The sequence below is a fragment of the Setaria viridis genome, chromosome 9 (genome assembly GCF_005286985.2).
Source record: "Setaria viridis chromosome 9, Setaria_viridis_v4.0, whole genome shotgun sequence".
Taxonomy (NCBI): domain Eukaryota; kingdom Viridiplantae; phylum Streptophyta; class Magnoliopsida; order Poales; family Poaceae; genus Setaria; species Setaria viridis.
This window is the reverse complement of record NC_048271.2, coordinates 18,565,153-18,634,719: the sequence shown is the minus strand read 5'-3', so window position 1 is coordinate 18,634,719 and position 69,567 is coordinate 18,565,153. Positions and strand designations below refer to the sequence as shown.

The window sequence follows — 69,567 nt, the reverse complement described above, 5'->3', positions numbered from 1 at the left end:
AAATATGAAACGGACAAAATAAATACTACATTTAAATAAGGTTGGTATTATTTAATACTTGCCATGAATATGCATGATCGTTGAAAAAGTGCATCCATAGTTAACGTATGTGCATAAGAATACACGGGTCGCAGTGGTACAGAGAATACATAAAAATGAACTATTAGTCGGCCAACCATTTGTTAAGACAACAAATGTTCTCCTAACTCCCAATCTGATGGACAACAAATATTCTCCTATTTTTTTTCTGTTATTACGAAACCAATCTAGCAAAAGAGGATCAAAGAGGATATAGGAATCGAAACAACGGACCTGCACAGCAGTGATGGGTCGTCATGGTCCCGTGGTTGCAGCAACGATAACAAGCAATGGAGGAGGAGCGCGGCGGCGGCGGTGCCGCGGAGGGCAAACATAGCTGGGAAGGAAACATGCGCAAATTACAAGATTCATATCCAAAACTGAGAGAAAAAAGAACCATGTGCGCTCATCTAGTGTTCGATTCAAACCTTGTCTTACTGCAAATTCCTTAACTGCTGAAATAACAACGTAATCAGAACTCATAACCTAACCTCGGCGAAGTGTTTAGTACCTGCGGCACCAAACCATGATACGGTGCAAAATCATCCGAGGCCGTCCTGCAGCCGCAGTGCCGCACAAGACGGACGGTGTAGGCATGGGATGGATCTTGGAAGTTGGAATGGCGCAGGAGATAGTGGACTTACGGAAGGGGGTGGAGAGGAGGAGAAGGGTGCAGGAAGATTATCAACTGAAATTCTCCGAGAGCAGGGGGTGGAGAGGAGTTAAATGGGGCAGGAAGTCACGGAGGGCTTCTGCACGGTTTGTGGGAGAAAACGTAACAAATCAGATGGATAATCACAGCGCCGTGACATTTAGTGGCTCTAAAATATGTTTCTTTTATTTTCTTTTCGCGGTGAAAACTGAAAACCAATCGATCTCCAGGAGACGTGGTTGATTAGTTGAGGCACTGCGGTTCGCGACCACAACGACGGGCTTGAATCTCGTTACTCGTTAGCATATTCTGATATTAGTATGTATATCCACTGGCAAGACTAGAGTAACATTTTTTTTTGCCTGTAGTGAACTAGGGATAATTCTCTGTTTCGGCATTGACATGTAGTACTGTGTTCAGCCAACGGTACAGTAACAGTAGTACGTAGACATCAAACCTGCACAACAATGGCCGACCGTACACACGCTTCGATCGAGCCAGTTTATGTTCGACGGTAGTACACTTGACTGGAGGACACAAAGCGTCTACAACATGATACATGCCAATGTGCTTGGCGATGTGCATCGCGCACGTATTCCATTCCAGGCCACCACCTCCCCGCGAGGTCTCCGTCGGACAGGGGGCAGGGTCGCCTCTGCTCGGGTCATCATCACTGGCCGCCGCCGCACCGGCGCTTCAACACGTCGACGAACTCGTCAAAGCTGCTCCTCGACGATCCCCCGGGCGCCACGGCGGCCTCGAGCGTGGCCCTGAGCTTCCTCACCTGCTCCCTGAGCTTCACCCCCTCCTCCCCGCCCATCACCCCCTCGACCCGCGCCCTCACCTCGGCGGCGTGCACTGCGCCGCGGTCCCCGATGGAGACGCCGGCGCGCCACTCCCGCGCGACGAGCCGGCGGTTGGTGATCTGGTCCGTGAGCAGCGGGAAGCACAGCATGGGCACGCCCGCCCACACGCTCTCCAGGATGGAGTTCCAGCCGCAGTGCGTCAGGAACCCGCCCACGGCGGCGTGGGACAGCACCTCCACCTGGCAGCACCACGGCACCACCACGCCGCGCCCCGCCGCCGCCGCCGCGAACCCCTCGGGAAGCGGGTCCGGGTCGTCGGAGCTCACCACGTCCGGGCGCAGCACCCACAGGAACCGGGCGCCGCTGGCCAGCACGCCCGCGGCGATCTCGTGGAGCTCCTGCCGCGTCACGTGCGCGTAGCTGCCGAAGGAGATGTAGAGCACGGACCCCGGCGGCTGCGCGTCCAGCCACCGGGAGCAGTCGGACTCGGCCCACATGGACGTGGCCACGGCGCTGCGCGCGAACCCCGCCGGGAGGACGGGGCCCACGGCGTAGAAGGGTTTCTCGGCGCGCAGAGCCGCGATGGTCGACGGCTCCAGCTCCTCCACGGTGTTGCAGAGGACGTAGTCGGCGCGGCGGGCCTCGTCGAACGCCTTGAAGATGATGCGGTGCACCACGGAGGTGGTGTCCGTCTCCTGCAGGTACGACATGAGCTCCGTCGGCTCGATCGACGGCACGCCAGGGATGTACGTGATCGTGTCCTTGCGAGGCTCTGCATTCATGAGTCGTTGAGCACAAACATTATTATTAGTATTCCAAGATGATCGATCTTGTAAGACGATTGGTTTCGGTTCCTGCAGAAATGGCATCGGATAATTAAGCAAACCGTTGCATCTAAAGTGGCCGTTGTGGGTGAGCAGGTCCATGTGGTAGTAGAGGTTGAAGATGAGCGCCGGCTCGGTCCAGAACGACACGTACGCGACGCCGAGCCGCGTGGCCAGCGTCGCGGGCCACACGAAGAAGGTGTCGGCGACGAGGAACGTGGAGGCCGGGTCCACGACGACGCGGCGGAGCAGCTCCTCGACGTGCGCGGGCAGAGCGTGGAGCAGCGCGCCCATGAAGTCGTCGTGGTGCAGCGACCGGTCGAACCCCACGGGGAGGCCGTCGCTCACCAGCTCGTACGCCACGTCCAGCTCCTCCTCCCCCTCGCCGCCCGACGCCACCGACGCGCGCGCGGCCGCGAAGACGTCGTAGCCGTCCGGGTCGTCGACGCCCATCGCGCGCGCCGTCTGGTCGTGCACGGCCTCCGTGCTGACGAAGGTGACGGCGAAGCCCCGCGCCGCGAGCCGCAGCGCGAGGTGCGCCACGGGGATGATGTGGCCCTGCAGCGGGTACGCCACCACCACCGCGTGCGGCTTATTGCCGCCGCCGCCCGGTGCTACGACGCCGGACTCTTGCGGTGCCATTTCCGACGAGCTATACCTAGTTTATCTCTGCCTCCTCGCTTGATATATCTCGTCACGTGTCAGCTGGTCAGTGACTCAGTGTAGTGTCCCTGAGCTGCGGAGCGGCAGCTCGCTATGGCTGGCCCCGTGTCTGACACGGGCAACGTCACCTAACGTGCCGTCCGTTATTTATACTCGATCTGTCACCTTCGCGTTAGCCGCCGCCCGGTCGTCGCCGGCCGGGAGCTTCTGCTTGTTGGTTTATTTGGTTTATATAATGTGCAGAAGAACAGGAATCAGGAGTAGGAGTACAAAGCTTTCCTGCTGCTCTCTGTGCAGCCGCACATACTTTTTGACTTGGTAGAGTATTATATAGATGGATGCACATGCAATAGATAAGGTGATATAGGATAATCCAAAACAGGTCTACAAGAAGCTAGAGGAGGATACCGTAGTATAGTGCCAGTAGCTAGACATTTAAGGTTCTTCTACTTGGATAAGGTAGAGCTAATAGTCAACTGAAATTAGCAGGATAGTGATTAGTTAAATAGTCGAGAGTTGTTAGCTGGAATAGTTGGGCATATTTGGATCAACTAGAGTTTTTTTTTTGAAAAATATCAACTAGAGTTAAATTGATCCAAGCAGACCTTGAGGGCACTATAATTGAGGGTACTATAAGAGATGACCAAGAGCAACAGCCTGATGACAAAAAATTCGATTCGCTCCATATCATTTGGAGGTGAAAAATAGGCGTCCAATGGACATACAATGAACAAAGCTAGTATAACACATGTTTAACCGATTCACTCCATTTTTCATTAACATGGAGCCGCCAATATAGTCTTTATAGTTCACTCCACTAAAAAAATTTCTGATTAGGACTTAAAAGCTTTCAGGATGAGTTTTGCTTTTTTAAAAAAAAAAACACTATAATACTGTATGGTCAATAAGCCTACGCCAAGCACGTGAACAAGCTTAGCTCGGCTAGCTTTATCCTTCACTCCTTCTTGTTTGTACATTAGTGAAGATAGGTGGAATCGGTTAAGCATGTCCACATTAGGGTGTACATTTACAAGAAAAATGCTTATGGGTTGGTTTTTTCAACAGAAGAACGAGATGCCTTAAATCTACGGGCACTTGATCCACTCGAGAAGTGGCGTTTATCCGTTCTCATTTGACTGGGTGACGTTGGGCCAAGTGGTAAAAAAATTGCCACTCCCGTAAGTCCATAAGGCTGGCCAAGTCATCGGTCCGGTTCAGCCTGCACGATATTACTACTCTTTTCCTCACCAAGCCAACCAGGGAGCGTCATGTGAGGTGATGATAATGAGAGTGAGTTTTTCTCTTGAGAGTGACAATGATAGAGAAAGAGACTTTGGAATGCTGTATGCGCGCAACGAGCCAAACCCGCCAGAAGCGTCAGTTGCATGGTCCAGATGGCGACCAGTGTCTCCTCAGAAATGGGATAAGAAAATTCTTACTGTATCTGCACCCCTCTCGGTCTTGAGCCTCCAATTACGTGGTTCCCTCGCAAGCCTAGATAGAATTGGCTAGAGATCCCTCAATCGGCTATGGACAGGTGCGCTGTGTACACGTACGGGTGAAAGCGACGTCCAAAAAACTACGAGGAAAAAACGACCTGATTGGGGTCTGCTCCCGTCACCTGTTTTGGCCATGTTCTAGGTTTCCACAAGAAAAATCATGCTATAGACGTACTTGCAAGGAGATGGAGATAGGTACCCATCCTGGAGGCCGTGTACTACGTGTGGTACTGAACCGCATTCTCTAAATATATTTTTGGTTAAAAAGGTGTGAGCTTGTTTTTAAGAAAAATGAATTTTATGAACAAACAGAGAAGAGCTAATTTATATTAATTCAAGGCGATTTTCGTTCATCATCACCTTTGCAGTTGAAGTGGCCATGCTTGGTGAGCAGGTCCATGTGGTAGTAGAGGCTGAAGATGAGCGCGGGCTCCGTCCAGAAGGACACGTAGGGGACCCCGAGCTTCCTGGCCAGCGTGGCCGGCCACACGAAGAAGGTGTCGACGACGAGGCAGGTGGACGGCGGGTCGACGACGACGCGGCGGAGGAGCTCCTCGACGTGCGCGGGCAGCACGTGCAGGACGCCCTCCATGAATTGGTCGTGGTTCAGGGACCGGTCGAACCCCAGCGGGAACCCGTCGCTCACCACCTCGTACCGCAGGTCCAGCTGCTCCGCCGATGAGGCGCGCACGCCGGCGAATATGTCGCCGCCGCCCAACACAGCTAGCGCGCGCGTCGTCTGGTGGTGCACGGACTCCGTGTTGACGAAGGTGACCGCGAAGCCGCGCTCGGCGAGCCGCAGCGCCAGGTGCACCGCCGGGATGACGTGCCCCTGCAGCGGATACGGCACCACCACGGCGTGCGGCTTGGTGCCGGCGCTGCCGCGGCCGCCGTTCGTCGCTGCCACGGCCTCCTCCCCCATGTATGCCGCTCCGCCTCTCCTCTGCGTGTGCGGTGCGCGTGACACTGTGTGGAGAATGCAGAGGCGAAGAGAGCGGATGGTATATAGGGGGTGCCGCCGTGCCGGGGTGGTATGGGTGAGGGCTCGATGGTCGCCGACTGGTCCGCGCGCGTGCGCGTGCTAGTGGCACGTGAGGTGTGGCGTGTTGCTGTACGTGTGCTGCAGAACGAACGGTGGTGCATGCATATCTGGATCCAGGGTCCGTTTGAACGAGGGCAAGTGCACTGGTGCTTAGTGCTTAGGGCAAGTACATTGGTGTCGTCTAATAGGCGGTCTCATGCATTGACACGTAATTTTGAGATGATTTAATAGGTAACCTGTACAATGGGTTGTCCTATAAGTTGTCTGGTAATGGTATATAATTCCTTAATTTGTGCATAAGAAAAATAAAATATTATAAGTTGCATGGCAACAATAACTCGTACAATGGTTGTTAAGTTGTCTCGTAGTCCTACAATTTAGCTCACGAGGTGGTTGTTTCGCGAAGCAACGACCTCTTTCTCTCTCCTCGCTCTCTCTCCTCCACATCATCAAAAATCTTACATGGCACTGCATGAGACGACCTATGAGACTGCTGACGTGTAGCAATGTACTTGCCCTTATACATGGACACGTATTTATGAGATGACTTAATAAACAACTTACAATAAGTTGTCTTTTAAGTTGTCTCATAGTAATTCTATTCCCTTAATTTTTGCCAAGAAAAAAAAGGAAATATTATGAGTTGCATCCAACCACAACTCGTACAATGGTGAAATAGTCATCTTGTAGTCCTAAAATCTAGCTTATGAGGGGGTTGTTTCGCGAAACAATGACCTCTTTCTCTCTCATCACCCTCTCTCCTCCACATCAGCAAAAATCTTACATAGCATTGTATGAGACGACCTATGAAACTGTTGAGGTGTAGTAATGTACCCAGATGAGAGCGTTCGTATCGCGTCAAGCCATGACGGCAGGCACAGATCCGCGTGTCAACGTCTCTAGCTAGGCCCGCCCGAAATGTTTGGAAAGGGGACAAGGGAGTTGTCATCAGCGTCTCTACTACCAGGTAGCAGGACTGTACCGATGATATGCTGGCACAACGCATCCAAAGGGTTGTTTTTGACACGTGCTATTATTGGAGAGAAGAGACATGCCAGCACAACGCATCCAAAGGGTTGTTATCGACGCGCGCTATTATTGGAGAGAGACTCTCGCAGCATATCTGACGGTAGATTCTTTCAGCTCATGGTTAATATTTGTGTGGGTTTGCCGCCACGCAATGCTAAGGGCAAAAAAATGCGGGGTAGAATGATTTGAAGTGTAAGGGTAGATTTGTATTATTTGGTTTATGTATAGATTGGTTCAAAATAATAATATTTTTTTTGCTTGGTTGGGTGAATTGTACTATCATATCTAGGATGAAGCCATCCCACTTACTACATTATTATACTAATAAGATGTATTAATAAGAGTGAATCATATAGTATAAACAAATTAGTTGAACTCCACCATCCAGGATCATCCATGCATGCAGCCAAACACACCCTTAGTAAACAGAGGATTTTGTAGTAAAATTTGTACTACTACCGGAGACGAATTTAAGTATAAGGTACCTCGGTGTGTGTCAACAAGTAGAGATATATCACTGTAAGATTTGCTGCTCTCCCAGAGCTCTTGCTACTGTTCGCGAATGAAGGCCCGATAGCTGTCGCACGTCGCCTGATGTTGCGTACCAGCGTGGCCTTCTTCCTTTTTGGAAACGGACGCTGAACAGGAGGATGTTTGGTTTTTTAATCCGAACTAAGTTGACTAAAATTTATATCATATCAAAAATTCGGTCGTTAATTAGGAGAATTGATCTAGTTATAAAACTAATTACATAGATGGAGGCTAATTAACGAGATAAATCTATTAAACCTAATTAATCCATCATTAGCATATGTTTACTGTAACACTATATTGTCAAATCATGGAGTAATTAGGTTTAATAGATTCATCGCAAATTAGTCTCCCTCTGTGCAGATGATTTTATAATTAGTCTATATTTAATACTTCTAATTAGTATCAAACATTTGATGTGATAGAAATTTTAGGAGGTCCTACGTAACCAAACGGACCCTAGAGCTTACGTCCCTTCCGACCACCCCACCGCCCCAAGCCGGCAGCAACAGGAGGTGGAAGTCGCTGGGCTACCGCTGCCGTGGTCACCAGCGCCGCCACGCCGCTTCCCCGCGGCCCACGGGCATTCGCGCCGCTTCCCGGCAACCCCGGGCCGCCAGCGCGCCACTTCGCCGGGCCGCCGCTGCCACAAGCGCCAGCACCACCGTGCCGTCTCCCCTCTCGCCGGTGCCTCCCCGCCTCTCGCCGGTGCCGCCGCTGCCGAAGCCTCCCCGGCTTCTCCGGCCGCACGCGCGGCCACGCGCCGGAGTGCCGCCGCGGGCGCGCGTCGGGGCTGCCACCTGAGGCGCGCCGGGACCGGCTCATATCACCAGCGCACATGCTTTACGGGCGTAGCGGAGCGAGCCGTTCCTCCTGGTAGCCAAACGTGAGCTGGTATTACCGAATCGTGAATACAGTACCACTCAAATTTTTATTCGTTCTCGTCGGAGGTAAAGCCGAAGCTTGCAGACACACCGAACAATGGGCTACTGAAGCGGGTGTTTGTTTCTCTGGTCACTCCTAAAATTTGTCACATCGAATGTTTAGATATTAATTAGAATATAGACTAATTACAAAACTAATTGCATAGATGGAGACTAATTTGCGAGATGAATCTATTAAGCTTAATTAGTTCATGATTTGATAAATGTGATGCTATAGTAAACATGTGCTAATGATGGATTAATTAGGTTTAATAGATTCGTCTCGTGAATTAGCCTCCTCTGTGTAATTAGTTTATAATTAACTCATTTTTAATCCTTCTAATTAATATCCGAATAGTCGATGTGACATGAATTTTAGGAAGTACTGAACCACTAAACACCTCCTAAATTAAATAATGCAACTTGCATCTTGTGTGGCCCTAATTCGCGTGAGGGGGCAGAACGCCCAGGTGCTTGAGGGATATTTTTCATCGTATGCAGGTCTCACAAAAGTACAAAACTGATGCTAAGCTGCATGCACGGAACGAAATTCGACTTCTAGATCAGAACGATTCACACTCGGGACTCGAGGTGCCCTAAAAAAAACCAAGGGTCTCTAGCCACAACTAGTAATTTGGCATGCTGTTACTATTTGCAAACTTTTTCGTTGGAAATGGGTCTTTGTATTACCTGCTGGCTGAGAACAAGCAAGAGAGGCTCAATTAATGTGTGGTTGTGGTTGTGGATTCTAGCATTAGAATTGTATGATAATACCTATATCATTAGAATTGGGCGCTAATACCGCTAGTAACTATTGTCAAAGGCTGAGCTGATGATGGCGCTCCGATACAGGGGATACTAAAGGGGTGTTTGGCAATACTTCACTTCAAATTTTATAGCTCCACTCTACCAACTTCACTCCACCTCAGCTTCATTCTACCAACTTCAAAAAATACTGGAGCTATCCACATGTTTGGCAAGTTGCACAGATCCAGCTCTAGAAACAGTAGGCTTGTTGTGAAAAGTCTATTATACCCTTGTGAACGGGCATGCGTGTCAGTTTCTCTTTATTTCTCCCTTTCTCTCTCGTTTGCTGGCATGCCTCCTCGTTGTATCTTCTGCTGGCGCCATCCATCTCCACCCCACCTCGTTGCTCCCTCTCCCTCTCCTTGGGTTGGCTAGCAAGGGGGCGAGGCTGCCTCACAGGCAACAGCGACGCATCGTCCTGCGGGCGCCACAATGGCACCGTGCTCCAGCCGACGGGGGTGGCACGGCTCCGGCAGGTGGGGCTGGTATGGCCCTGGCGGCGCGGGTCCAGCGGGCGGGGGCAGCACGGCAATAGCGGTGCAGCTCTGACCGGCTGGAGGGCACAGCCTCACGGCCCCAGTGGGAGGGGCGGCGAGGTCCGACGAGCAGGCGCCGCGTGGCCGACGCGGGTAGGGGCAGTGTGGCCGCAGCTGAGGGAGGCGCGGTCTAGCGCGTCACCCACGGATGAGGGTCGCGCGGCTCCGGCAGGCGACGGCAGTGTGGGTACCACAGCTCCAATGGGCGAGAGTCGCGTGGGCAGCGCAGCGTCGACAGGCGAGGGTGGCGCGGCGCCAACGGGTGACGGTGGAGGGGTAGCACGTGGGCTATGAGGAAGGAAACGGAGACAATGAGCGGCAAGGAAAATTAGAAACGAACCGGTATGTTGTGTAACGACTGGAAAAGGTGGGTAAATAACCCCCAGCTCCACGAGAAGTTTGAAATTGATGTTTTTGGAGCACCCCCTAGATACTCCAGGAAAAACGTGGATCTGACCCTGTCGAGGATAGATCCACAGTACCCGCAAGGAAGAAAGAAGACAAACTCCTACTAGGATTTCTCTGCAATCCTAATAGAACTTGTACCATGTAATCCTACTAGGACTCCTTCTTGTAACCGACTAGTAATCCTACCCCCTGGAGTATATAAAGGAGGGCAGGGGTACCTAGATCGGTAGCTCAGAACCATCATCAATAGCCGACAATTAGGCTACACAACACCATGCGCAAGGCGCAATATACAACACCCAAGATAGGACGTATGGTATTACGCTACTCTGGTGGTCCGAACCTGTATAAATCCATGTCTTGTGTCCTCACTTTTACCTTCGAGTTCCAGGTCCGACGATTCCCCACCAACCAATCTACTACCTCAGGATACCCCTCGATAGGTTGCCGAGTATAGGACACCGACAGACCCCTAGCTCCACGTTTTTTGTGGAGCTGAAGTTTGTGGAGCTGGATGCGTTTGGCAGGAAGTTTTGTGGAGCTGATGGAGTATAGTAGTTTTTTTGGAATGGAGTGCTGCCAAACACCCCCTAAGGGACTCTTTGATGGAGGTGGAGCTTTATATGACTCCGGCTCCACCTGACACAAACATTGTACATGTACTATTTACTATTGTAGCAAGGAGGCAAAACGAAAACCGATGCAGGGGAGCTGAAGGAGCTACAAATTTAGCTTTCGCTAGCTCCAGCTCCTCTGACGCGATAGTACTGGTGTCACGTGAAGGTGAAGCTGGATGGAGCTTCACCAAATGGGCTCTAATTCTAGGCTTCAAGCATTACTCGTCGGCGCTGTTGTAATATGTCTCAATGGTCTTTTAGTCGGCGACAATCTCTCATCATAGGGGATTGTCTTGTCCATCGAGTTTCTAGTGTCTTGAGTCTACCTCTTAGGTCGTCGTGATTTCTGCAACGGTCTTTGGACAATCTTCGATGATCTCAGCCGGTTTCCTTCAGGAATCACTCAGGCCTTGTTCGGTTGTTTAGGATCGAATCATGGAATGGATTCGCTCCTGGAGGGGAATAAGTGGTTCCGGTTGTGTCACTTGATCCTGAAGGGTTTCGTTCGGAGGTCAAGATATGGAGATTGATTCCGGATCGCTACGAGGTCGGAATAACTAAAACGAGCTGAAATACAATCAATGCATGCTCTATTCCGGTTTGAAGCGAACGATCATTTTGTATTAGGCTGGAATTTAAACGAGGTCATATCAATCCGTGTGGAATAGATCTTGTTCTGAGAGGTTCCGAGAGAACCGAACAAGACCTCACGCGGCTTAATTATGACCTGAGTCGAAGCGCGCCATCGTTATAGTCGGCTCGCGATTTGAACCGCCTTGGAAAGTTTGTAGTAGCGACGGCCTGTGCTGCATGCTGTGTAGTAAGTATTTACTTCGCATTCAAAGTGGCCATGCACGTCTAGCCAAAAAGGTCCATGTGGTAGTGCAAGGAGAAGGCGAGCGCGCGGGCTCCCTCCAGAGAACGACACGTACGGCGGCACGGGACGCCGAGCTCCATGCCAGCGTCGAGGACCACACGAGCAAGCTAAGGTGTCGGTGACGAGGCATGTCGTCGTGGCCGGGTCGACGACGACGCGGCATGGAAGCTCCTCGACGCGTGGGCCGCCACCGGGGAACACGTACGTGCAGGACGCCCTCCATGAACAGTCCGTGGTTCAGCGACCGCGGTCGAACGCGCACCGGCGGGAAGCCATCGCGCACCGGCTCGTAGTGATGCACGGACGTCTGCGGTCCTCACCGTTTAGTAAGTCTGTACATGAGGTGAGTCAGCAAGGACGCACACGTGTCTATTTGTTCGGTTGCTCTGCCCGCGCGCGCGCCTACGATTTGGAGCCACGCCGATTCCAGGCATCGCGCCAAGCAGACAGCGGCCAGACGGGCCACGGACGCGCGCGGGTCGGAGGACGAATCCGCCGTCGACAGCGTAAGGGGTACATTGCTACACGTTAGCGGTCTTATAGGTCGTCTCATGCAGTACCACGTAGAATTTTTGATGATGTGGAGGAGAGAGAGTGAGGAAAGAGAAAGAGGTCGTTGCTTTGCGAAACAACCACCTCATGAGCTAAATTGTAGGACTACGAGACAACTTAACAACCATTGTACGAGTTATTGTTGCCATGCAACTCATAATATTTTATTTTTCTTATGCACAAATTAAGAAATTATATACCACTACCAAATAACTTATATGACAACCCATTGTACGGGTTGCCTGTTGAATCGTCTCAAGATTACGTGTCAATGCATGAGTCCGCCTATTAGACGACACCAATGTACTTGCCCTAATTGCGGTCGAAAATGAGCGGGCTCGGCACGGTCTTGACGGATGGAGTCATGGAGAGGATCGGAGTAGCGCCGTGCCGGTTATGCTGTCGGCGGATACACAAGCAGAGAACTGACCTTACGTTACATTCAAGAGTTTTTTTTTCCGGTTGACTTTGAATCTGAGACTAAAGTACCTTTAATCCTGAGTCAAAAATGAGCCACCAAAAACTACCGACCGGGGAAGCTTTAATCCCGGTTGTAAAAATCAACTGGGACTAAAGTCCCGATTGTAACAGCTAGTGGGACGAGGGGACGTTTTGTCCCGGTTGGAAACACCAACCGGGACTGAAGCCCCACCTCTAGTCCCGGTTGAAATTACTAACAGGGACTAAAAGGGGGCCTTTAGTCCCACCAACCGGGACAAAACGCGCACGCGCTCCCCTCTCTCTCCCGGCCTCCACCTTATTTTTACTCCTCTCCCTTAGCTTACCCTTCTCTCTCCCAACTTCCCTTATCTTCCTCCTCTCCCTCTTGGCTCTCTCCCTCCCGCCCGCCGCCGCCACCCCCTCCCCTCCCTCCCCCGGCCCTCCCTCTCCTGCCGCCGCCCCCTCCCTGGCCCTCCCTCTCCCGCGGGGCCGGTGCAGGCGAGCGGCCGGTGGCCGACGCGGGCGGCGCACGACTTTTTTTTAACCGTTTTATCCCGATCCCGATTGCTAAAACCAACCGGGACTAAAGGAGGTCTTTAGTCCCGGGTGAATGATCCGGGACTAAAGGACCTCCTTTTTCCTCAAAAATTTAGTCCCGGTTGGATTTTCGAGATCTATGCCCCTATCCAACCGGGACTAAATACATGTTTTCCACCAGTGCTACCGATGTGCGCATACAGCATTTTTCAAAAAAACATGATACGCGTATACGTTTCAGTAATTTTTTTAATATAAATAAATATAGATGCATAGCAACTTCACAACAGTAAACACAAATCCAACATAGTCAAATAGTAGGAAACAAAGGTTCGAGTACATAACAAAGTCACAAATAAACATGAAAACAGTCTCAAATTTAGGAAATTTTAAAAGGGCAGCTTGCAATTCATTGATGGCTATTGGCTTTGGCAAAGCTTCCTCTTCAAGTGCTTCATTCTCCTCTATAGAATGGTGACATGATCCCATAGAGGAGCTCTGATGTCAGTCGTCCCCACATAACTTATGCTACCACTAGCAGTAGCACTAGCACTGCTCGAACTGCTCAAATTTGTTGCTGCCATCTACTCGTGGAGATCAAGAAGCAGATTGGGAAAATGGAACAACGAAGCATCAAGAATTGTCGATCGGGAATGGGAAGGCAAGGGCCGACCGGCCAATGAAAAAGGCAAAGGGGAACAACTCACCGGAGTTCACCGACCTGCCGCTGAGCCGAAGCCCGAAAGAGTCACCGGTCACGGAGCTTGTCTTCTTCAGTTCTTGGCGAGCTCGTCAGATATGCAGGTCGTCGCGGACGGCAGCCTTGCGGGTGTGTGGCCGTGCGTGGCGTTCTGGCGGAGATCTATCGCCGGCGAGCGGCGGCGCACAAGCGGCGAGCCGGCGGCGGCGCGATGCGTCTGGACGAAGTGGAGGGGGTCGTTGGGGGAGGGGGCGCATGCAAGGGGTAAGGCAGGGAAAGATTCGTTACTGGGCTGGGCCGTATTGAAATCACCCCATACGTACCGATGAGGCGTATCGGTTATTTATTAATTTATTTTTTCGTGCGATACTTCCTGATACGTATTTCGCACGTATCCTTGCCGTCTATACGCGATACGGCTGCATCCCGGCGTATCCATGTAACTGCCGGTGCTGTCGCTGCCGCGGAACCTCCCGAATCGGAACGTGCCTAACCCCTAACGTATTCAAGTACAAAATCGGATGTTTAACTCCCCACCTACGTAAAACCGTTTAAATAAAGGTAGTTTGCATAGTGATTTTGCCATATTGGCATGATGAGATGGAATGAAATGCTGACGTAGACTGTTTGATACATAGGCCCTGCTTGTAAGCGATAAAACAGCTGATCTCCGTAAGTTCTAAGGGGGTGTTTAGGAGAGGGGTGCTAAATTTTAGCATCCCCATTTTAGTTACTTTTAGCCACTAGTGCTCCAAACATCTAGATTAAAATGGAGAGGCTAAATTTTAGCCCCCCATAATCCATTAGCCCCTCAAGGGGTGCTAAGAGCCTATTTGGATCCATGGACTAAATTTTAGTCTTGCACTTTTAGCTCAAAATTTAGCTCTTAGGATCCAAACAGGAGGGCTAAAAGTGACAAATAGCTAAAATTTTGGAGCTAAATTTTAGCCCCAAAGAGGCCCTAAAAGGGGCTAAAAGTGATCCTGGACACTCCATACCCCTCCCCTCACACAGCACCCTAGGCACGCACCCCTCACCCTCATTCGCACCTGCCCATCGCCCTCATCCGCATATCCCTCCTCCGCGCAGTCCACCGCCAGCTCTCGCACACCCCTTGCGCCGCCCCGCTCACCAGATCTCCACTCCACCGCCGTCGCCCGTCTCGCCCAATTCCCCGCCGCTCCCCTTCCTCTCGCATCGCCGCCGCCACCCCTCTCTCCTGAGTTCGTCCGCCGCCACCCCTCTCGACGCCCCTCTCACCAGATCTACACCGTGTCCCCCCTATCGCCCGACTCCCTCCGCCTCCCCTTCCTCTGACACGCTCCCGCATCGCCGCCGCCACCCCTCTCTCCTGAGTTCGTCCGCCGCCGCCCCTCTCACCAGATCTACATCCCGTCCCCTTCCCTTCGCCACACCAGTGGCCGGAGTACCTCAACCGCCTACAAGCTACAAGTTTCACATCCGCACGCCGCCGATGGACGAATTCGGCGACGACGGCACTAGGGACTTCTTCTCCGGCAACTTCGACCTCTACGCCGGCGAGGGGAGCCAGTATCCGGGGTCGGGATCCATCAATGGTCCCCGGATTGGCATTGAGGCACTCGACCTCAACTCGTAGGCGAATGACTGGTCGTCGATGGCGGCTTATCAGGGGATCTTGCAATCCGGCGCACTGGCGGCATCCGAGAGCACGGGGCCTCATCCCTCTCAACCGCGTAGTGGCAGAAGAGGTAGCTCTCGCACACTCGGTTTATGCAGTACTCGGAGCTGTGGCGGAGCCGTAGCAGGCCGCGGCAATTCATCGCCATCCAGTCGCGACCGCCGCGGTCGGTTGCCACCTGTTCCCGCCGCCGGCCGTGGGATGCGTGGAGCTTCTTCGGCGGCGCCTGGTGCATCCGTAGGCCGTGGCTCAGGTCGACGTGTTGAATGGCAAGGCAACGACGACGATGACATTGACGACAATGCAGTCGAAGAAGTTTTTCCAAGCCGTCAGGTATGAGTCCCATGTCCTTTGATCTAAGAGAAGTGCATGAATTCAGTACTGCTGTTAGAGTAATATGAAATAATTGTTCTTGTGATGCATATGGTAGAATAAATTTGACAGAGGAAGTTGGTCATCAGAGCAGAATAACAACTTGTTGTGTCAATTACTCGTTGATCAAATTGAAATGGGTAACTACATCAAAGGGACTATGACAGCAAGAGGGTATAAGCTCATCATAGAAAAGTATTACTGCGGTTCAGGGTTGAGGCATGATAGGAAACAGATAGCTAATAGGATTAGGCAGCTCAAGGGAATGTAACAGTTCATAAAAGACATCCATTCCGACAGTGGCTTAGGCCGTGATGAAAATGGGTGGCCTACTGCAACCTTGGAGTGGTGGGAGACTGCAACAAAGGTATTTGTTCTTGTGATGCATATGGTAGAATAAATTTGACAGAGGAAGTTGGTCATCAGAGCAGAATAACAACTTGTTGTGTCAATTACTCGTTGATCAAATTGAAATGGGTAACTACATCAAAGAGACTATGACAGCAAGAGGGTATAAGCTCATCATAGAAAAGTATTACTGCGGTTCAGGGCTGAGGCATGATAGGAAACAGATAGCTAATAGGATTAGGCAGCTCAAGGGAATGTAACAGTTCATAAAAGACATCCATTCCGACAGTGGCTTAGGCCGTGATGAAAATGGGTGGCCTACTGCAACCTTGGAGTGGTGGGAGACTGCAACAAAGGTATTTGTTGATCTATTATATGTGCAAGCTGCAAGGAACCATCTGATTGCAATCTAACTTCACCTACTACATGTGCAGAAACATCCAGAATGGATGAAACTAATGTATGGACCTCCAGAGTATCTACCACTGCTTGAACGTATATTTGATGGTGTAGTTGTGGATGGTTGAGGTTCTTTTGTGGTAGGATACAGCATTACAGATGATCAAACAGCCACGGAACCTGAAGAGCCTGAAGAGCCTGAAGAGCATGAAGAGCCTGAGCAAGAGATGCCTCCAGATAATGCACACAGTCCTATGAGTACAAGCAGCCGCAAGAGAACAAGTAGTACCAGCACAACAGCATCAAGTCCAAGCAAGAAGACCAAAAGCCCAATGGTCAAAATGATGAAGGATTACATTAGTTTCTCTTCTAAGCAGCAAGCTGAAAGGAATGAGTATATCAAGCAAGCTGTTTGTAATAGGCAAGACAAGGGAACGAAGTTGTCCAACGCCATTAAGCAGGCTCAGAAATTGGTTTTAGAGTGTGGGGTGGATGAAACTAGTACTGAGTACTATACTGTTTCTTAGATCTACTTAAATGATGCAATGAGGGAGTTCTTCATTAACATATCTACAACAGAAGGAAGGCTGACCTTCTTGAAGAGATATTGCAAGCAGCACAACCTAGATTAGGATTATGTCTTTGTGATGATGCATTTGTGTGGACTTGAACTGTCTGTACTAATTGAAGTTAGGTTTGAAATAAATTTGTTTGAACTGTTTGTGCTGAAATGAATATGCTTGAACTGTTTGGGTTGAAATGAATGTGTTGGTTGATTTGAAATTGATTTGAAGTGTATGTGTTGGTTGATTTGAATTTGGTTTGAAGTGTATCTGTTAGTTGATTTGAATTTGGATTGAAGTTTATGTGGTCATACAATTAAATTTAACTGATTGCAATTTTGTATTATGTCTCAAGATATGGATGTGGACAGTGACTCAAGTGACGATGAGCTCTTCAAGCTTATTATTGAGGACAGTGACTATGAAAGGCAGTTCACGGAGGATCTACTTTTGTTTGGTACGTACAATGACACTTACTTCAATAAAGCTAAGAAGAGAAATATGGTTGTGTTGGGATACGAGGTAGGCTACACTAGTGCAAAAACAAAATTTTCTACCGCGTAAACCAGAAAAACTGCCGTATAAGGATCACGGGATTACCACTCGACGCACTACTGGTGCGGAAGATGTAGATTCGCGTCGATGCAGCGAAGTGGATCAGCGTAGTCATACGTAGTCGATCACGTCGACGTTCAGCAGCTCCTCAGCAGCTCGTCCACGTGCAGCAAGATCTCCCTCGTGCCGCGGCTCGTCGGCGGCTCGTCGTGGCTCGTCGGCGGCTCGTCCAAGTGCTGCAGGCGCAACACCTCCAAGGTATCCACACGTGCAGGGAGGAAGCGTCGCAAGCCAGACTGCTAGATCCGTGAGTTGCAACAGGCGAGGGCGTGGGAGGCGCGGCAGATGTGTTTCGCCAAAAAGGTGTAAACCCTAGGGCGCCCCCACCCCTCTATTTATAGAGGTTCCTAACGGGCCTCTGGGTCCGAGGCCCATTAGTACTTCTAAACCTAATCCAACTCGGATCACATCCGAATTGGGCTTCCAGCCCCTTAAGTGTGTGACCCTATGGGTTCGGATACGTATAGACATGGCCCGAGTACTCCTACTCGGCCCAATAGTCGGTAGCGACCTCTAGCAAGACCTGTCAACTCCTATACGCACACGAAGATCATATCAGACGAACCATCACAACATTATTTACATGCTATTCCCTTTGCCTCACGATATTTGGTCTAGCTCCAAGCCGACCGCTCTTTCTCGATCCTGTGATTTGGAATCCCTTTGTAGGTTAACTCTTAACTGTATGTAGCATGGCCATGCATTTTCGGATCCGATCACTCGAGGGGTCCAGAGATATCACTCTCAATCAGAGAGGGGCAAATCCCATCTTGATTGACCATATCTCACAGCATGCTTCTTGACAAACCCGAAAGCTACCTTTATAACTACCCTGTTACGGCGTAGCGTTTGATAGCCCCTAAGTAGGTCGATCCACATCTTGAATACATGCGACAATCTCAGGTCTAAGGACAAAGCGTATATGTTGTTTAAAGAGAGAACTACTTCTCGTGTTGGGTCAGTCCTAGCACATGTCTCCACATGTGCCCACATTATTAGTTCAACATCTCCATGTCCATGACTTGTGAAACATAGTCATCAACTAATACATGTGCTAGTCTAATATTCATGTGTGTCCTCACATGAACTCCGACTAGGGACAACTTTAGAATAACCATACAAGTAAAGAGTTTCACACACAATGCGCATAATTGCAAATCAATTCAAGTAGCCTTTAATGGATATTCAATGAACACAATATAAATCATGGATACAAATGGAATATCATCATCTCTATGATTGTCTCTAGGGCATACCTCCAACAGGTTGAAAGTGGCCATGATTGGGTGATGAGGAATCTAACAGATAGTGTCCAATGCTATGACATGTTTAGAATGAGTAGAGAATTGTTTGATCGTCTGCATGATCTATTGGTGCAATCTTATAGCCTAAAGTCCACATCAAAGAGCTCTTTAGTATGGGCCTTAGGAATATTTCTTTGGATGGTTGGTGCACCTCAGTCAGTCAGACAAGCCGAGAACAGATTAGAGAGATCATTAGATACAGTTCACCGCAATTTTTACAAAGTTTTGAAGTGTATTATAAAGCTAGCAGCTGACATAATTAAGCCGGTGGACCCTGAATTTAGAACAATGCAGCGTAGGTTACAGAATCCTAGATTCTATCCACACTTCAATAATTGTATAGGAGCAATAGATGGCACTCATATACCAGTTCTCGTGCCAAATAATAAGGTGGTGCAACATCTTTGTCGAAAGGGCTTCACTACACAGAATGTGCTTGCGGTCTGTGACTTTGACTTGAGGTTCACATTTGTTCTTGCGGGCTGGCCTGGTTCAGTACATGATATGAGAGTTTTCAATGATGCAACAGTCAAGTACAAAGACAAGTTCCCACATCCCCCTCCTGGTATGTTATGCCTATGTTTGCACATTCAGTACATAAGCCACTTTGGTTGTAGCTTTTGTTTGTAACAATAATGTTCGTATTTGCAGGGAAGTTTTACCTAGTGGACTCTGGATACCCCAATCGGCCTGGTTATCTTGCACCTTACAAGGGAACGAAGTACCATCTTCCAGAGTTTAGGCAGGGGCCGATGCCCAAAGGTATGAAAGAGACCTTTAATTTCGCTCATTCATCTCTTAGGAATTGCGTCGAGAGGTCATTTGGAGTTCTTAAGATGAAGTGGCGGATTTTGTTGAAAGTGCCAAGTTATCCAATGCCAAAGCAAAGCCAGATAATTGTTGTATGTATGGCACTTCATAACTTTATTAGAGAGAGTCATATGGAGGATGAAGACTTTGATCGTTGTGACCGTGATGAGAACTATGTTCCTCATGAAGCATCAACCTCTCAACCCCCAACACAAAGTACTCAATCAAGGGACGAAGATACAAATATGAATGCATTCCGTGATCAAATAGCCTCAAGTTTGTATAATAGATCGTAGAGTATTTGATTTCTTGTATTGCCTAGGACTACGGAGTTGTATGCTTGAACGATGATGTAATTGAACGAATAAAAACTATTGAATGTCCAGAAGGAACAGCAGCGTGTTCCTCCTGGCCGGCACCTATGCATGGCCGGAATAATGCACAGATACAGGTGCATGTGTATCTTCAGGCTTGCATGTGCCTGGCCGGAGCAAGTTCAGAGTCATTATCCATGAGCAAGTTGTTTTTTCAGGTGTGCATGTGCATGGGCGTGCATGTGCATGTGCATGGAGTGAATTTGAGACATGCATGTTGTTTGAATCAATAAATGAGGGTAATCAGTCATTACCTCAAGGAAGACTAAATTTTAGCTCATGGATCCAAACACCCCACAAGGACTAAACTTTAGGTGCGGACTAAACTTTAGCCCATCAACTTTGGATCCAAACACCACCTAAAATGGACTAAAGGGGCTAAAAGTGGTCCCCCTTGTCCAAAATTCCTCCCCTTGCCCCTCTCTCTCTCCTCCCTCTCACTCCTCCCCACCGCCTCCACCTCGCCCGCCGGTCTCGCCGCCTCTGGCCCCGCCACGCCGATCCCGCCGCCTCCGGCCAGCCCCGCCGCCTCCGCCTCTGGCCATCTCCACCGCCCCCCGCCTCGCCTCGCCTCCGCCCGACCCAGCCGCCGCCGCCGCCGGATCCTCGCTCAGCTCCGCCTCGCCTCGCTGACCCCGCCACCGCCGCCTTCCCTCTCCACTTCACTCCCCCCGTTCCCGTTCCCCTCCCAAAGCTGGATCAACGGTGCCAAGGAGTGAGATCGATGGAGGGGACGGCGCCAGCCGCCGCCATGCCGTCGGCGCAGGGGGAGCTGGTGCCCCCGTGGCTCAAGTCCCTCCCGCTGACGCCCGAGTTCCGCCCCACCACGGCCGAGTTCGCCGACCCCATTACCTACCTCCTCAAGATCGAGCCCGCCGCGGCCCCCTTCGGCATCTGCAAGGTCGTGCCGCCGCTCCCGCCGCCGCCCAAGCGGACCACGCTCGGCAACCTCTCCCGCTCCTTCGCCGCGCTCCACTCGGGGGACCCCTTACCGACATTCCCCACCCGGCACCAGGAGCTCAGCCTCTGCCCGCGCCCAGCTCTCAAGCCCGTCTGGCACTCCCCCCGCCACTACACTTGCCCCTGACGCTAGCTAGGAGGAGGGAAACAAGGGGTATTAATGTCTTTTGTCAAGCAAAGTGCTAAAGTTTAGCCTCCCACCCAAACACCCCAAAGTGCTAAAATTTAGCACTCTATTTGAGGGGGCTAAACTTTAGCCCAGGGCTAAATTTTAACCCCTCCTCCCAAACAAGGTCTAAACTGTTTTTATTTCTGCAGGACCCGTTGAACTCGTGAGTACTAGAAAAAAATCAAGCTGCCCCTTTCGTTCTTATCCTCACCGCGAGACCGCGAGCGTCGCCGGCCGGTCGCCGGCCTCCGTTCTTCTCGGCCACAAGTGACAAGCGCAACAGTTCCCCCATTCTCTAGTTCTCCGACTCCACCAGCACCTGCACGCATGCCTCCCTAGAAACCTGGGGCTGCTTTGCACTCCAACCATGCACAGGTCATTGGCCTCGATCGACCTGCCAGGTGCTCACCGGCAGATCCGGCCGCGCCCGACCTCGAGGCACGCGGTCTCGAGTTTGTCCGCACCACGGTCGATTTTCCTTGACCCAATGACAATTTCACTCGACCCGTCATTGATTTCGCTCATCGTGCCATTGATTTCGACGGAGCTTATGGACGAGGTGGAGAAGGTGACGAAATGGGGGCGCGGGGTGGAGATGGATCCAGCAAGGGTGCCCTGACCTTCGGCACCAAATCCAGCAGCTACCAGTTGTGCCCACGCCCGAATCTGCTGCTCAAGGACGACATCATCTCCGGGCTCCCGCTGCTCAAGGACGACGTGCAGGTTGAATGGAGCGCCGGAGCGGCTATGGGAGATAGGGGCAGAAGAAGATCAGAAGAGAGAGGATCCTGACCTGGTAACTTACAAGCGGAGCTCACGTCCACGTCAGCATCTCGGTACACCTCAGCGTGACCGCTATGTAAAATCATCTCAGGCGTCATTTAAACGGTTTTACGTAGGTTGATGGGTTAAACATCCGGAGGGGTGATGTGGTCAATTTATGATACGTTAGGAGGGTGATGTAGGCTTCTTCCACGAGCAGAGGAAGGGGGAAAAGTATGAAACTGGGCCGAAAGTGGCAAAAAGCGCACACACAAATCATCATTAGGTGCTACTTCACTTTACTGGTGGGTTGGCCCAAAGACAGTACCAGTGCACATTCTCTGAAAGAAATTTGGCCCAGTTGCATGTCCTTTCAAAGAAACGTTAATTTTCATAGGAAAACAGCACGGTCCTCCACCCCTCTAGTGGTGCATCCCCTAAAGCCATTCTAATATTATCGTTTTTACTCAAAAAAAACACTGTCGTTTTTATCTTAAATAGCATTGGCCTCCTAGACGAGTGAAATATGACGGACCGTTTCACTAGAGGAGGTACGCTATGCCCGCTTCTAGTCGCGTTCAGTTGTGGAGTAATCAATTATGTAATGTGACATAGAGACCATATCCTTCCTCCCTCCCACTTCTTAAATCATGTACGCAAAACTTCGCATACCAATATAATTGTTCAGACTAATATCTTGCCTGCCGGAACCCCCTCTGAAAAAATAATGCTCGCTTGGGTTGGGCCTGGGCACGGATTCTGAGCAATGGGACCGCCAATGTCCAATGATAGTCGCAGCCCATGACGGGTGACGGTGATAGTGCCACTCAATTGTAGCCAGTCTAATTCTAATAGATGCTTGGCTTTTTTACCGGCGCAGCAGAGTGGAATGGCAGAGATGGGTGGTGCATGGACAAACATTTGAAACTAGGAAGAGAGGCGCGCTTTGCCGCGCCTGCTTCTGCTTGGCAACTTGTTACATGAATTTCAGTAATCGGAAATGTCAATGTTGACAACGACGCTGGGTAATTAGCAAGTTGGCAACATGGTAAATGTACTACACAATATTATTTTAATTTTGAACATCATCTATAGAGGCAATATTGAAGCAAAGGTTCACGTAGACCTTGGCTGTAGCTAACAGCACATGTTGACATGAGCGTAAGACATAAGACTAATGCAATGCCCTACTGTGAATGACTTGGAATCTATTGTTCTCATGCTCTAATTTGTAAAACAACTTACTTTTAAAATACAAAAGGCATGTACCCTGGCTCACAGGAAGGCTAAGGCGAGTAGTTGAGACGTGATTGTGAAGTATGCTGCATCGTTTAAAAGAGATTGAAAATTACTGCTGAACTCCATTGCAGTGGCACAAATTGTGAACTCCATTGCAGCGGCACAAATTGAAAAATATGCAGAGGGCTGGAACACCACCGTTGAACCCATGGCGAGGAGAAGAGGTGGCTGTAGGTGAACGGGAGGAAGTGGGCTGGAACGCGTGCTGGCTCCTCGATTTCGTCGTGGGGCATCAACGAAGCTGGTGGAGGCGCACATGGCGAGGGGAGAAGTTGGCATAGCTGTGTGCCATGCCAATTTCTTCGCAGGGAAGAACGCCCCGGACACATGTTTCCCATGGCATGGAACTGACAGAGCATAGATGTTCGACTGAAGTACGTCGATGCCGAAGCCGAAGCCGAAGGAGAAGGCGACGGCTGCGAGGGAGGGGCTGTGAGCAAAGGCAAGACATGACCAGGCGGAGACGATTTGTTCCGCGGGCAAGGATGAAGTATTTTTCTCACACGTAAAGACTACGCAATTTGCCAAATGTAGACACTCATTGATCGAGCACTAGTAGACATGCGTTGACCGAGCACCAGTCTGTGAAGAGATATAGACACGTGTTGAGAGCCGGTTCGGTAGCAGACCCTACCGTAGGGCAGCAATCTTTGAGCGATGTAACTCTAACTACTTGATTATGATAGTGGAGATTGGAGAGGAACGAAAGCTCAAAAACATCAAGATTTGCCGGTATAGTTTCTTGGAGGTGCCTACAGATGTGCATGTATCTGTTCATAGAGATCAATATGTATGTGTGTGTGATTATTTTTTTTCAAAAAGAATTTAGTTAGTCCTGTTTGGATATAGGGGCTAAACTTTAGTCGGCTAAAAATTAACCCCTAATGATCCAAATAGTGGGGCTAAATATAGGCTAAAATTAGCCAACCACCCAACTAAACTTTAGTTCATTAGCCTTCGAAAACCAACTGATTTTAGACACGAATGGCAAAATACAAAAATACCATCAACTAAAACCCTACATTTTTTCACCTGCACCCCATAAGGATAACATGGACTTTTATCAATAAATGAGCTAAAAAATAGCTCTAACTTTAAACAAGATAGGGTCAATTTTATGCTACTAAAATTTAGACTTCTAAACTTTAGACAATGCTAAACTTTAGTTTTAGTCCATCTAAATGGACCCTCGGTTGTGCAAGAGGCGATTGCCTCCTTAGGGGGTCTTTGGGAGGAGGGGGCTAAACTTTAGCCCTGTCACATCGGATGTTCGGATACTAATTAGGAGAACTAAACATAAGCTAATTACAAAACTAATTGCAGAACCCCTAGGCTAAATCGCGAGACGAATCTATTAAGCCTAATTAATCCATCATTAATGAATGGTTACTGTAGCACCATATTGTCAAATCATGAACTAATTAGGTTTAATAGATTCGTCTCGCGATTTAGCCTAGGGGTTGTGTAATTAGTTTTGTAATTAGTCTAGGTTTAATACTCCTAATTAGTGTTAAACATTCGATGTGACGGGGCCTAAAATTTAGCCCCTCCTCCCAAACACCCCCTTAGGCTCGCACATCGGCTACCGGTTCAAATTTGTGGCCTAAGTCCAAAAACAACATAGACATTTTTTTTAGACAAATAACTCATCAACACTTGGTTGGTGGGAGTCCCTCTTCACTTCTTACACATGTGCCATGTCTCTAGGCTCCGTAACATGTGGCAACAAAGCTAGATCAAGCGTGACTTGAACCAAGAGCCTCCCTTCACATTCCGAAGTCTGACTTGAAAGGCTGATGTATTCTCTGTTCTTTATCCCTATATATCTTTCCTTTTTCATGAAACCAGAGATTTATAATTTCGCTTGCTCTAGATAGAAAGCTCCTCAAAGTTCCACTTACAAGCAGGCTTAATTTAAAATCGATCTGTCACCTTCCATTTGGTGAGGAGTCCTAGTCTATGCTCCACTGGTGCCTGGTCCCTAAACATCAATCCATGTAGCGAAGTGTGAGGTGTGCATGGAACTCCGAATGAAACTGACAGAGTATTTGAAGTTGAATTTTTTTCAAAAAAAGATGAATATATTACTGTAAACCGCCCAGGACTCGTACTAAAATCCCTATTTTTTCAAAGGTAGGACCGGACTCTTTCCCGAACCCTAAAGATTTTTTATTCCAGTTTGCATTTCCTACTCCCCCTCGTCTTCAGATACAAGACTCGGAAAAGATACAGAGTCAACGATACCAAACTTCTTCCCTTCTCCTTGCCCTTCTCCAACCTCGCACGCGACGAGCACGATCCACCCTTATTCTCCTCCACTCCGTCACCGCCCGCCCGCCCGCCCGCCCCCGGGTCACTTCCACGTGGTCCCCACACGTCGGCATGGGCCCCTCCCCCTTCCTCCGCCCCATCCGCGACGGCTCCGGCTCGGAGACTTACCCCTACCACCAGAGGTCTCCCGAACGTTCCCTGCCCGGTGGGCCGAGCACGGGTCCGGGCCCTCGAGTCAGTGACGTACTCGGTGACGCGGGCCTCCGAGTCCCAAACCCCCGCTGCAAGAAAGAAGCTATAAAGGAACGCTAATCCCCCCCTCGGCTCCTCCACATCTCGCATCCTCTCGCAGCTGCCGCTGCAATTAACGCCACCGCCGGCCAACAACCCGAAACCTACCTCCGCCGCCGCAGCCGCCGACATGGCGAGCCAAGGGGAGCCGTCGGCCTCCGCTTCCGATCCGTAAGATCTCGCCGCCTCCCTTTCCTCCCATCCTTCCCCGGCCGATCCGATCTGGTGGACTTCCCTAGGGTTTGGGGTCCCCGGCTCCGATCTGACCGGTGTTTTTGCGATTCTGAGGTTGGGGATTTGTTTGATGGTGGTTTTACCGGTGTTGGCGTGTGCAGGAAGGGGAAGAAGGACTACTCGACGGCGATCCTGGAGAGGAAGAAGTCGCCCAACCGCCTCGTCGTCGACGAGGCCACCAACGACGACAACTCCGTCGTCGCGCTGCACCCGGACACCATGGAGAGGCTGCAGCTCTTCCGCGGAGACACCGTGCTCCTCAAGGTGGGATTACTGTCTAATCTGAGCTCGTTTACTGCTTACGGATGTTGACCTGATTATCAGATTGTTTATGTCACGGGATCGATGTGTCGATGATTAATTGAGGAGTGGGATTAGTAGATTTAAATTGCAGATCTATTGGAAAAGGAACTTGTATCACCGTAAAGTGTAAAATCATTGTTTTGTTTCTGAATTTCAGTTATGCTTGGGTAGTAGAGTTTGTGCTGCTGTAGATTCATCTGGTCGTGTAGATGGTTAAATTTCGTCAATTTGCATTCCTGCTACATTGCTTCATTTAAACGTAGTAGCAATTTACATTTTTTTTTGCTTCAGTGGTATTTGACAACATGATGTTTCTTATTTGCAAACATGTTCTTGTAATACATCTGTTCTAGATTTAAATGCAACTAGTCTTTTTGCATGAATATCTTAAATTGTTAAGACTGAGGAACTTACGATAGTTTTATTCAAATTGATTCTTGTTTTTCTGTTGGATGGAGATCCCATAATTCATAGGCAATTGGATGTCATGGTTTTACTTGTAATTCTGTATTCCTGGGTTAATGATTAATCGGTAGTTGTCTATCTTTTTGTAAGTTTGTTTCTTTACTTCCTAGAGGTTGATGCCAGATGTTTGTTAGTGAACCATATTGCCACTTTTAGGGCATGTTTCAAGTTCTCACCTTATGTTTTGCATTATATAGGGTAAGAAGAGGAAAGACACTATTTGCATTGTCCTTGCGGATGAAACCTGTGAGGAGCCGAAGGTCCGGATGAACAAGGTTGTCCGCCAGAACCTGAGGGTGAGGCTTGGTGATGTGGTTTCTGTCCACCAGTGCCAGGATGTGAAATATGGGAAGCGTGTACACATTCTTCCAATTGATGATACAGTTGAAGGCATTACAGGGAACCTGTTTGATGCCTTCTTGAAACGTAAGTTCCTGATCTTGTGATTATTGTTCTTACTTGATCAAGTTTATCTTGCACTGTTCCTTAAGCATGGCTACACTGTACTTAACTATAATTTTAATTGAAACACTGCTCGTATCTTTCCTGTTGTCAAAGGTTTCCTGAATTCTGAACAGGGAAATGTCTAACATTTAGGCTACCTGTAGCTATAATATGTTCCTATCTTGTTTTGTTATGTCATATTAAACCTGATTGCTGTTCTACCATTTTCTAACAATTGCGCTTCTTATGGAATTCGGCAGCATACTTCCTGGAAGCATACCGCCCGGTTAGGAAAGGCGATCTTTTCCTTGTCAGGGGTGGAATGCGAAGTGTGGAGTTCAAAGTGATAGAGACTGACCCTGCTGAGTATTGCATCGTTGCACCAGATACTGAAATATTTTGTGATGGAGAGCCTATTAAGAGGGAGGATGAGGAACGTCTTGACGAAGTTGGCTATGATGACGTTGGTGGAGTTAGGAAGCAGATGGCCCAAATCAGGGAGCTTGTTGAGCTTCCACTGCGCCATCCTCAGCTTTTCAAATCTATTGGTGTGAAGCCACCAAAGGGCATATTGCTGTATGGACCACCTGGTTCTGGAAAGACTCTTATTGCTCGTGCTGTTGCAAATGAGACTGGAGCCTTTTTCTTCCTTATCAATGGCCCAGAGATTATGTCAAAGCTAGCAGGAGAGAGTGAGAGCAATCTCAGGAAGGCATTTGAAGAAGCAGAGAAGAATGCTCCATCTATCATTTTCATTGATGAAATTGATTCCATTGCTCCCAAGAGAGAGAAGACCAATGGAGAAGTGGAGCGTCGTATTGTGTCACAGCTACTGACTCTTATGGATGGACTCAAAGCTCGTTCCCATGTTATTGTTATGGGTGCTACAAACCGACCAAACAGCATTGATCCTGCTCTTCGAAGATTTGGAAGGTTTGACCGGGAAATTGACATCGGTGTTCCTGATGAAGTTGGAAGGCTTGAGGTTCTCCGCATTCACACTAAGAACATGAAACTAGCTGAAGATGTAAGTGCCCATTTTATTCATGATCAATTGCATTTTAGGCTGTGATAATATCTTTTCTAGCATTGTTTGATGTCCATTTTCTGTAATTTCCAGGTTAATTTGGAACTCATTGCCAAGGATACCCATGGATATGTTGGTGCTGATCTTGCTGCTCTTTGCACTGAGGCTGCTCTTCAGTGCATTCGTGAGAAGATGGACATCATTGATCTTGAGGATGAGACAATTGATGCTGAGATATTGAACTCGATGGCTGTTACAAATGACCATTTCAAGACTGCACTTGGAACAAGCAACCCATCTGCTCTTCGTGAAACTGTGAGTTCCCTGTCCATAATTGTTTGTTTGAGTTGCTCTTTTCTGGGTGCTGACTTCCCTTTCTGGATTCAGGTTGTTGAAGTTCCTAATGTCTCTTGGGAGGATATTGGTGGGCTTGATAACGTCAAGAGGGAGCTCCAGGAGGTAAATAGATGCTAATTGACCTTATAATGTGATCTTGCTATTGTTGTGTACCAGCAATTTGATAACGTTTCTCAATTGATGCAGACTGTTCAATACCCTGTGGAGCACCCAGAGAAGTTCGAGAAGTTTGGCATGTCTCCATCCAAAGGGGTTCTGTTCTATGGCCCTCCTGGTTGTGGTAAGACCTTGTTGGCTAAGGCAATTGCCAATGAGTGCCAGGCCAACTTCATCAGTGTCAAGGGTCCTGAGTTGCTGACCATGTGGTTTGGTGAGAGTGAAGCCAATGTCCGTGAAATCTTCGACAAGGCTCGCCAGTCTGCCCCCTGTGTCCTCTTCTTTGATGAACTTGACTCGATTGCTACTCAGGTCCATACCCATCCTACCATAGCTCTTTAGGTTTGGTGACATGTTTTCTATACCTTACAGTTAATGCCATGTTGCAGAGAGGAAGCAGTGTAGGTGATGCTGGAGGCGCAGCTGATAGAGTGCTTAATCAGCTTTTGACAGAGATGGATGGCATGAATGCCAAGAAAACCGTGTTCATTATTGGGGCTACAAACAGGCCTGATATCATCGATCCAGCTCTGCTTAGGCCAGGCCGTCTTGACCAGCTGATCTACATTCCACTGCCCGATGAGCAGTCTAGGCTCCAGATCTTCAAGGCCTGCCTTAGGAAGTCCCCTGTGGCGAAGGAAGTGGACTTGAATGCTCTTGCCAAGTACACCCAAGGGTTCAGTGGTGCAGATATCACAGAAATTTGCCAGCGTGCAGTTAAATATGCCATCAGAGAGAATATCGAGAAGGTAACTTCCTCTTAACAGTTCTCTGAACGCAAACCTAATCAGTTATGCTCTGAATATAGAAATTATTTCACAGATTACATCTGATCATGAACTGGTCAGACATTTTAGCAAGATGTACTTGCCAATTTAGTACATTGTAGCTTTGTGAATGATCATGTCTTCTAGCTAAGTTTTTGTAGAATTGCAGCCATTTTATTTTAAGGCCTTATTATTTTCATATGAATAAATTGCTTGTGACTAATCTGGATGAATATGTTTTTCAGGATATTGAGAGGGAAAGGCGGAGAAAGGACAACCCTGAGGCAATGGAGGAGGATGAAGTCGATGACATTGCTGAAATCAAGGCAGCTCACTTTGAGGAGTCAATGAAGTACGCCCGTCGCAGTGTCAGCGATGCCGATATCCGCAAGTACCAGGCGTTCGCCCAGACATTGCAGCAGTCCCGTGGGTTTGGCAGCGAGTTCCGCTTCTCGGAGCAGTCCACGACCGCTGGTCCTGCAGCTGCAGCTGATCCTTTTGCTTCCACAGGCGGAGCGGATGATGACGATCTATACAGCTAGGTGTCTTGTTGGGTTGGTTCTGGGTCGTGTTTGATATCAGTTGTGTCAGTCATGTGTTTAAAACTAATCGTACTTTAGACACGGGATGTCCTGCAATGATATTTATTTTCCGTACATTTGGACGTCGCCGACTCTCGGCTTTTACTTTATCATGATACATGCTGTTGGCCATGTCGTCATTGGTTGATGACAATCTCAATGAGAATATCTTTGCTGGGTTCTGCAGTTATGATTTATGTTCACCTTTTCTTTTGGTGGTGCAAGGTGATGTATGTTAGTTAGGCTGTTGGATGTTCTCGGCCAGACTATTTACCCGAATAGGAATAAACTGTTCAGGGTGAATGTGGGCCTGCTCGTTGGAGCATAGCTGCAGCTTAGAAAACTGTCCTGGTCAATTTTAGGTTGGAGCTGCCGCAGGCAGAGACCCCGGGGACCTTGGGGCTGGACTGCTAGAGGAAGTTAGTTCAGGTCCTCCATGCAAACGTTCTGAAGTTTTGAAAACTTTCGAAACAATCCATTCGCAAAAGTTGAGGTTTAAATTCTCTCTATGGCAATTCGCTTTTGCGATAATATCATCAATTGTAGATGCGTGTTTTTTTTTTTGGATTCGAAATCTAGGACATTTGCAGTTCGCTAAAAACCGGAGGTCCCCGGCTATTCAATCCCACTCCAAATGCTGATGTGGATTTACAGTTGCGTCGAATCCAGATACTGACGCCCATTTTGAAGCTATTGTCCCCCAACAAAAAGCGAGATAACTCAAATCATTTCTCAAGTACTTCAATCAATCAGTAGAAACGGGTCGTGTCCCCGTCAGCCCCCGTCTCCCCGAGGCCAGCCAATTCCCGCCCTTGGTCCGTCCCCAGCTCATGCCGCCTCCGCTTCCCTCCCCGCCACTGCCCCCGCATCTCCTCCGCCACCTCAATGGCCGCACGCTCACCACCGAGCTCCTCGACCCCCTCATCCGGTCCACTTCCTCCTCGCCGTCCCCCTCCCTCTCCTTCTCCCTCTTCATCCTCCTCCTCCGCTCCGCCCTCCGCCCGTCCCACCTCACCTTCCCTTTCCTCGCGCGCGCCGCCGCGCGCCTGTCCTCCGCCCCCCTCGCGGCCGCGCTCCACGCGCACCCGCTCCGGCTCGGGCTCCTCCCTGCCGACCTCCACGTCGCCAACTCCCTCGTCCACGCCTACGCCGCCTGCGCCCTGCCGGACCACGCCCGCAGGGTGTTCGACGAAATCCCCCGGCCCAACCTCGTCTCCTGGAACGCGCTCCTTGACGGGTACGCCAAGTGCCGGGACCTCCCCGCCGTGCGCCAGGTGTTCGCTCGGATGCCGAGGCGGGACGTGGTGTCCTGGAGCGCCATGATCGACGGGTGTGTCAAGTGTGGGGAGCACCGGGAAGCACTCGCGGTGTTCGAGATGATGGAGAACGCCGCTGCAGCAGTGGAGGATGAGGAGGGTGGGGGCGGGGTGAGGGCAAACCACGTCACGATGGTGAGCGTGCTAGGCGCGTGCGCGCACCTGGGGGACCTCGAGCGTGGGAGGCGGGTGCACAGGTACCTCAGTGAGCGCGGTTTCCAGCTCAACCTCAGGCTCGCCACCTCACTGGTCGACATGTACGCTAAGTGTGGGGCGATCCGTGAGGCTCTTGGGGTGTTTCGGGCTGTGCCAGTGGAGAGCACTGATGTTCTGATATGGAACGCCATGATCGGCGGCCTTGCAGTGCATGGCATGGGCACCGAATCAGTGGACATGTTCCGGGAGATGCCGCGTGCTGGGGTTGTGCCGGATGAGATCACGTACCTCTGCGTGTTGAGCGCTTGCGTCCACCGTGGTCTGGTGGATGAGGCTTGGATATTCTTCCGCTTGCTCGAAGCGCAAGGGCTCAGACCGCACGTTGAGCACTATGCTTGCCTGGTTGATGTGCTTGGTCGAGCAGGGCGCTTGGAGGAAGCATATGGTGTCGTTAGAAGCATGCCAATGAAGCCCAGTGTTTCTGTGCTCGGTGCTCTCCTGAACGCATGTCATTTACATGGATGGGTAGAACTTGGTGAGGTAATCGGCAGGCAGCTTGTCCAATTGCAGCCAGACCATGATGGCAGGTACATTGGCTTGTCCAATATCTACTCTGTTGCCAGGCGGTGGCAAGAGGCGAAGAAAGCAAGAAAGGTGATGGAGGAGAGGGGTGTAAAGAAGGTCCCTGGGTTTAGTGAGATTGATGTTGGTGGAGGGATCTCCAGGTTCATTGCCCGGGACAAGACTCATCCGGGCTCAGCACAGATTTATGACCTGCTGGATCTAATAGCAATGGAGATGAAAATGAAGGCTGATGATACCATTCCAGATTACCCCTGTGCAACACTGCTAGAATGATGGTTGCACCTGTGGATCTCTGAACAACCAATTTCCATGAAGTAGTTTGGTTATTTCAGAGTGAATCTGGGCATAGTATTTGTCACTCAATTCTGTCCACTGAAGCACTATGCCACTATCCAAATTCCAAAGCATCACTTAGGCTAAGTGGAATCTAAGCCAGCTAGTACAACCTAGTGGGCGAGCAGATCTATCAGGGGACAGATATGTGCAGATTAGAAACAACATTTGTTCCACATTCTCTACTGAAAAAGAAACATAAAAGGATGGGATCCAGAAGTAATCTTGACTCTTGAGATCCTCCTAGCTGCTCTGAGAATTCAGTAAAACAAAGCAGAAATTAATGACAATCTTGATTACTTCATCGACATGGACATTGCTCGAATAGCAGGCAGACAGTATTTACATCTGGATAAGCTTTTTTCAGGAATTGCTTCACCTGTAGCTACTGCTTGTATGACAGATTTGGCAATAAGGTGAAAACCATATCACAGTGTTCCATCAGTCAGAAGGATGTGCTAAAACTGTGTCCGGAGCATGCAATGTGCCAGGAACCAAGGAGCATGTTCCGGCAATTTATATGGGAGTTCATAAGCAGTTTCCGCCCTACATCGCGTCGGTACATATTACCCCTCTTCTTTTTATGCATATCAGCTGTGCCAAATGTAGATAAACAGGAATTCTACAGGTAGGTGCATGCAAAGTGCAACACCTGCAAACATAGGAAGTAATGAGCTACATACACTACATGAATACCCTTAGCACTTAATACAACTCAAAAATCACTTCACAAAACCAAGTTAAACTGTACAATAACCCTTCTACTTGGAAAAATTACTCCTAGATCTTTGATTAAGCTCTGATAAAAAACATGGAACCTCCAGGTGGGTGGAGAAGACTGCCTACATGTGCTTACAGAAAGTGTCCGCATAGGCTGCACCAAACCGTTTGTTTACACTTGTCATGCTCTCAGACCTGTATGCTAAATGAAAACTTCAGGTGATCTTTTAGTCACTTGCTGTTTTCACTACTAACTATGCAAGTCAAGCCATGCAAGAACACCTCATCTGCTGATGCTGTGAATCATTGTGTTCTCACAAGCTTGGGCGTCCATCTTTGCCATGCAAACCATCTCCCTTCCCCTGCTTTAATATCTGCAATTCTTCTCTTCAAGTCAAGGACTTTCCTTTTCTTTTCATCACTCACTAATTCTTTTGAATTGCTGATCAGGGGATGCTCCGGTGTTCCAAGTTCGCTGCTCTCTACGATCTTTTGCACCATATCCAGCACCTCGCTCATCTTGGGCCGGTACCTAGCATGGCGCACCAGGCACTTGTTTGCCACTGACGCAAGCTGGGCTGCTGATTTTATGCTATAGTTCCCCTGAAGCCTCGGATCGATCACAGTCTCAAGCTTCTTAGCGTCGGAAGAGTAGGGCTTCACCCAGTCCACGAGATTCTGCTCACCTCTCGGCCTATTTCGGTCCAGAGGCCGCCGGCCTGTAAGGAGCTCATAAAGCACCACACCGAAGCTCCATATGTCGTTTTTGGTGCTGAGGCGTCCTGTGTGGATGTACTCAGGAGCTGCATATCCAATTGTCCCCACCACCTGTTTGATTGCCATAGAAACAAGAATTTTAATAACAAGAACCTTTAACAGATGTTGATATCTATGAGTTGATGCATAATTTTAGAATCACACGTGGTCAAGTGTTTGCAACTGGAAAGCTCCAACAAAGCTAGATGGTTGTAACTGACCAGAAAGGTTGGGTGACTTTTCTGATGGGTCCTTCGGCACTAGCGTGCAAACTAACCGAAAGTGCTTGACCGCCTATGTGTTACTTTTCTACTTTTATTTGCTTGTTTAGAAGATAGTAATGTGGTCAGCCCCTTGTTTTCACGAGGCCATCAGTATTTGAAGAGTTTTCAAACACGTGTAGCAGTTGATTGACCAGATCAGAATGGTAGAATGATTCTGTCTTCTAATCGCTGTTGGGTTTGCTACTTGGTTATAGGTACTACTGTACCAGAGGGGCGCGAGGAAGCTGTACTTCAAATCAATGTGCCAGCATTTTGCAGTAAGAAGCTAAGAACAGTGCGTCATCAATTCTGTACATTTGCAAAGAAGATTGTTTGTTGCATACCGCTGTGGACACATGGCTTCCTTCTTGAGGTCCTAATCTTGCCAAGCCGAAGTCTGACAGTTTTGCATTCCAGTTCTCGTCGAGAAGAATGTTTGATGGTTTCAGATCTCGAAATATTATCTAACAAAAAAAGAATTGTTATGATCCAAAGTTATGTAAGACTAGTCCATAAACAAGTTCAACCACAATGCAATGCTTCTTCTCATTGGCACAAGGCTGAAATGCAATGAACAGGGGAAATTTAGCGGTCAGAAGAACATCTGATACAGAGGTGACCCTGGGCTGTTCTCTCTAAAAAAAGGAGAGGTGAATGGATCGTGTGTACCTTGAATTCGGATTCTTCGTGGAGGTACTTCAACCCTCGAGCGGTGTCAAGCGCCACCCTGAGCCTCATTGCCCACGATGCCGGCCGCGGCGACCTGGCCGACAGGTGGTCCGCCAGGCTCCCGTTGGGCATGAACTCGTAGACGAGCAGCAGCTGCATCCCCCGCTCGTCGTCCTCGGCGCAGTATCCGATGAGCTTGACGAGGTTGGCGTGCTCCACCACCCCGAGCACGTTCACCTCCGTCATCCACTCCTTGTGGCCCTGCAAGCCCTTGCGGCTGAGCTGCTTGATGGCGACGTCGATGCTCCGGCGCGGCTCGCCGGCCGCGCTCCGGACGTTGCCCCGGTAGACGCAGCCGAAGCCGCCCTCGCCGAGCATCTGCGCGCGGCTGAACCCGCGGGTGGCGGATCGGAGCTCCTGGAAGGTGAAGACGCGGAGCGCGTTGGGCGGCCGCTGCGACGACAGAGACAGCTGCCGGCACCGGCCCAGGGAGCCGGCGCTGCTGAGCTCCGACGCGTTGAGGGAGCAGCACTCGGACGCGGACCGCCGCACGTCGGGGTCCGTGGTGGAGGTGGTGCTGCTGGTGGACCGCGCCGACAGCGACCGCCCCGTCGTCTTCGTCGTCGTCGTCGCCGGCCCCCGCCGCTCGTCGCCGTCCCGCTCCCGCTCCCAGCTCGGGAACCGGAAGCAGTGCATGGCGGCGCTTCTCTGTTACTCGGAGTTGGAGACGCCGCCCCTGCTCTGCAGCACCATCGCGGAGACAAGTTAAGAGGCAATCTTGTTTGTTTGTTTATTTTACTCTACTCGAATGGCAGCAATGGCGATTTGCCAAGAAAGAGAAGTTTTCGAGCCAAAATGAAAAGATCAAACATCAGTTCAAAACGAAACCGATCACCAATCAACGGAATTCAAGCCACCCACCAAATCTGAGCAAGGCGAGCCGCGGGAGAGAGCACGGCACGTCCAGGTAGACGATTAGGCAGGCCGGCCGTCCCCTCCAACCTCCCCAACCAACCTTCACCGTCCGCGGCAATCGCTGTCCACGGCGTTATCCGATCCCGCCCCGATCTCGTTCTCCGCACCCAACCCCAACCAACGAATCCCGTTCCCCGTTCCCACCCAAGAACGTAAAAACAAACGCGAGCTTCGGTTCGATCGCCCACCTGGTCACCTCCGCATAGGGGGAAGGGAAGAAGATGCGGTGGCAGGTCGCAAGCTCGTCGGAGTGCTCCGCCCCCGATAAAGGATGGGCTTCCGAACTTCCGCTGGGCGGGGGTGAAGGGTTAGCGGGTGGGTCAATGGAGGGGGAGGAGGGAGGGTGAACCGGGTGGGGGCGTCTGCTCGTGCCCTAGGCGCGGCGGCGGCGGCGTCGATCGGCTCGGTCCACGTCCTTGTCTTCCTCCGCTGTCTCTGTCTGTTTGGTTGGTTACTTGCTTTGGGGGGCGAGAGAAATGTGAGGGATTCGACAGCGAGAGAATACGGGGACAGGGGCAACGCGGAGAAGGTTGCGGGTACGATCGGCACAGAAGTTGGAACATCGAAATAAATCTTGAAAAAATCAGACAAAGGATAAAAATGGACATATGCCTGGTACGAGTAATCACAAACTCGTCACAATATTGCAAATGATAGAATTAAGATACTACGATCTATATTGATTGGGTCAGTTCTTTTTGAAAAAAAAAACTAGACTGATCAATCTAGATCGTAGTATAATGTGTGTCATCACTAGTATAATGTGTGTCTCGGAGTGATGAGTGATTGAAATATCCTGGCGTGCTGCTTGGTTATGCATACTTATTTTTATGACTAACCAAGTAGAGGTGGAGGATGGTGGAGAGGCATTTCTTGTTCATTGCATTAGAATCCCCTCTTCTAGTTTCACTTCTTCTGCATTTTTTTTTAACTTGTAGGACTTCTTTTTCGTGAATTTTTATCTCCCATTTGCCTGGATTTTTGGGCGAGTTTATTGGTAGTAAATGTTGCTAGGACGTGTGAGGATACCTAGGGTGATCCCTAGATCCCCTTACGCATGCACATTCTATTTGAGCTTTCCTAAAAGTCCTCTTCCCTATGTTTTTTGCTAAATCCAGGACATCGAGGGTGAAATAGAGATCTTTTGACAAAAAATCACTATGTATGTATTCAGCTTTGTCTAAGTTTTTTGGTGGATTTGATTCGCAAAAAACGTGGATTTTAGATGGTAGGTTTTCAAGTTTGGATGGCGAGTTCTCGAGTTATGTCTCAACATATTTCAACCTATCTGCCTTGCAGACACAGACCTTGGTTTCAAAGCAGGGTCCAAACTTTCGGACAATCGCAAAATCAGATTCAACCCGAAACTTCTAAGGATCAGTAACTTCCAATGAAAAATATTTCCAGCCTCTGATAATTTTATCTCTGTTGGTTCCGCTTTGCTTCTAAACTTTTCTAGCATTGTTCCTAGATTAAATGTGTCCACACTGTGTTTGTGTGACTTGATGATTGCTAAAAGGAAGTCTCTTTGTATTATATTTATGATATAGAGCTAGATTCTTGTGAATAATTTTTGTTAGCTCTTGTTCACCCCTTCTAATTAAATTCTTATTGATTGGAATTGAGATTCTTGCAACTATGACTACAACTTGAATTTAAAACTCAAGTGTTACAAAAACATGTGCCGCCAACAGTCAGCTTGTGATTTTTAACTTAGCTTTAGTACAAAAAAGGGTAGGTGACCGGATGTGTCTCTGACGAAAAAAGGCAACTCGTTGCACAGCTAATACATGTAGGAGTAGAATTCAATAGACTATTGCCATGCTTCGTCCATTTTTCGCACTCCTATTTTCTAATGAACGGTTTATGATCGCCGAGGAGACCAATCATTCCACGGCATGGGATTTTAGATACCTTAACAACCATAAATTAATTAGATTATAAATTCAAACAGAACAAGTCCACTTTGAGATCATCATGTGGGGCAACTTGGTGGACAAGATTGGCTATTCACAAACAAAAACCTTTAAAAAGCTAATTAAGGTTGGGCCTACTCATGTTACGCTGATCATGATGACGTTCGAGATTGTAGGATGACAGCCATCAGGTGTACTCCCTCCGTTCCAAATTTTAGATGGTTTTGATTTTTCTAGGTTCATAGATATTATGTATCTAGACATATACTATATCTAGATGCATAATAATATCTATGAACTAAAAAAGCTAAAACAACCTAAAATTTGGAACGGAAGGATGACAAAGCAGATCAGTATATATATGTTGCATATATATAAGAATGCTGTGTAAAGAGATATTCAACGTTTGCATTTAAAATGGAAAAAATCTACATAAGCACCAACATATCAAGGGTCGACCACATCACCCCTCAAGTACAAAACCAGATGTTTAACCCCCTCACCTTTGCAAAACCATTTAAATGGACCCCTATAGTGGTTTTCTAGGTGGTTTTGCCTAGCTGGAGTGCTGAAGTGGACTGAGACGCTGACATGGACATGTGGGCCCTACTTTTAAGTGGACAGGTCAGGTTTCTTTTTTCCCCTCCCCATGGCCGCTCGCATTGTCCTGCCAGCCCACCGGAAGCAGCGGGGCCGAGCAGAGCGTCGCCGGCTAGCTCCGCCTGGACCTCCGCAACAACCAGCTGAAGCTCCATTGCTGGTCCTCGGCACCTCCTCGTCGCCGGAGCGCCACCTGCTCGATTGAAGCTGTTGCCACTGCCGGAGCCGAAGGAGCCGCTGCCATGGCCCTGCCGATTTGCCTCGTGCCGAGCACACCGGAGCATGGCGACGCCACCAGGAGCTTCGCGACATCAAGCCGCACATGCTCCACCAGTTGATGTCGTCGTTTTGCCGCTGGGAAGCTCCATCGCCGTGTCGGCCACCGCCCGAGCTCCGTCGCCATCCGACCATCTCCATCCATACCTACCTCTGGTGAGCCATACTACGTGACCCCTCCCTCTCCTCTCTACACAACACTACTCCATCGTAGTCCCAGCGAAGTGCCGGCGATTTCATCCGCCAGAGCTGCCGTCCGCCATTGCAAAGCTCCTGAGCTTTTGCTCTTGGGGGGAGGGTGTGGACGGCAGGTGCGGTACAGTCTAGGAAAGGGCGGACGACAGGCGGTGGCCCGGGTGAGGGAGGAGGAGGATGGCAGGTGGCGGCACTGGCCGGGGAGGGGGCAAACCACGTATGGCGGCTTGGGTGAGAGAGGGGCAGATGGCAGGCAACGGCAAAGCGGAGGAAGAAGATGAAGATGAGAGACTGACACGCGGGCTCCACATTTAAGCAGTCGACATTAGCAATATAATCCACCTCAGCACTCCAGCTTGGCAAAACTATCCAGGAAAGCCACCTTAGGGGGTCATTTAAATGGTTTTGTAAAGGTGGGGGTTAAACATCCGGTTTTGTACTTGAGGGGTGATGTGATGGAACCTTGATACGCTGGGTTTACGTAGACTTTTTTTTCAATTTAAAATCCTGTGGCAGGATACTCAAGAAGTTTAAAATCCATTCGACGGCCGTCTACTGGTGGGTAAGATTTGTCGGGATATGACAACACCCACAGCGTGCTTAAAAAGTTCTCTCTCTCTCCGTTAATAAAACTTGTCATAAATAAACTAAGACACCGACATGTGAGGGTTTTAGCTTGCGTGTGAACATGGGTCTGGCACTAGTTTACATCGACCAACCTGTCGTTCATCGATGAATAGTCGCTGTGGAGAAATGTTCTTTTCCTTGGGGCAGTGACACATGCGCTAGCTATGAGCCTATGATAATCTATATAGTTGAGTAGGGATGGTAATGGGCGGGTAAGGTACCGGTGGAGTAAAAACCCACCTCAACAGGACGCGCAACACTTATCACACCCGCTCTCGAATAGACTCGTGGGTGAAAAGTCACACCCGCACCCACACTCGCGGGTCGCCCTCGGATTTCGGGTCACCCACGAGTGCAATATACAATATATATCAATATGACCACACGATATCAAGCAATATATAATGATAAGCAATATATAATGATAAGATCATCTCAGCAAAAAGAATAGTCCAAGAAGCGTACATCACATAATAGTCATCTTATTACAACTTATGAACATTCAACATCTCAGCACTGATAAGCAAATGAAGAATTAAATAAAGACAACACAAGACTACCACATTACCCATTCAACAAACATAAAACCACCAAGTAACAGCCTCCGTTCCAGCCATCCATAGTTCCAATATAGGCAAATCATGAATCAATGATCGAGGGTTTCAATTGGGCTGGACTGAATTCATGGTACAAAGGATCACGTGTCATGAGGTGAACTAGGATATACCTTGTTATGATAGGCCCCATTGAATACCAACAGGTGAAAATTCACACCCACATACAACTCATCTTAATGCGGGTCGGTTAGATCTAAACCCATGGGTGGAATTTCGCATCCACACCTGCACCCATGGGGTGTAAAACCCGCGGGAGCCCGTACCCATGTGTTCGATTGCCATCCCTGAGACTCAGGAGGGCAGCTGCATTATATTGCGTAGGAATAGTGTAACAATATAATCATTGCTAATAATTAAAGAGAATAAAAAAGCCAGCAATATACTCCGTGGATAATTAAAGAGAATAAAACAAGAGTAATAGCAATAAGTGGATATTGCCCTCTTTTTTTTTCTCTTTTCCAGCCAGCTCCTTAATTTGTTCTGCCAGTAAAGAAGGATAATTAAAAAATAAAAAAGAGTACAAACTGCATTATCTATTTATAATAGTCCGTCTCCCTGATGCATGCACGGAGGCTGCAGCTGTGTGTGAACTGAAGACCCAGCCGAGCTGACAAAGTGCTCGATCGATCGCTGCGCCACAGGCCCACAGGGAAAGGGAAAAAAAAAACTAGACGCTCTGCTCTGACCAACCAGCTTATATGCCCTATAGCCACTTGTTCCAGATTTCGCCAAGTAGTAACGATTGGGACTTGCAGCCAGCAATCGGCAAAGTCAAACACTTATCCATGCATCTTCTCATCATTCACCTCTGTCTCGAGGACTTTGTGCCTCGTGTGTCGGTGTTTTTTGTTGACCGCCCTGCCCCGTCGATCGGTTTGTGTGGAAACTCATGCATGTGGACCGTTTGCGCTTAATCGTCGATCCATCTTTTCCACTTCAAAATTAAACCATGAAAAATCACCTCTAGCTAGGTCGAGAGCCGTAGCATCGCTGAAACAAAATTTTATACTAGTATAGTATCTCTGCTGGTTAAAGAAGAGCCCATACCACCCCAATTATATACAGTGCCTGCCATTCCGGGGACGGGGGGAGAAAGAAGAAAGCCTCGGTCGCCGAAGTGCGCTGCCGCACGCAGCGTGCACTTTTTTCACCGGAAACTAGCCAAGGCAGCTGCTTATTCCATTGGCAACCAACACATGCTGTGCCGTGCAAAGTTGTTGCCTTGTTGATGAGGCGGAACCGAACCGAGGACAAGTTGTGGAGGACATCGACAACAACGAGGAGGACGACCAACCAACCAATCCGATCTCCGGTTGGATTTCCGGCGCACATGAGCTGTCCCGCCCGGAATCTTTGAAAGGAAGCGTCTCTTTGATCCCTCTCGCGGTCAACTTTTCTTCTGTCCAGGGGATCTGAATCATTATCAGGCTATCAGCGCTGGAGTGGCACAGTATTAAGAGCAACTGCAGAGCAACTCCAAGAGTTTATCTAATTTTTTCCTCAAAATAATGTATTGGGATTTTCCAAAGGATGCGGTTAGCCCATCTGCACGGCCGGCCTTAATTAGGAAACCACGACTTCCCTTTTTGGCATATTAGCCATTCTGATTCCACTGTGGCCGACAGAACCCACAGGGAGCAGAGCAAGGCATGCTGCGCAGCACTTCCGGCACCAAAAACTAGCTATACACGCTTTCAGATTAGATACTATCTACATAAGAACAACACAGGTACGTAGGAACATGGTGCACACACAGAGTATCGGTATTCTCTTGTGCATTGGTTTATAGCACAAGCGACATCATTCTACAAGGAAGGCAATTCATCAATGCCCCCCATCCCGTCCCCTCAATTGAAGAAATCTGATCATGTGCTCAATTTAACACGGACAAATTTGCTTTCCACTAGAATAGCAACTTCACAATTCTATTTTGCAGATAAAAGTGCCCTACCCTAAAATAAAACTGAACAATACTTTGCCTAACTAATAAAATTACTTTGCCAAACAATTTTAAGTATTTGCATTCTGTGCAAATAACCATGACCTGCAAATGCAATGATCATAACTAATTCAGATCTTGCAAGCACTAATTCTGTTCTACACATAACATTATGATATTGTGTATTCGCATTATACACAAGCAAAAAAGATCTTCACCAACGAAGATTGCACATTTGCTTCTCTTCCCGACCACTTCATGACCTGCATTTAAGAAAGAAATGCATAATTAGAGAAAAGCGCGGAGTAATGATGAATACTTTGCAGGCATCAATTGAAATTCCCTTCACGTGGAATAGACGGAATAGATGGATTTGAGTTAGAACACAAATTCAGTAGATTTGGGCCAAAAAATTTCAGTTGCAGGAGCAGTCCACGAATCATTAAGCACTCTACTCGATAGTCATTTCATGTCATACTTTGAAATGCTGCAAGCCAATTTTTTTTTTCATTTTCAATATGCTAAAATGATGGTTGGGATGAACCAAGAACATAAAACTATTGACATCATACTGGCACTTAACCACTGGAAACTTGTGAGATGCCCAGGATACCTTTTCAGTTTTACGAGAAGAAATTGCGAGAACAAAATGTAGGTGGAGAAGATATAGATATTGTAAAAATATTGATGGTGACTCCGAAGGAAGCAGAGAAGGCCAGATGCGGAGACAAATAGGGACATGTGCCAAACTGAAATGAATTGAAAGGAAATAGCAAACACAAGCACAACAATTTATTCAGGTAGCTGCTCCCCTGCATGATGCATCGACTATTGCAAGTTGCAACTGAATCAAGTGAAAGAGCAAAGCCCAGTAGATGTAGTGGATAGTATATTATCTTCTGATGACCTGCAGCACGGGATCATCAATCTTGCTCTGGAGCCATGGCAGAAAGCCAGTGTGAGATTAGAACCCATTTCAACTTGTTCTACAAAAACCCAAAAAAGGGACACACACCAAATAATCAGAGAACATGTAGTACACTAAAAAAAGTTAGATCAGAGCAAAAGAACTGGATTCTGTACATAGTACCTGTACAGGTAGTTATTTGTGAGTCACTACTGAAAGCAAGCAACTGAAAAAGAATTGTGGAAAACGATCAATGAAAAGTTACCTAATGAAGTATATTGTTTTACATAATCCATAACCATATTATTGCCTATTCTTGTCCATATTATTGCCAAATGCAGAGCCATAGTATTTGCTAACTGGAACCATATTATTGCCTTGTGATGTACATTGTTTTGCCTAGTTCAGTAGCATATTATTGCCTAATAAATGACAAGGAGTCATTTTCTATTGATACTGAAAATAACCTTGGTGCTTACAATTGTATGTATGATTGTAACTGCTGCAGCTTTGCCTACTATAGCATATTATTGCCTAATGAGGTACAATTTTTGAATAATTCAGAAGCATATTATATAATCCATAGCCATATTATTGCACATTGAACTCTCTTGTTTTGCATAAATCCAAACCTCATATACAATTGCTTACTCTTGTCCATATCATTCTCTAATTCAGTATCAAAAAGATTCAACAAAAATGCAATGCTGCAAAGGATTGGTAGGACTTCAGGAATGATGGTGATAAGGAACGGAGGAGATTATTGTCACACTAGAAGTACCAAAAAGAACAGCGGGCTGTGGTCGGACCCAACACTACCAAAGACTTTTAATCTACCTAGGGTTACCAATACTACAGTTCTACCTGCTCCTAGTGTTATTATTTCTATCGTTACATATGCACCAACTAACCTTACTGCAATATTATTAACCTTACCGCAATATTATTACCTATTGAAAAATATCTAATGAGGACCATATTATAAATTCCATATATGATAGTACAGCACTACAGTAGAGCTAGCAAACACAGGGGACAACTTGTTGAGAACATGTGTGACCGCTCAACCGTTGTTGACAACCACCGCACATTATTTGCCGAAAAAATTATTATTTTGCCTAACGAACAACAGTAATTTGCTTAACTCATAACAGTGATTTGCCTATCTAAGAAAAATACTTTCCTGGTTGAGAATAGTTCGTTGGCTACCTAAGAATGACACTTTTCCTAAAATGATGACGTTACTTTTGCCTAACTAGGAGTAACAATATTGACTAACATAGGAACACAATTTTTATGGCACGAACTAGGACATTCTACTGGAATTTAAATTCTGAACGCAATAGCTAATGCTAGGAACAAAAGGACACTATAGATGAACTTAATATATTATGCATGCCTAGGTAAAAGAAAGACTTCATTACAGCCATTCACAAAAAAAAACTAAACAAGAGTGTAGTTGGTTCACTGTAATGCTTATAGATATCCAGATCACAACATGTCATGAATTTAAAGGGCCATGGCATTTTAGGAAAATTGGAGATCAGAGCGTACTTTTGCTTGTCAGCTCGAGTCTATGCAGCAAAGAAAAAGACAGTAAAAATTTATTTTCATTCTTTGGGTTGCAATCTCCATTATTCACCGACTTTGACAGGTGGAAACTATGAGGGGCTTACCAGATTCAGTCTAACATATGACTAACATGAACATTATTGTGCTACAAAGTAGAGCAAAAAAGGATGGTGGTGTTATCCTACAAGCTTTCACTAAACTCAAATGACATCTATTGGTATCACCATAGGACGTACGGTACAATGTAAATGACTGTTAGCATGGTTAATTAACCCAAAACAGATCTCAAACTATCCACTATACCATCCAATGCCAACTCGATGGAAATTAAATACAGCGTATGAACTTGAACCTGATTTTAGATCCTGAAATGCTCACTTGATTCAATTCCGAATCCTACCAGGTTCGTGCAAACAACGGTAACAATTCGATATCGTTGAAAATCTCATATGCCTACGCAGCTGTTGACACCGGTTTTTAACCAGAGTCAACCTGACGGGTTCTTGTACCAAGGGTACCCTGTGAAAGGGATTCAAGATAGCCTGATACAAAAGGGCTAGAGGCCCAACAACAAGAAGCACACTGGAGGTGGCGCAGGAGACGCCGCGGCCCACCTACTGACCTTCCTTAGTCAGGAGATGAGGGTCGTAACCCCCCAATTCGGCCAGACCGGGGGTGGGGCCTACAAGGGGCCCACAACGCCCCACCTACTCCTTGACCAGGAGTGACCGATGCCGTACTGGGGGCATTAAATGCGGGGAGTGCCCCCCCGATCGCCCCACGCGGGGATGTGACCGGGCGGGGAGAGCCGACCTTTAGCCGGGGGGTCTGAGGGTGAGGCTAGTTAAGCATATAAGTAGCTTCTAAGACCCTTCAGACCGCTTAGGATGAGGCCACGTGCTGTCGTACGTGCCCATGCGCCCCGACGTCATCATCACCCTCACCGCCAGGGCGACCTATCAAGATCAAGGTCATGCCACCACGCCAAGCCTGGTATGAGCCCATAGGCGAGGAGGGACCCAGCGTCAGATGTAACGGCGTAGGGTGGCCGTGAGCGCACTAAGAAGGTCGGGGAAAGACGAAAGAAACGGCACGCCCTATCCAGGCCGCTGACCAGGGCTCACCCACTCATCTCCAGTACGTACGTCAGCGGCAGCTTCCGTCCCATTCACTGCCATGGGGTTGGCGGACAGGACGGGGTACATCGTGGAGCAGGCTAGGCCATGCGTAAGCAGCCCACACCGCATTGGAGTAACCGTACAGGGCGTGCGAAGCCCACGACCAGCTAAAAGGACAGGACAAGGAAGCCCCTTGGCACGAGACCACCCCGACCATGCCACGACCCCCGACCTTTGAGGTCGGGGATCCCCTCCTTTTCTCAAGCATTGTCGCCCGGTCCCTGGCCTATATAAGGGGAACTGGGCCTTCCTTCTCTCTCTGACTTTTCATATATATACACCCACATTCACACGCATAGCACGAATGCTTGCTTACAAGCACCCCATTGTAAGTCTAGCGCACTTGATCCAAGGAACACGACTCATGCCGAAACTAGACGTCGGGACCTTCCCGAACTAGTATAACCCCTTGTCTCTTGCGTGCAAGCCATTGGAAGTGAGGAGAGAGCGGTGTATAATCACTAGTCGGTGGTACAAAACACCAACAGTTGGCGCGCCAGGTAGGGGGAGTCGCACATTCCTCGCTAGCTTTCAATGGCTTCCTTCGGTTTCAGCGCCGGTGGTGGCGTCGTCCCGGGTGACACCATTCGCTTCGGGAGCCTTGAGTTCTTCATCGACGCTGGGGGCGAGCTATAGCCTGTTCCCAGCTTCCTCTCGGCTCAAGCTTTCCACTTCGGGAGCCTGGACTTCGTCGCTGACCAGCTAGGTCAGCTGCACCTCCTCAAGGAGGGGTTCCCCATTCAGCCTGTGTTGGCGGGGGAGCCTCCCCGACACGACCCTGGCATCCTACCCATTGACGGCGACGCCCTAGCGTGTCAGATCGACACCCACATTGGGGAGAACCCCGAACCGAAGGCCTGCCAGTGCACCTTCTACGCACTAGCCAACGTCTTCACACAGCTCTTGGGGGAGGCCCCACTTCCCATGGAGAGCGAGTTTTGGACCCTACGGTTCAGCTGTCGTATGGTCTCCGGGACACTGCCCAGCTCTCCTAGCTGGACCTCGAGCGCCGGCTCTATCCCGCCCCCGTGAACCCCACGTTCGTAGGAGCGATAGAGTATGCGCCGGCATCCTTCCACGACCTAATGGAGGCTCGCTCCGCGAGCAGTTCGTTATCAGAGATAGAGATCGTGCACCGTGGTAGCTTGTCACGGGAATGCTTCGTGGCGGAGCTCGCTGACCACACCCCGCCTGGGGATCAGCACCCCCAGCCGCTCTAGCTCACTGCCGAGCAGTGGGTGTTGTACATACATCTATGGGCCCACTAGAAGGTTTGGACAGTCCTAAATGCAGGGATGGACACTGACACGTATCTAACATGGAGGCTATGGTGCAGGACGACGTAGTCTACATGGCAGGGTAGGAACTAGTCGAGGATTAGGAAAATTGCTCGTAGCAATTAGAGTAGGACTCACCTAGTCGAATCCGACTAGTATTCTTGTAAATCAACCAACCTGTAACCCTGCCCTTGATAATAAAAGGGGAGGCAGGGACCCCTTCCAAAGCAATTCAATCCAACCAACACATAGGACGTAGGGTATTACACAATCTAGAGGCCTGAACCTGTCTAAATTGTGTGTCTGTGTTCACCTTCGAGTTTCTGATCTCGGCGAGCCCCACTAACCAAACACTACCTCGGGCACCCCCCTCGGTAGGTTGTTGGGTCTAAACACCGACAACTGGCACGCCAGGTAGGGGGTCTTGCTGAGAATCCACTGGCAAACTCGATGGCACAAGTCATCATCAAGCCAATTGTCGCGTTCGAAGTGGGCGCGATGTTCATCTTCGGCTTCTGGGTTTGCATCGCAGACGGCGCTGGAAACTTCCACCGCCACATTGCGTCAGCCTCAGAGAAGAAGCAGCAAGCCATGAATCTTCGGTGTCGAGCTCTGGAGGATCTCATTGAGAATTTTGGCGAATTTTCAATTTTTAACATAGTTAGAGGCTGGGGGGATGAGTCCGTGTACAACTCGACTTCTCCCACTAGTCGGATTGACTTTTACGAGTTGGCGCTTAAGCCATCATGCAAATTGGACTACAACTCAAGTTGATTCCCGTTCGGACTTCGAAACATGGCTACTATTTATCAAGCTACCATATCCAGATCACAATCCGACATGGATATGATCGAGAACCTTGACTACTAATCGGATCTAGACGAGGAGACCCCTTTATCAGGTCCAAAGCAGGGCCTGGTGATCACATCGACTCCCCAAGGTAGATTTGTCTACTAGCCCAATATGAAGCCACCTACTCTCACCAAGGATGACTGTTCATGCCTCATCGCCTATCTCGACACCCTCTCATACCAGGAGGGAGTTCCTCTATCACCCATCTATGAAGAAGGCAGCTCCACGGAGGTTATCACTTCAAGCTTAGGAAGCTACTCTCCAGAACGAGAACTCTTCGCTCTCGTTGCATCACAAGAGGGTGAAGAAGAAGAATAACCAGATAGAAATCCGCGGCTTGAACGTCACCAGGTGATGTTTTGCAGGATGAGCTCACTGCCAACGTTGCCGGAGAGGAGATTGAAGCTCAAAGAACTCAACAGCGAGCCATCCCACACTACGTGTACTTAGTACTCAAGATGCTGGGACCCAAGGGAGTACTCTCCCTATGCGGAGACTTGAAGATGTCGTACGACTGCGACACGGAAGCCATGGAGCTAGCAACAACTACACATGTGTGAAATTCGATGATGCAAGTCTTTGCCGCATCCAAGAAACTGTCCCCGTCAGAACTTGAGATCCCAAAAAAGAAGTCAGGGCCAACCAAGGTCAAGATGGCAAGTGAAGTAGACATCAAAGCCATTGACCTTGAGACTGGTGATAGCTCCAAGGCAGCTCTAATTGGCTCAGGGCTGGATCCCAAATAGGAAAGTGCGCTCGTCAGCTCCCTCTAGGCCAATCGAGACATCTTCGTGTGGAAGCCAGCGAATATGCCAGGGGTGCCCAGGGAGTTGATCGAGCACTCACTAAATGTGGATCCAAAAGCTACACCAAAAAGACAACGCCTACGACGATTCACCTAAGACAGAAGGGAATCAATAAAAAAAGAGCTAGCCAAACTACTCGCGGCAGGCTTGATAAAAGAAGTGTATCATCTAGAATGGCTTGCCAATCCCATCCCGGTGCGAAAGGAAAACAACATTGAGTGGAGGATGTGTGTCGACTACACAAACCTCAACAAGCACTGTCCAAAGGATCCCTTCGGGCTTCCTAGGATTGATCAAGTCATCGACTCCACAGCCGGATGCGCCCTACTCTGCTTCCTCAATTGCTACTCGGGGTATCACCAGATAGCTCTCATGGAAGAAGATCAAATCAAAACCGTGTTCATCACCCCATACGGAGCTTTCTGCTACACAACAATGTCCTTCGGGTTGAAGAACGCAGGCGCTATCTATCAAAGGGCAATCCAGGAGTGCTTCAAGAAGCAACTACACCACAACGTGGAGGTGTAAGTGGATGATGTGGTCGTAAAGATCAGAAATCCTATCGATTTGATTGCGGATTTTGAAGAAACCTTCGCAAGCTTGCGAGAATTCCGGTGGAAACTAAACCCGACAAAGTGCATTTTTGGCGTACCCTCCAGAAAACTACTTGGGTTCATCATCAGTAACCAAGGAATTGAAGCTAACCCTGGAAAGATCTCCTCTATCACTGACATGCATGCCCCATCATGCGTTAAGGACATCCAGAAGCTAACTTGATGCATGACAGCCCTCAACAGGTTCATCTCAAGGCTTGGAGAATGGGAACTACCCTTCTTCAAACTACTCAATCGACAAGATAAATTCCAATGGACTGAGGAGGCAGATCAAGCCCTGCAACAGTTAAAAGACTTTCTATCAAAGCCACCAGTCCTCACGTTGCCAAACCCCAATGAAGACTTGCTGCTCTACATCACCGCGACTACCTATGTCGTTAGGACGGTGATCGTGGTTTAAAGACCAGAACCAGGTGATGTATACAAAGTACAGAGGCCCATCTACTTCATCAGGGAGGTGTTGTCAGATTCCAAAGCTAGATACCCGCAAGTTCAGAAATTTCTATACGCAATGGGTCCCCCTGGGAGCACAACATCTCCGTCGTCATAGACTCCCCCTAGGACAAATATCCTTCACAATCGGAATGCAACAGGAAGAATATCCAAGTAGGTGGTCTAACTCAGAGCATTGTCCCTAGAATTCAAGTCGAGGACTACGATCAAGTCCCAGGCACTAGTCGACTTGATGGTAGAATAGCGGGAAAATCAACTACCAACACCAGTAGAGCGTCCAGAGCATTGTGTCATCTATTTCGACAAATCAATCAAACTCGAGGGTGCCGGCGTATGAGTACTCTTAATATCTCCCAAAGGCGAATAACTCAAATATGTCTTGCAAATCTTTTAGGATGTATCCAATAACGAAGTTGAATACGAAGCACTTCTGCACAGGCTCCGCCTAGTAGTTTCGCTTGAAATTAAGTGATTGTTGGTCTACGGCGACTCATTGGTGGTAATCAATCAAGTCAACAACGAGTGGGATCGCCTCAAGAAGAACATATATGCGTACTACCTAGAAGTACGCAAGGTAGAGAATAAATTCTCTGGTCTGAAGTTCCACCACGTAGCTCGCGACAACAACAATGCCGCGGATGTCCTATCCAAGCTTGGATCTACTTGTGCTCAAGTTACAGCTGGGGTCTTCGTCCATGAGCTGCACAAGATGGCAAGGACATACTGAAGGAAATTCACAAAGGCATCTGCGGCAACCACGCATCCTCACATACGATCGTGGGCAAACCTTTTAGAGCAGGGTTCTATTGGCCTACAACTCTTGCTGATGCCAAGAAACTAGTCCGTCGATGCAAAGGATGTCAATTCTTCGCCAAACAATAACACATCCCTACCTACAAGTTGATCACCATACCACCCTCTTGGCCCTTTGCATGCTGGGGGCTAGACATGATTGGCCCACTGCCTACGGCGCCTGGAGGATTAAACCGAGTACTGGTGGCAATCGACAAGTTTACCAAGTGGATCGAGGTGAAGCCAGTAACCTGCCCCAAAGCAGATAGAGTACTCAACTTCCTCGATGAAATTGTCCACTGCTATGGCTTCCCCAATCGCATTATCACAGACTTGGGCTCCAACTTCAACATCCACGAGTTCTAGAAATATTGCAAGAACAATAGGATTGACGTCCGGTACGTCTCCATCGCTCATCCACGGGTCAATAGCCAGGTTGAGTGTGCCAACGGGATGTTATTGGAGGCTTTGAAGAAAAGACTGCATGATATTGGAAACACAAAGGGGGCATCTGGCTCAAAGAATTACCCAATGTCCTCTAGGGGCTCCGTACCCAGCCGTGCAAGCCTACAGGGCAATCACCCTACTTTCTGGTCTACGGATCCGGAGCTGTCCTCCCTGCTGACGTCATGTGGAAATCTCCATTAGTCGAGCAGCATGAGGATGGCGCAGCAGAAGAAACAAGGCGTCTAGACTTAGACAACCTCGAAGAAACTCGCTATGCAGCACTCGTCTAGTCTGCAAGGTACCTTGAAGGAATCCACCGCTATCATGATCGCAATGTCAAAGAATGTTCCTTTAGTATTGGCGACATGGTACTGCATAAGCTAAACTCACCATGGGACAGTCCGTTCATCGTCTCTAAGGTCACTGGACCTAGGTCGTATAGACTCCAACATCTCTCTAGTGAAGACATCGACAACTCATGGAACATCGAGCAACTTTGTCAATTTTATCCTTAGTTTACATATTCATGCACATTGGCCATCGGCCCTAGCTGTAGCATTACAATTTAATAAAGCAATCTTATTTTTGTCATAAGAACAACTACATATTTCTGCCTTCACTACGGCTTGCAGAACCAAGTCCGTTGAGCTACTCAGCTCCTTGGGTAAAAGTGCCCACATGCAGCTTGTAATAACAAGTCTGCTAAAACTTTCGAGTTATTCAACTCATTGGACAAAATTGTCCTAACGTGGCTTGCAAGGACAAGTTCGCACCAAAATTCATGACTTATCCAACTCATTGGACAAATCTGTCCCTTAGCGGCTTGCTATTTTGAGGTTTAATTAAACTACTCGAGATATTTTCTACTAGACAAGTCTATCTAGTCACGGATTATAATAATAAGTTTGTAGTTCCAGGGTTTTTTGGCGTGGCTTGTAATAACAAATTTGCAGTTCTAGGGTTTTTTTGGAGAGCAACATCAATACAACCTAGAGAGGTTCTAAAGATAGGCTCTAGTCGAAGAAATCCTAAAGAGACTACTCGCCTAAGAGGTCTAACTACCTAGATACCTTGAGTGCTAGTACTCCGCAGAGAGGAGTCGCATCCTAAAGTACTCCACATCATGTATCTGAAGAGGCTCATCAAAGTAGCCTTGTGCGCAGATCCTTACATCTATCGTACGAGCAATCATTAGGGTAGTTCGTAAGATGCACTAAAACAACAAGTTGAAAGCAATAAAAATTGCAACAAGATTTAGAATTATTTATATTTCATTCATATCATGTTTACATTACAAAGAACTAATGTTCACTTTTTGTAAGACTACTCAAGGTCCAAATGATTAGCTACTTCCTCCGTGATCGGTTCCATCTCTTGCAGGTACTGCTTGAAGAGCTCATCTGAGCAGTCCTCCGCTATCCTTCCGCAACAGGAGCTAGATTAGCCTACGGGTAGAAGGACTTCACGAAGCCTAGCAGCTGCTTGGAGATAGACTTTGCTATGTTTTGGACATAGCTGGTGAACTTCGTTGGCACTTCCTTGAGTACTTCAGATAGAGGGCGGGGCTCTACACCTTCAACCGAGGGCTCTACCATGTCCGCAATCAGCTGGGCTGCTTCGGATAATTCCTTTAGAGCAAGCTTCACAGCCTCCAGCTCGACCTTGCGCTCCTGGAGGGTCTTTATGGCGTTGACCAAGTTGACCTCCCCATCCTCGCACATCTTCTTCTCCATTTGCTGGTGATGGTCTAGGTTCTCATACAACACAGTTAGCTTATCATGCTAGTTCGTCACCCGGTAGTAGGAGTTCTTCTAGTCAACAACTTGAACCTGGAGATCTTCTTTCATTTTCTCGAGTACTGCAGGAATAATACAAAAGAAGTTCAATATTGCAAAGTAAAATCAGTACTCAAAGACCAAGGGAGAAGATCAATTACCTCTCAGTTGCTGTTTCAAAGACTTGTTGTGCCCCCTGAGATGGTCCGTCTCCTCCTCAAACTGCTGGACACTATTCCGGTATTCGGGGGCTTGTCCATTGTACTTCATCAACAGTCTGGAGGAGTACTCCCTCTCCTTGGAAAGCTCCTTGGCAAAGGCCTCAGCATGGAGTACTGAGTCCCCATAGCCTTGTAGCATTTGTGATTTCCGCCGGGAGCGCATGATGACATCCTGCACCATAGAACAAGTGCTCGTGTCAAGGTACGGGTACTGATTTCAAGTTATGGAATCAAGGGGATCAAAAGCTTACCTCTAAATATACAACAACACGGCTGTACATCTCCATCATTCTGGCCACCAGCTCCATGTTTAGTAGTGGGTCGTCAATCAACTGAATGTCTTCAAGGTTAATCTCTCCAGCCGCCAGTGGCTCCCCACGTGCTTCAGCATCTGCCGCGCTAAGTGGAACCATAGCACGGCTTGTCGACGGACCTGGCTCGGAAGATGGGATAGCTGCCACGACTTCCAGCTCTCCCGCTGCTTCAGTTTCTACCTCTGGCTCGAGGGCTACGAGAGTAGCCATGATGCCAGAGGTAGTCACCATTGGAGCTTCTGGTACTGGTTGATCAGGGGCTGACACTACAACGTGAGTAAAGGAAGCTATTACATCCTGCATCAATGCTACTATGAGAGATATGGCACCTGGGTTACTCGTCGGCGTAGGATGTGCTTCTGACGGTGGATTTGTTGGCGCTGGGGCAGTGTCCTGGACCGAGTGGCTACTGCCTTCGGTCACGGGCTTCAAGCTCGGTCCTCCAAGTTCCACGCTAGAGGATTTCCTATAAAAGACAAGTTTTCAGAGATATACAACAAGTCGATAACAAACTGTAATTAGTACTCAAAAGGAGTAGCAAGACTTACTTTGAAAATCTCCTCAGCTTCATTGAAGGCTCCCCTGAAAGACGCAGTGCCCTGATGGTCGGAGATGGCTTCTTTGGTGCGGCTTGTTGTGTCGCAGTATGATCATCGCCAGCCTTCGACTCCGCCTCTATTCCTCGCGTAGTTCTTGTGCTGGCAGTGTCCGCTCCAGCAACAAGAGGTTTCGAATCATCTTCAATCTCAATGACCTCCTCGATTGCTGGCAGCTAGTGTTGTGCGACTTCAGTTGTTGCTTTCTCCACCTTGGACACCTCCTCGACTACCTGCAAACCACCAATGCCATATTGAGCAGACATGGTGGTATTGGATTTACTTACTGAGAGTACACAATCCTTAGGATCTTGTCCTTTGTCATAAGTTATTACCGTTGGGGGTATGTCTTCTACAGTGAGAGGCTTCCTCACAGCACGCTTCGTAGCGATGGTCCATTTTTTCCTTGGCAGCAGAGCCAGTGCAGCCTCAAGATCATCTTTAGCTACGTACTTCGATGATCCAGAGGATGACCCAGCCTTATTAGATGGCCAGGCCTTGAGTTGGAAGTCCTCTACAGCTTTAGAATCAGAGTTGCTTGAGGCCTTGACTTCTTCTTCCTCCTCCTCCTAGGCTTCACTCCCCACGCTCGCTACCGTGTGGATGCGAGGAGCAGCTTCAATATCTTCTAATTCGGGAGGAGGAGGAGCAGAGCAGTACAAGTGTACATCTTCCTACACAGATAAACAAGTTAGTACATCCAAACATTACCAAAATGAGTACTCAGGGGCTGCGGCCATGGGTACTTACAACTTTTGGTGGGTTGGCGGTGCAAAACTCTCACAGAATCATAGGGATTTCACCTGCATTCTTGAAGATGCGCTACAACCGCGCCATGACCTCGTCTGCACTGAGTTCCTTTGGAGATAGCCTGGACGGGTCATTGACACCCGAGTACTTGTAGCCCCAACGGCACCGAAGTTGCAGAGGCTGAACTCGCCGCTTCATGAAGCTAAAAGCTACTTCGACTCCTGTTAATCCTTCTTGCTTGAGCTTGGCTATCCTGTCTAGGAGTTCGGGTAGTTGCAGGCAATCTCCGTGGGATGGCTCATCTAGCCATCTGTTGTTCCAAGTTGGGCGATGTCCAGTTAACTTGGGGAGCTTGGGGTCGTGGTTGCCGATGTAGCTCCACTTCTATTTTCATCTAGAATGTGAGTCAATCAATTCATAATCCAAGTAAAGGCCCTTGAGGTTCTCCATTATTTGAATCCTGGCACCTCCAACTACTTAGGTGTGCTTCCTCTTGGGCTGTGGCTTTACGCGAAAGAACTTCCAGAACAACTGGAAGTGAGGCTCGATCCACAAGAAGGCTTCGCACAAATGCACAAAAATTGCGGCATGCGGAATACCATTGGGATTCAAGTGCACAAGCTCCAACTTGTAGTAATCCAATAAACCCCGGAAGAAAGTCAGAGGCAGGCAATGCAAGACTGTGTTCAATGAAATGTGCGAAGATTACCATCTCCTCCGGGTACCCTTCAAGCGGCCACGGGTTGCCGTAGGCAGATCTCTAGTTGATGATATCTTTTTCCTGGAGAAGGTTGGTTGCTACCAGCACCTTGATGTCTTCCTCCTTCAGCGAAGATCGCTTCCAGGCACACATAGGAGTCAACGACGCAGTTTGGTCCATCTTCTCGTACTTGGGTGCTGGTAGTTGAATCTCCTTCTTCTTGTCCACCTTCTTCTTCCCGCCCTCAACCGCCTTGGCTACAACTTCTTTCTTCCCCATCCTTGTTGCCATGTGTATCTTCTTTCGCATACGCTTGGGGGCTGAGTGGTGGGGAACGGCGGTGCTAGCGCTCAAGGATTAGGCAGCGACGGCACTAGGGTTACAGTGTGGAAGTTGAAAGAGCAGATGGCAAAAGTAAAATGAAAGGGATGTTTTCCTTTGTTATTTATAACTGCAGCGCAGTAACAACAGTGTTAATAAAGGAATATTCAGGTTTAATGGACTCAAAGAACCATTTTCCCAGATAGTTAGATCCATGGAGGAGGTCTTACAAGGAATCCTTTGGGTTTCAGCATTGATGAAATCAGTGGGATCCTCATCACCCATGGGGCTAAGAAAGAATGCATTATCTACGTCACTAAGTGGAATCAAAATGTGGCCTCTAAGCACCTACAGGGAAGCGATGGAAAGAATATTGAGAAATGTCGCAAAAGGTGCATATCAGATCTAAAAACATCAAAATAAGGTGGTGCTATGGGATGGTGATGGAGGTAGCCATTAGAGGGATAAGATGCTTCAACAACTATTGCGCTTGAAGATGGTTTCAGAAGTGGAGATCTGGTTTTGATTTGCGGTGGTGGAGAGCTTGCTTGGCTTGGTGAAGAAGATGAAGGGACGGGGCAGTTATGTAATAGTATTATTGATCAGGTGAATCCTGAAAATCGAGGGCGGTGCCATCGCGGAGACCCAAAAAAGAGTCATGATTGTGGCAATGGCTCGTTTTGTTTTGGAAGGATATCGGCTCAAGACTTATGAAGGTGCTGACAAGAGAAGAGAATTTTGGAACATAATATTATATTCCAAAATTGGGGGGCATGTGTTGACATCGGTTTTTGACCAGAGTCAACTGCTATGGATTAGGTTATGGTAGCCGATGAAGGAGAGATAAAGGGTTTGTTGATGAAGCGTGTTGACCAAGACCAGCCGCGGGTGACCAGGATTCCGGAAGCCAATAGAAGATCAGAGATGTTGGAGGTATGCCCTAGAGGCAATCATAGAGATGATGATATTCCATTTGTATCCATGATTTGTATGTTGTGTTCATTGAATATCCATTGAAGGCTACTTGAATTGATTTGCAATTATGTGAATTGTATGTGAAACTCTTTACTTGTATGGTTATTCTAAAGTTGTCCCTAGTCGGAGTTCATGTGAGGACACACATGAATATTAGACTAGCACATGTATTAGTTGATGACTATGTTTCACAAGTCATGGACATGGAGATGTTGAACTAATAATGTGGACACATGTGGAGACATGTGCTAGGACTGACCCAACACGAGAAGTAGTTCTCTCTTTAAACAACATATACGCTTTGTCCTTAGACCTGAGACTGTCGCATGTATTCTAGATGTGGATCGACCTACTTAGGGGCTATCAAACGCTACGCCGTAACAGGGTAGTTATAAAGGTAGCTTTCGGGTTTGTCAAGAAGCATGCTGTGAGACATGGTCAGTCAAGATGGGATTTGCCCCTCTCTAATTGAGAGTGATATCTCTGGGCCCCTCGAGTGATCGGATCCAAAATGCATGGCCATGCTACGTACGGTTAAGAGTTAACCTACAAAGGGATTTCGAATCACAGGATCGAGAAAGAGCGGTCGGCTTGAAGCTAGACCAAATATCGTGAGGCAAAGGGAATAGCATGTATATTATGTTGTGATGGTTCGTCTGATATGATCTTCGTGTGCGTATAGGAGTTGGCACGTCTTGCTAGAGGCCGCTACCGACTATTGGGCCGAGCAGGAGTACTCGGGCCATGTCTATACGTATCCGAACCCATAGGGTCACACACTTAAGGGGCTGGAAGCCCAATTCGGATCTGATCCGAGTTGGATTAGGTTTAGAAGTACTAATGGGCCTCGGATCCAGAGGCCCATCAGAAACCTCTATAAATAGAGGGGTGGGGGCGCCCTAGGGTTTACACCTTTTGGCGAAACACACCTGCCGCGCCTCCCACGCCCTCGCCTGTTGCAACTCGCGGATCTAGCAGTCCGGCTTGCGACGCTTCCTCCCTGCACGTGTGGATACCTTGGAGGTGTTGCGCCTGCAGCACTTGGACGAGCCGCCGACGAGCCACCGACGAGCCACGACGAGCCGACGACGAGCCGCGGTACCGAAGGCGATCTTGCTGCACGTGGACGAGCTGCTGAGGAGCTGCTGGACGTGATCGACTACGTACGACTACGTTGATCGACTACGTACGACTACGTGATCGTCTTCACTGCATCGACGCATATCTACATCTTCCGCACCAGTAGTGCGTCGAGTGGTAATCCCGTGATCCTTATACGGCAGTTCTTCCTGGTTATACGCGGTAGAAATTTTGATTTGCGCTAGCATAGCCTACCTCGTATCCCAACAAGAGAAAGCCCGATCCGAAGCGAAATCGACTCCACCAAGTAAGGGAAAGTGTTGAGGTGTATCTTTAGTAGTTTTAGTTAAGTTTGTAATAGTTCATATCATAATCAACTAGGATTTTAGCTTGCTCCAGGGTATAAATATAAACCTGTGAGCCTTGTAGCGAATAATCATCAATCAATCAATACAATCTTTCGACGCCACACCACCAAAAACCTCTAGAAGTAGGAGTAGAGTAGATTCGATGAGTTCGTTCCTGCGCACACAGCTGCATCAGCTTCGATCTTAGGCAAGCTTGTAAGTACCGTCATTCGATCATCACGACCTCGAACTTTCTAAGTTAAGTCTTATATTCTGATATTTGGTTGTGTGGCTAGTTATCAAGTTATCTTAGATTGCAAGTAGAACTTTCTAGGCTTTATCCAATATTCTGCTTGTCTTCGATGGTTGCTCACAGTTATCGAACGGCTTAGATATGGTTAGGTTGTCTTCATCAGCTCCCTTTCCTTGTTTAAACGTTCACAGTAATCAGATCGTATCGGTTGGTAGATCTTGCATGCTTTTACTGCTTTATGTATGCTAGGTCCGATAGAACTTTACCCCTGCCCCTCGTATTGCTAACCGTCAGGCCTTTGATGTCAGCATGCTACTATTGAGAGCCGATGCTTCGGTCGGATCTTATCCGTTTCTCTTAGAAGCGTGGTGAGGTCATTGAGCTGATAGGGGCGCATACAAAGCCTTGCTGCCATGAGCTTGTCTGACTAAGTTAGTGAGCCGAAGTTAATGCCCTCTCACCGTGTTACATTGTCTAAATTCAATTACATGGTCATGACATTAATTAGGATTCCATTAGCTTAATTTGCTCGTAAGCGGTAGGCAAGAGGTCCTTGTTTGCTATGTTCTAATCTCTTAGGTTAATAGATTGGTGTCAATACCCTCTCATTCGTGTTACATTCTCTAAGTTCAATTACACTTATCAAGACATTAACTAGATCGGTTAGTCTAGTGCATGGTTAGCAAGGGCTCCTTTTATGGCTGTTGTTTTACACTGCTGTATCTTAGCTCGTCAGCTCATATAGCCGATGGCACATGCTACTAATGCTTTATTTGTTTACACCGCATGATTACATTGAATAATCTGTCTATTGTGGTGTTTATTTCAGGAACGCCTACCCATGGGTTCGAAAGGCTTTGCTGCCGATCGGCTCAGTAATTTAATGTTTATCTTGTTAATTTTCAGTTCAAATTGACTGGCACACCTTGCACCACTCGAAAGCCGATTTGGAGCCTGCACTGGAGTTAAGCAGAACTCCCAGATCCTCCGTGTTGTTCAACGTAGAGCCTGAAGTTCAGATTTTGCATCAACAGCAGATTAAGCTCCTTGTTGCTAACTGGAAGCGATTTGAAGAAAAAATAATATCGCATCCTAGCGTCGCAGTGGTGTGTCTGTAGATGTTGAAGAAACGGTAGCTCTCGGCAAGCACCGACACGTCACCTAAGCGCTCCGTGGTCAAGCGCATGGTGGAGCCGTGCAGCGACTCGAGCTTTCGCTCCCTCGCTGGGGTCGCCGCCGCCGCCGCGTGCGCCCTAGCCGAGTGCCGCCACACGCGCCCTTGCGTCATCAGGGGCTGCTGGGTGCATCCTCATGGGGCCACCGCATGCGTCCTTGTGGGAGGCCATCGCTCCCGCACCGGGGCTGCCGCGTTCTCCATCATGGGGCCGCCACAGCGCGCCCTTGCAGGGGAGGGAGGGGGGGCGCCGCGCCGTGCGCTCCCTCGTCGGGGCTGCCGCGTGAGCCGCTCCCTCGCCTAAGGAAGATAGGAGAGATAGAGAGAGAGGTGAAAAGATAAGAGTGAGTTTGTTGGGAAGAAGGAAATGGTAGAGGACATGGAGCATCACGCACGTTGTGGGGGCCGCGCACATGGAAGATCTTGGCATGCGCGTCTCTGAATTCTGAAAAGTAGTCACGGAATATACATCATCTGATCGTGCGTGGACGGCAGATCGACGCGGCCATGCAGTTGAACAAAATTACAGCAGGTTGGAAAGAAGTCTTTACCTTTTTTTTAAATATTTTTTCTCTAAAATCATGTTATCCCACGGCAGATCTCCAATAATAATCTTCCTAGTATTTCAAAACAGGCCACGTAAGCACGATTGGGCCCATCAGTTGGGTCGACCTCACCTTCCTCCTCATGATCTAACCTCCCCCCTCATGCCCCCTCACCATCTGTTTCTCCCGTCGCCCCCCCCCTTCTAGCGCCGCTGACACTCGTCGCCCCTTCCATCCCCTCAAATCTGTTGTTGCGTTCTATAATCGCAATTGGAGATAGGTAAAACGGATTCCTTATGAGTCGAAGAAGCCTTTCCATTAAACTGGTGCTGGATTCGTCTTCAGATAATGATAGATTCTTCTTCTTCGTTGTGGGAAAAGAGTACGTGGGGAAGCGATCGGGGAAGAGCGGAGTCACGGAAATTTGCGAGGCGTCGGAGGAGTTATTCGCATTGCCGTATTTTTGCAAGGAGTAAGGGGAGCTGTTGGAGGATCAGTTTTAACTTTTTCTCCTTAATAAGGTTTTGGGAATAATAATAAAAGGGAGTTGCTCTAAGTATCCTAACTAGAGTTGGTGCTAAGAAATGGTTTAACGGTTGGGATGATGTGTTTAGTTAGTTTGGTTGGAGATTCCCATGTGATTATGGTTCTATAATGTTTTTCGGTCGGATCAAGTTAGCTAGCACGCCGTGGTGCCCCCTCCGGGAGACAGGAACATGGTGCGACGAGGCTTTTGATATTGTTAGCGTGGCCTTTCACCCTCCGAAGCTTGATCTCGCGCAGCATATGGCCCTTGTCCTGATCGGCTACTCCATCCTACAGTAGATATAGCAAGACCTGGGGAATACTACTAGTTCGTTGCTCGCCGCGTTTTATTTAGTTATCACCGCACGTTGACGGTGAAATAGACAGGTTAGTGCTTGGACATGTAGTGTCACGAAGGACCGTGATTTCGCAACGGTGTTCCGGCACGAGGCGCCGCCGGCGTGCGTGCATTTGGGCGCCGGACGGGCGATCGCTGATCAAGTGATCAACATTCAGCACGTCTGCAGTCTGCTCCTCACGCGGGAGTTGAAATGGTTTAACGATTCGCAGTGCGTGCTCATCTGGGTGGGCCGTGCGGGGGCAACGACACTCTGGGTGGCACGGGAGCATACGCTGGGTCGTGTGAGCGGCTTTGGCTGGGCTGGGCTGTCCGGCTTTTCCCTGGTTTTTCAGTACCTTTTCCATCCCAACTCGTTTAATGACCCGTGTCCAAAAAAAAACTCGTTCAATGACCCCAACTCCATTGAAAACCATTATCCTGTGGCGACTAACTTGATTAAGAAACTTCACCGAACGTGACTCTTTCTCCCTTGTTTATCAAAGTTCGTAGTACGTACTCAAGATGTTAACTGGACCCACATACAGCTAAAAACGCTTGTGCAACAAGGACTGGGACACGCACTTCAAATAGACTTTAATATATTATATAAGCACGTAGTGTGTCCTGATGAGTCTATTCTTATATGTATACAGAACTTGTTTGGCGCAACTTCAATTTTAAAAAAATTTAAGTTGTTTAAGTTTTTTTAAATACATAGATTTTGTTATGTATCTAAGCATAACTTATACCTAGGTGCATAGCAAAATCATGTATTTAAAAAAGTTAAAATAACCTACGAAGGGGGTACAAGTTTGAAAAAGTTAAAATAACCTACCGACGAGCGAGTACGATTTTACCGTTGAAAACATTTAAATGAGTAAAAAATATGGACGGCTGCGCAATATGGCCATGGCTCCATTTTATATGCTGGAGGCTGCGCTTCGTGTGTACACAAGCCGATAATCAACGGTGATTAGTTTTCTAATAGAACAGTTTAGGAGATTAGTTATACAAGGCAGCAAACTAACAACTGTACATTATACTCTGGTTTTAAAATACGGCGTTTAAAACGAGCTAATAATTAGATTATCTTAAATGTCATATGTTTGAGGTAGAAAACCAAGCCATTTCTGACCGTACATTTGAACTGGCGGCAGGAAAATATTTAGGGACCATTAAAAAGTTAAGCAGTTTCCCAACTGATAATTAGCTTGCGACAGGCAAATTCTTCCAAGTATTCCCTGGTCGGAGAGAGTACAATGCTAACATTTCTGCAAATTTATTTTGTTTCAAATCATATGGTACGGTTGAGCAATCTTTTTTTTTTTGGAGGATATGGTTAAGCAATCTGAACTCTGAATAAAACCAAACAGTTCGAAACTCTATTAAAACCCACTAGGTTGGTTAAGAAACTTGCAGGGAATGTGCCTTTTTCTTTTGTTTCGTTTCACTCCTGATCGAGGCTGCTGACTGAGACCGTGAGACGCGAACACCGTTGAAAACACACGTGCCCCGCCGCTCTAAAAAACCATTTCCGTGATCTCCTGAATCCTTCCTCGGATTGCAAAGAAGCGAAGTCAAAATGAAATTAAAGACTGTGAAATCAGTACTGCCTCAGGTAAGCTTTTGTCACCGCCCGAAATTTCGTGTCGAGGCGCTCATTCTGACCGTGTCCGACACAGGCCCGGTCTCTGCCTAAACACCGACACGTACGTCGTGGCAAGAAGCTGACCGGCTATATACGCGGGGTCCATTCCTCCCCCCCACTTCTGGTTATTCCGAGATGATCGATCGATTGCGCCGTGGTCGTTGTTGACCCGAGGCGGCCACCACCATGCGCGCCCTCATCCTCATCCTCCTCGCCGCCGCCGCCGCGCTGCTCGTGGCGCTGCCCCGCGCGGCGCGATGCCAGCAGCTGCCGCCGGCGCCGCCCGTGCCGCTGGACCGCGCGCCGCCGCCGCTCGCGCAGGTGCTCGATGGCGCACCGCCGCTGCCGGCCGTGCAGCAGGACCTCGATGGCGACCTCCGGCGCCTCACCGGCGAGCTCACCGACCAGCTGCAGAAGAAGTTCGGCTTCTGCATGGCCGACGTGTACGTTGTCGCCTGAGCTCCCACCGCCGTTTCAATATTCGAGTCGATCGATAAAAAGTAGTAACTGTTTTGTATGCTGCTGCTGGTTTACCTTGCGCTTGATGATCATCAGGAAGAAGGATCTGAACCAGACGTTCAACTTCAACTCGGACCTGAGCTTCGCCTCCGAATGCATGGAGCAAACTAGAGGTGAGTCCACAGCAGCTCAGATTAATTCAGGATTCAGCTGCGGTTTGCTGAACTAACGGTTCAGTTAGGTTGCTTTCGACGATCGGCACGAATACCTGTGCGTAAATTCAGCATCATTTTTGTCACGCTCTTGGTTTGGAACCCAAAAATACCTGTTGCTTTTGACAATCAAGACGAATACCTGAGCTCAATCCACGACACGAAAACTAGTTACTCTATTCATAAGGCGTATTTTATTTTGAAAAAAGTTAGCTTTTCAAACTTTAACAAAAAAAACAGTCAAATTGCATAATGCTCAGAGTATAAAAGTTGTATCAATAGATTTATATTCAAATTACTCTGAAGATGATGTTGATTTTGTAGCCACAGATAATATAATGGAAGAGAATTCTTTTTCACAGATATTCTCATCCTAAGATAGCCTTACAATGATGGACTTATATACCGAAAAGATCTCATCTTTTGACCCTTGCGCCTGCAGCATGTCAGTTCAAGCGGTAATTGACTATGGTACAAGTGTTCGTACAACCATAGAGGATTAGAAAGTTTTCTCGATAGATATGAAGGCCGAAAATAAAATTCATTGTTTTCTGAAACGAGCGGTACGCTCAGTTATCACAATGTTTTTTAATTTTTTTTACCAAATTTAAAATTTAAAATTATAGGCACATATGTTTCGGTTAGCAGAACATAATGCTGCTCGTTTTTTAGCGACCGACAAGTGGGACCAGCCGGCGACCGAAAACAAACCGCCAAAACAAACGGCTAAGAGCGACTCCAAAGAGTACTCAAACAAATTCTTCCCCAAAACTATATATTGGGGGTTCCTCTAAAAAAATTTCCTCCAAAAACATATCAATCCACAGTAGATCGCTAATAAATTGCTCCCAATATTTCAAAACAGGCCACGTCATCGTATTGGGTCCATCAGAAGGGATGCGCGGGAGTGCGGGAATCAGGATTGGGGGAGGAACACCAACGCTAAAATATACGCGGTGGCTGGCTGTTTTTTAGCGTCGCTAAAAAATTGGGGAAGGTTTGGGTGGACTGTTGGAGTTCGTTTTTTCTCATTTTCTCCCTAAAAAGATATTGGGGGTAAGATTAGCAGCTTTTTGAAGTTGCTCTAGGAGCCAAAACAAACAGCTAACAGCAACTCCAACAGAGTTACTATTTGACTCTCCCAAATTAAAATTTAGTAAGTCATTAAGAAAATCATGGTCCAACAGAGTTGCTATCTGGCTCTCCAGCTCATCCGACCTGCCAAACTTGGCAAGCCAATTTGCCTTTCCAAAGTGTGAATGCCGCATGAAGTAATTGTCAGAATGAAGAGTGTAAAATGAAGAGATTGTTGTAGTGTGGGTGAAGAGTGTAAATTTTTAAAGAGGAAACTGGGGGGTGTTTGGAAGATAGGAACTAAACTTTAGCCCTGTCACATCGAATGTTCAGATGCTAATTAGGAGGACTAAATATGAGCTAATTACAAAACTAATAGCACAACCCCTAGGCTAAATCACGAGACGAATCTATTAAGCCTAATTAATCCATCATTAGCGAATAGTTACTGTAGCACCATATTGTCAAATTATGGACTAATTAGGCTTAATAGATTTGTCTCGCGATTTAGCCTAGGGGTTGTGTAATTAGTTTAGATTTAATACTCCTAATTAGTGTTCAAACATTCGATATGACGGGAACTAAAATTTAGTCCTCTCCTCCCGAACACCTCCTAGCTGTTGGGATTTCAAGTAACGAACAGCCTGATACAGAGACGAATCCAACTTAGATGGCCTGTCAGCCGGCTTATCAGCCACCAAACAGTACTTTCCTCTCACAACAAATCAGCCGTTTCAACTTTTCAGCCGGCTTATAAGCTCAACTTTTCAGCCGGAATATAAGGTGAAGCGAACCGGGCCCAGAGTTAGATAGAGCTATAACCGAACACGACGTCACCCACTTCCAAGTTCCCAACTTCCAAGTTGCCTCGAAATGACGCCTCCGCATCCTCTAGCGGCAGCCTCGCCGCCCGCTCGAGGGCGCCGCCGGCGCCGCTGGCGCCGCCATCCCGTCCGTCCCCCTCCCGCGCCGCGTGGCGTCCATGGTCGAGAGCATGGGCGTCGCGGGTGCTGCTCACGTGCTGCGGTATGCTCCGACCGAACCACCGATCCCCTCCCCTACATTCGCACCACCGCAACCGGCCGCTTTGCTAAGTTGTTTCTGTTATCAGTAAACCCTCGAATCGTTCCGCGAACGCGGATTCGCCAATTCGTTTTATGTCCTGTAGAGAGCGGAGGCGCATCTTCGTTTGGTGGAGAGTGGAGACTAAGGGGATTTTGGTGATCTGGGAATGTATGTTGTTAGTTTCGAATTTTTGTATGTTTAGATATGCTGGAGATGCCTATGCCTATTGCTAGCGTTTTTTTTTTCAATTCAATGGACCCTACATTTTCTGATTGGGTACTGCAATGTTTTCAGTTTTCACTAGAGACAGGGTTAAAGTAATGGATTCCACATTATAATCCTTGAAGAAAATGTACCATGATTATATTCAGTGAAAGTGTTTGTCTGTGCAGGGAACATGGCTGCAATGCTGTGCAATAAAGCTGAAGTGGAGGTGTATATCAAAAGCTTGGCTAGCACTAGCAGTCGTAGCAGCGCCAGGGTAAGTAGTAACTGCAATCGAAACTCATGGGCGCTTGGGTGCCAGCCCGGTTGGGCTTGCATGTTGGGTGGTGAGTCATCTGACGAATCAGTTCCATCAAGAGCAGTGAACTGCAGGCCATGTTGTCCGGGTTTCTTCTGCCCCCTTGGTCTGACCTGCATGATACGTAAGTTTTCTTCAAACAAACTCAGCCTGCCAGCCAAGCATACTCAACTTATTTTGCATGAAACAAATGGTACTATATTATGGGAGACCCTATGAATTTGAACATTTCTTACTTTTGAGGAAAGTTCTAATATGCAAAAAGTAAGTCCTTTATTTGTTTTGATGCATTAAGTTAATATATTCACAATTAAAAATGAAGAAAACACTTTAGTTGAGAGTACAAGTGACAAAAAAAAACTTGTTCCTTTTCTCAAGGGTATGCTTTTTTTCCTGTACTTAAATTACCCCTCTTGTTTTGGCATTCACGGTTGTTTCTGCTTACCTCCAAATTCGCTCTCAACTTTTTTTTCAGCTTGTCCTTTGGGTGCTTACTGTCCTCTTGGGACATTGAATATCACTACTGGCCTTTGTGATCCGTAAGATAAATTTTCATTTTCAACACTTTATTTGCCTTTTTAATATTGTTCATAATTATTGCTCAGCACTTGAATTTCATTTCTTTCTTTCTGAAAATATACCAGGTATTTTTACCAAATAACTCCAGGAACGAACACTGCATGCGGTACTGCAGATTCTTGGGCTGATATTGTTAGAACTAATGATGTCTTCTGCCCTCCAGGGCACTACTGTCCAACCACAACCCAGAAACACAACTGTAGCAGTGGGTAATGTTTCTTTCTTGTATGCCATCATCCACAATTTATTGTGATATGTTGTTCTGTTGCTAATTGTTATTTGCTTTGTATGTATGCAGGTACTACTGCCGAAAAGGTTCCACTGATGAAAAGAGTATGCATATCTTTTTTTTGAATAATCGTCATTGAGATGCAATTATTTAGATCTATTAGTTGCCTAGTAACTGGTTCCCTTAGTTCAAACTTATGATCTTTTAAGTCTCATTTATTGTTCCAACACTTAAATACTTTTTTAGAGCAGGGTGGGTGCCTGAAATCCTAACCAATGGTTTGCAGTTCCGCTAAATGTAAAAATCGCACCAGTTTTGTGGTTTATTTGACTTTTTGACTAAATGTTGCATAGTCCAGACAGCAATTCTGTCAAAAAACGTAAGGCCCCGTTTGGATCATTGGAATTGAATTCCATCCTAATAATCATAATTTAGACACAAATTAATTAAGCTAATATAATTGTATGTGGAATATAGTTGTATATTATAGTTGGTGATATGGGAGAGATACTTGTATGCTGCACTTCTACTATAGAGAAGCGAGTCTAAGAGCGTGCTATAAGAATTGAATTCCATCTAATAACCATAATCTATAGAATCAATTTCCATCTCCCACCCCATGAATTTAAGATAGGCTTATATCTAAACTTTGGAAAGTTGTGGAATGCCACATTCCAACATAAATTAGCCTACTCCATTAAATAGATTCCAATTCCTTGGACCCAAACGGGGCCTAACAGGAAATGATGTTGCAATACTTTGTGCAGACTGCAGGGATCTAGAGTTTTCATATCTAATCTATTGAATTTGTTTATGGATATTTAGTAATGGCACATAAATTTGCAGAGTGCTTTTGGAAGAACACTTGCAAGGATAATGAAATAAAAGAAGATTTGACTTTATATGGCTTCATATTAATGGTAAGTTGGCATATTGACCAATTTCTTTTGTCATTTCTTTTCTTGTCTTTGAGTGTTGTAAAATCTAAGACTTACAAAATTGATATGTTCACCCCAATCCCAATGGAATATGCAAAACTGGTGCTTTAGAACTTAAACTCTTACTGGAATACTGTTGGGATTTCTGTAAATCAGCCACTGAAGAAGAAGAAGAAATAAAGCAAAGCTGCTATTCCATTCCTTCTCGATTCACATTACAAACACTCCCATACCCTTGTATTATATGGGAAGCAGATCGTCACTTTTGCTAAATACAACCAATATCCTCTCACCTGCTACATTTTTTTTTTTGGGGGGGGGGGGGGGTTACAGGATCTTTTCAGTGTAATGGTTGGATATGTAATATATCTTTGTAAAATATTTATCTAAATTGTTGCCAAAGATGTTGGCCTCATTATTTAGTTATGTTTTTTAATAAAATTCCTCTTGTACTTCTGATCTTCTTTGCAGGCTATCTTGAGCTTTGTTTTGCTACTGGTGTACAACTGCTCTGGCCTATTTATTACAATTCAAGTAAAAATTTCATCTAGAGCTCGTAAAAAGGCTGCAAAAAAGGAAAATAAATCAGCCGCAGCACGTGAAAGATGGAAATTAGCAAAAGAACTTGTGCTACGGCATGAGGTAGAAATGCCTGGGTCTATCAATACACCTGAGAAATCAGCTAGAGCTATGAAGATAAACAATGATAAATTAACATTCTCTGGAGTGGTGTCTCTAGCTACTGAAGATAGACCACAAAGGCCAATGCTTGAAGTGGCTTTCAGAGGTCTAACACTATCGATTGGAAAAAAGAAACTTCTGCAATGTGTTACAGGAAAACTTTCACCAGGCAGGGTAACAGCTATCATGGGCCCTTCTGGAGCTGGAAAGACTACTTTTCTGAATGCTGTGTTAGGTAAAACGTCAGGGTATAAGAAGGATGGGATAGTCCTTATAAATGGGATACCTGGATTAATGCAGTCATATAAGAAGATCATTGGTTTTGTGCCACAAGATGATATTGTCCACGGGAACCTGACTGTCGAGGAAAACCTGTGGTTTAGTTCATGTTGCAGGTATTTGATACATCTCAGGCACAAAGTTTAATCACTTTCCTAGTCTATTCTTTTCTCTTCCACTAAACTACTTTTACAAGCCTTTATCAAATAAGTTATTACTTCTGCAGTGCCAAGTTGCACAAATATGGGTTTAATTATTTCCCCCTGTAACGGAACTTTTAACTTGTAATAGGAAACGATGAAATAGCATTTCAGACATATCAACAGAGAGAGACATACTGATGTGCATGCTGTTATAATATCAATTCTCGTGGCTGCTCCATGCAACGTGTCAAACATAATGCTTATTTGTTTTTAGATATATCATAATTTGATTTTTTTTAAATAAAGGGTTATGATTTATATTTTAATTTTATTTTTCCATTTCCTGTCTTCAGATACCTGAAGTAGCGTTAGCTCTTAGCTTTAATCTATTATTTATTTGTCTAGATGATGACCTGAACAGCCTTGTGTGTTTGCTATGTATGTATAAAAAAGCAGCAATGGAGTTGACCCCAATAATCCTTTTCTTGACGTTCCTGATTTTATCTTCATAAAGTAAATGGTTTATTATAACAATCAGTATTGTTTTGTGGAATAGGTTAAGCAAAGGCATGTCAAGATCACATAAGGTTCGAGTTCTTGAACGGGTTATTGAATCATTAGGGCTTCAAGAAATCAGAAATTCCCTTGTTGGGACAGTGGAGAAACGGGGTATTTCTGGAGGACAAAGGAAGCGTGTAAACGTTGGGATTGAAATGGTTATGGAGCCATCTCTTCTGATATTAGACGAGCCAACTACAGGCTTAGACAGTGCTTCCTCTCAGCTACTTCTAAGGGCTCTTCGACATGAAGCACTTGAAGGTGTAAATGTTTGTGCAGTGGTTCACCAACCAAGGTATCTCATAAACGTTTAATCATCAATTTGTACCCTTTTTTGATGAATTTATGCCCTTCAATTAAAATTGACTT

General features: G+C 47.6%; 5 protein-coding genes and 1 long non-coding RNA gene across 14 annotated transcripts in view; 3 read left to right on the top strand and 3 right to left on the bottom strand.

Annotated features, from left to right (window-relative positions):
• Positions 1–1,098: 1,098 nt before the first annotated feature.
• On the bottom strand, positions 1,099–5,586 carry LOC117836097 (UDP-glycosyltransferase 86A1). 2 transcript variants are annotated; one of them, XM_034715470.1, is made up of 2 exons: positions 4,883–5,586; positions 1,099–2,308 (listed from the first exon to the last, which is right to left on the bottom strand). In XM_034715470.1, the coding sequence occupies exons 1-2, from the start codon at positions 5,442–5,444 to the stop codon at positions 1,401–1,403; spliced, it is 1,470 nt and encodes a 489-aa protein (XP_034571361.1). In that variant the 5' UTR covers positions 5,445–5,586; the 3' UTR covers positions 1,099–1,400. The 2 variants fall into 2 exon arrangements, with proteins under 2 accessions (XP_034571361.1, XP_034571360.1); XM_034715469.1 differs by lacking the exon at positions 4,883–5,586 and adding an exon at positions 2,423–4,876.
• A 7,516-nt stretch (positions 5,587–13,102) lies between these two features.
• Positions 13,103–14,002, bottom strand: LOC117840841 (uncharacterized). Its single transcript, XR_004637097.2, has 2 exons — positions 13,530–14,002; positions 13,103–13,406 (listed from the first exon to the last, which is right to left on the bottom strand). It is a non-coding gene; the product is annotated as an uncharacterized lncRNA (long non-coding RNA).
• Positions 14,003–25,731: 11,729 nt separating this feature from the next.
• LOC117840792 (cell division cycle protein 48 homolog) lies at positions 25,732–30,243 on the top strand. Its single transcript, XM_034721329.1, has 9 exons — positions 25,732–25,890; positions 26,055–26,217; positions 26,919–27,147; positions 27,426–28,192; positions 28,286–28,507; positions 28,580–28,651; positions 28,736–29,017; positions 29,095–29,454; positions 29,718–30,243. Exons 1-9 carry the CDS (start codon positions 25,850–25,852, stop codon positions 30,012–30,014), a joined length of 2,433 nt encoding a protein of 810 aa, XP_034577220.1. The 5' UTR covers positions 25,732–25,849; the 3' UTR covers positions 30,015–30,243.
• Positions 30,244–30,399: 156 nt separating this feature from the next.
• On the top strand, positions 30,400–34,731 carry LOC117840793 (pentatricopeptide repeat-containing protein At5g08305). Of its 2 annotated transcripts, none has more exons than XM_034721330.2 (2): positions 30,400–33,002; positions 34,398–34,731. In XM_034721330.2, the coding sequence occupies exon 1, from the start codon at positions 30,884–30,886 to the stop codon at positions 32,381–32,383; it is 1,500 nt and encodes a 499-aa protein (XP_034577221.1). In that variant the 5' UTR covers positions 30,400–30,883; the 3' UTR covers positions 32,384–33,002; positions 34,398–34,731. The 2 variants fall into 2 exon arrangements, with proteins under 2 accessions (XP_034577221.1, XP_034577222.1); XM_034721331.2 differs by lacking the exon at positions 34,398–34,731 and adding an exon at positions 33,614–34,078.
• LOC117840795 (serine/threonine-protein kinase PCRK2) lies at positions 33,004–36,293 on the bottom strand. 4 transcript variants are annotated; one of them, XM_072291063.1, is made up of 4 exons: positions 36,015–36,293; positions 34,852–35,587; positions 34,527–34,646; positions 33,004–33,991 (listed from the first exon to the last, which is right to left on the bottom strand). In XM_072291063.1, the coding sequence occupies exons 2-4, from the start codon at positions 35,545–35,547 to the stop codon at positions 33,467–33,469; spliced, it is 1,341 nt and encodes a 446-aa protein (XP_072147164.1). In that variant the 5' UTR covers positions 35,548–35,587; positions 36,015–36,293; the 3' UTR covers positions 33,004–33,466. The 4 variants fall into 4 exon arrangements, with proteins under 4 accessions (XP_072147164.1, XP_072147162.1, XP_072147163.1 ...); XM_072291061.1 differs by having other exon boundaries at positions 34,852–35,592; positions 36,015–36,291; XM_072291062.1 differs by lacking the exon at positions 36,015–36,293 and adding an exon at positions 35,773–35,949 and having other exon boundaries at positions 34,852–35,592.
• A 26,292-nt stretch (positions 36,294–62,585) lies between these two features.
• LOC117839172 (ABC transporter G family member 25) overlaps positions 62,586–69,567 on the top strand; it is a 10,565-nt gene continuing 3,583 nt past the window's right edge. The window contains exons 1-9 of one of the 4 annotated variants that reach the window (XM_034719445.2): positions 62,586–62,901; positions 63,014–63,090; positions 65,661–65,915; positions 66,267–66,330; positions 66,436–66,579; positions 66,669–66,703; positions 67,446–67,519; positions 68,009–68,613; positions 69,197–69,493. In XM_034719445.2, the coding sequence (XP_034575336.1) occupies positions 62,645–62,901; positions 63,014–63,090; positions 65,661–65,915; positions 66,267–66,330; positions 66,436–66,579; positions 66,669–66,703; positions 67,446–67,519; positions 68,009–68,613; positions 69,197–69,493 (1,808 nt within the window). In that variant the 5' untranslated portion in view covers positions 62,586–62,644. Of the gene's footprint in view, positions 62,902–63,013; positions 63,091–65,039; positions 65,230–65,345; positions 65,437–65,660; positions 65,916–66,266; positions 66,331–66,435; positions 66,580–66,668; positions 66,704–67,445; positions 67,520–68,008; positions 68,614–69,196; positions 69,494–69,567 lie in introns of those variants that run through there. The other 3 variants (XM_034719449.2, XM_072290709.1, XM_034719448.2) reach the window with 3 other exon arrangements.

Coding starts and splice junctions, on each gene's coding strand:
- LOC117836097 (XM_034715469.1), bottom strand. CDS start 3,002: ATGGCACCGCAAGAGTCCGGCGTCGTAGCACCGGGCGGCGGCGGCAAT. Junction 2,309..2,422: donor CGGCCACTTTAGATGCAACG/GTTTGCTTAATT, acceptor TCATGAATGCAG/AGCCTCGCAAGGACACGATC.
- LOC117840792 (XM_034721329.1), top strand. CDS start 25,850: ATGGCGAGCCAAGGGGAGCCGTCGGCCTCCGCTTCCGATCC. Junction 26,218..26,918: donor GAGACACCGTGCTCCTCAAG/GTGGGATTACTG, acceptor TGCATTATATAG/GGTAAGAAGAGGAAAGACAC. Junction 29,455..29,717: donor TCAGAGAGAATATCGAGAAG/GTAACTTCCTCT, acceptor TATGTTTTTCAG/GATATTGAGAGGGAAAGGCG.
- LOC117840793 (XM_034721330.2), top strand. CDS start 30,884: ATGCCGCCTCCGCTTCCCTCCCCGCCACTGCCCCCGCATCTCCTCCGC.
- LOC117840795 (XM_072291063.1), bottom strand. CDS start 35,547: ATGCACTGCTTCCGGTTCCCGAGCTGGGAGCGGGAGCGGGACGGCGAC. Junction 34,647..34,851: donor ACGAAGAATCCGAATTCAAG/GTACACACGATC, acceptor TTTTTTTGTTAG/ATAATATTTCGAGATCTGAA. Junction 33,992..34,526: donor GAAGCCATGTGTCCACAGCG/GTATGCAACAAA, acceptor GCAATCAAACAG/GTGGTGGGGACAATTGGATA.